The sequence below is a fragment of the Mauremys reevesii genome, linkage group 16 (genome assembly GCF_016161935.1).
Source record: "Mauremys reevesii isolate NIE-2019 linkage group 16, ASM1616193v1, whole genome shotgun sequence".
In the NCBI taxonomy this organism is placed as follows: Eukaryota; Metazoa; Chordata; order Testudines; family Geoemydidae; genus Mauremys; species Mauremys reevesii.
The window spans coordinates 13973890-14045978 of NC_052638.1; the positions used below are offsets into that span (position 1 = coordinate 13973890).

At 40.1% G+C, this 72089-nt stretch overlaps 1 long non-coding RNA gene across 1 annotated transcript; it reads right to left on the minus strand.

The window, feature by feature from the left end:
• Window positions 1-27917: 27917 nt before the first annotated feature.
• Window positions 27918-49306, minus strand: LOC120384791. The gene is made up of 7 exons (XR_005589110.1): window positions 49226-49306; window positions 43751-43797; window positions 42779-42839; window positions 41909-41972; window positions 31393-31415; window positions 30831-31043; window positions 27918-28416 (listed from the first exon to the last, which is right to left on the minus strand). It is a non-coding gene; the product is annotated as an uncharacterized LOC120384791 (long non-coding RNA).
• Window positions 49307-72089: the final 22783 nt, after the last annotated feature.

A 72089-nucleotide genomic window follows, 5' to 3' on the forward strand; every position in this document is an offset into this window, starting at 1 on the left:
GTGAGTGTCGTGCTTATTTAAGTCCATATAATATGATCTTTATTCAGTAAAGGTAAAATTCATTGACTCTGAATAATGTTTTGAGGGTGAGAACCTTACCTCCACTCTGGCTCCTTTATGCTGGGGAAAAAAAGGGCCAGAATAACATAAATAGGTCCTAAAAGTCCTATATAGGGCCAGAGGAAGGTTCCCTCTGTGCAGGCACTGTGAAAGTTAACTATGAGATTGCCCTCTGAGGACGTCCGAGGAAGCTGGGTTGCAGGGCATGTGCTGGGGTGGGATGGGCATGCCAGGGGCAGGGCCAAGTACGCATTATTGTGACCCTAGGGCAGCCCGGAGAGGCTGCTGTAATTTAGACAGATCCCCAGAGGGCCATTCCCAAGCCTCTTAGCCTAGGATCAGAATGTCTCCAGCGTGGCTTCAAGCCACCTAAGCTCCCTGGGTAAATTCTCAGAATCTGCACAGAATCTGATTCCAGATATTCCAGGCTGTGTTTGAGCCAACATCCACTGAAGTCAATAGAAGGAATTCAATGGAGTAGCGGTCACTGTGCCTTCATATTATTTGGGAGGGTGAGGATATCCTCACCTTTATCCCTGCACATGCAGGGGCCCCTCCCTTGTCCACGCCACCGCCTCTGTAGCCTTCTGCACAATCCTAAATGATGCTGGCAAAAGGGGGGTTCCTCAGGGAGCTGCCTATGGCTGTTGTGCCTGCAACCTTCACCTTATAATAGTTACAATACATGTTTTCTTTATGTGACAAACTGTGGTTTCTTTGTTCCATTATACAGCCCAATTGTATTAATGTACTGGGGTCTATTTATTTTTAGGGCCATATTCTGATGCTGGTTACTCACACTGAATAGCCCCAAGTGGTCTCACTGTGTACTATTTAAGATAAAGATCAGATTCTGCTACCCTTATTTACTTTGATTTACAATACACAGAAAAGGCTATACACCTACCACAGGCTTCTGATGCCTTTGCCATAATGTTTACAAATATAGGCGCTACCCCTTACCGCCAAACCAGGAAATAATTAACCAAAGTGAGAATCATAGCCCAGCCAATGCCCCTTCACCACAAACACCAGACCTTCCTAAGCCCCCCCATCACCAGAAGCCTGAGTAAAAAGATATTGAACTTGATTCTCCTTCCATTCACTCCAATCTGATTCTCCTTCAATTCACAGTGTAATCGGACTGGCTTCGGTTCTCAATCTGCACCCTTGTAAATGAGTGCAGAACTGGACCCATTATGTAGTTTTCTGAGACTGCAACTGCTGGATGTTTATAATGTAAATCAGTTCAACAAATGACCTATTATATGCATGGTTTTCTTCCTGTTGTAACTGATATTTTCTCTGGTCTTTCCATCCAGTGTTATTTCATATAATACTTAATTCTGTGTGATACATCAGAGGCAGAACCTTCTCTGGTGTATCCCATCTGCAACACACTACTCTTGGGAAACTGGGACCTCTTGTGATTTCACACACAAGCACCACTAATCTACAATAAATCTTATAAAATCAATAAAAATATGGGAAGTATATCATTTTTAAAGAAAAAAAAACACATGAGACATGGCCATTAAGGGCATAGCCATTCTAATACCTGTGTCTGGTTGAAACTGCAATTAAAAACATGCCAATAATAAATCTACCTTCAGTCTCCTTTAATGCTTTTAACTTTCTTGAAAGTTCAAACTGGTATCCCAAAAATGTGCCAGGACTTTCACAATGTATTTTATAGACTCATAAATAAATACGGCAATTAATCTAAGCTATATTTCTATCATATTTGATGACAATTTATTATGACATTCACTCATTCAGTGCACAAAAACTCTAATGCACTTAAAATAGGATTTCAAACCAAACGTTTTATGGGAAAATATAGTATTGATCATCCATTTAAAGATATCATGGTGATGATTCATAACCTGCTGTAAAAAGGATCTTAGGAAGACATTCAGAATGAATTTTGTCGAACAGTCCCTTCACAAAAATCAGAGCTACCACATCTATAGATCTAACTGTTCTATATTTATTATTCACCTTTTAGTATGTGTGTGTGTGTGTATATATAAATATATATATATATATATATATAGTTTTTGTTGCCCATCACAATTATGTGTTTCAGAAATAAAAGGTTTAAAACTGAATATACAGAGATCTGATTTTCTGCTTATTTAAACTGGTATAAATCAATTGAAATCAATGATAAATGAATCTCATTCACTTCCCCTCCCCACCCACAAAAATGATAGAGGAACATATTAAATCCTATATTCCACTTTGGGATGAGTACTACTGTTTGGGACATGCAAACTGGACTGCCCAATGATTTGTTACCATGCCCTGTAAGTAGGAAAAACTGGGCCTAATAGTGATATGATTTCTAAATGGTATCCTTTGCTATTTGCACCCTACTGTACTCACAATCATTGTGGGGGCCAGAATGTTTCATTCTGCGTTCTCCCAAGATTTTCCAAAGCAGAGAAATATTACAAAATGGATCAAAGCTATGTAAGTCTGTGGCTTGTGGTAATTCAGCTATACACTATAACATGAGCTTGGGTGCCAGAGGAAAGAAAAGAGGGTTGCAGAATATTGCTTATGTTGTACAGTGCTATGGCTAGGTTGGTATGCAGCCGAGGTTTTTCCAACCTTCATCATAATCCTTTAAGTGGAATGCCACATCACAGTCAGTTTTGGGTGTGGATCAACTGTGCAAGTCCCGTCTTACACTGGTGCTCAGATACCATGGTGATGAACATGGTATAAAATGTGAGACAGAAGGAGAGGAGGGCAGTAACACTAGGCTAAAAGACATTTTAGTTATCCCTTCCAAATGGGGATACAGCAGCAGTTGTGGAGTATTTCTGCTTCTTTCTATAATGAATTCCTCGGCATCCTACCTCACTGAATTCCCATTTGGTTTTGTAAAACCACTAACTCACACCTTCCTTGATTCAAGCTGGGTAGTCTGTGGCCGTTCTCAATCTGTTGACACATTCACAATCCCACAGTGCAGATTTCACAGGAGCACTTGCTTTGCTTAATGGCAATTGACTTTATACTGTATATACTTGTTCATTAGCCCATTCGTTTATAAGCCAACCAAAATGGATAGGTAAAAATACCAAAAACTGTATGACCCTTTCATAAGCCGACCCTATATTTCAGGGGTTGGAAAACTTTGGCTCCCGGCCCACCAGGGTTAGCCGCTGGCGCCACTTCCTGCAGCTCCCATTGGCTGGGAATGGTGAACTGCGGCCACAGGGAGCTGAAGAGCTCCATGCCTGCAGATGCTCCAGGTAAACAAAACGACAATGTATTAGATATTCAATTCAATTATTCCATAGTTTAAAATCATCAAATTTTGGTGTAGACCCATTTATAAGCCGACCCCCGCTCTTTGATGCATCACTTTTTTACCAAAAATATTCGGCTTGTGAACGAGTATATACGGCAGGGGTAGGCAACCTATGGCATGCGTGCCGAAGGCGGCACGCGAGCTGAATTTCAGTGGCACTCACACTGCCCAGGTCCTGGCCAATGCTCTGCATTTTAATTTAATTTTAAATGAAGCTTCTTAAACATTTTAAAAACCTTATTTACTTCACATACAACAATATTTTAGTTATATATTATAGACGTATAGAAAGAGACCTTCTAAAAACGTTAAAATGTATTACCAGCACGCAAAACCTTAAATTAGAGTGAATAAATGAAGATTTGGCACACCACTTCTGAAAGGTTGCCGACCCCTGATATACGGTATATCTTTCATGTTACTCCTAATTTTAAAATACCTTCATGTTAACCCTTCCATGTGTATGATAATGTTGTCATAATTATCTTCCAAATCTCCCATTTTAATGTCAAAAACCCTGGATCATGATACAAATACATGGAGGGAGAGAAGAAGAAAACAGTTAGTGAAGGATAAAGCATTTGTTTTAAAAATGATCTCATTTATAAATCAACATTAATAACATATTTAAAAGGTCTCACATTTGCCTTTAATGAGTTTCCATTTTCCCCCTTGATCATTAATTTTTTAAATATTTTTCTTTACTGATTTTTTCCTATTTGTGTCCTTCCAGATTTCCTTTCCAGCTCATAAGCTTTTATCTGCAATACTACAGCGTGTTTCCATAGGATATATGCATAGTTTACCATGACAAAAACAGCTGTCCCATCAAACAGATTTCAAAGGAGCTTAAATAATTGTTTTAAAAGCATTGAAAATGCTGTATAATTCAGAAAAGGATATTAATTTTAATTAATGAATTTAGTTAAGTTAATTTACAGAATTGGTAGAATGCATTTTACTTTAAAAAAGAAAAGCAATGGTAAAATTTTCAGATGTGCTTAAGTGACGTAGGAGCATAGTCTCATTTTCATAAGTGACTTAGGTACATAGGACCCTAAGGTGTGGATTTACTACAGCAGTGGAAAAAACCCTTCTGTGGCTGTAGTTTACCCTACAGTGGCATAGTTGCAGCTGTGCTGCTGTAGTGCTTGTAGTGTGGACATATCCTGAGACTCACTGAAATTCAATGGGACTTAGACTCCTAAGTCATGAAGGGTGCGTCTGAAAATTTAGCCTAGGAGGTTTATTCCAGCTCTTCAAATGTGAATGATAAAGAGACCAAGATGAAGATGAGAAGTAGGGTATAAATAGTTCACATGTATGCTTTGCAGGATTAAAAACATATTGCAGCCCATATCCTGTACTGTAATAGAGAAGATGAGATAGCGCAGGCCTGACATGTCAGTCCTTGCATTCCTCAGATTCCATTTGCCGTCAGTGGGAGCTTTGGGTATCAAGGATTGGGATCTATAGATAAAGACAGAACGGCGACTCCATTGGCCTGATGCTAGGCAGGCACATACAATATCTATTACTAAAACTGAGCAAACAGGGGCATATCCTGCCTCTGTGGCTGTGGAGGCATCTCCGGCAGTGTTGCTGGTCTGGTTTCCCTGCACAAGGGAAGACAAAATTCCAGGGGTCTGTACAGCTGTTGTGTGGCCCCCTACAGGCCAGAACTCATCTCTAGAGCATTCTCCCTCAACCAATGTGTTTTAGAGGAGGGCAGAGGGTGGAGGATCTGTAGGTAGGTGGGTCTTCTCTCCTATGTAAAGAGCTGCACAGAAGAAATCATCTGCAGTGCACAGCAAGTTTTACTGGCCTTAAAACACCCAGAATCTTATTCTACATATTCTTGAGCATCATCTACTGGCTTCTTATCTATTAACTATTTACATTTACACAGCACTTCTGTAACATCCTCCTTTCATTCTGCTACCTATGGCCTCTGTGGATTGAATACAAACATTTAGAATTCAAGCAGTGTTACTTATTTGAGATGGGTCTCGTTAGTCAAATGATACTGTTTTCTGTTCCCTTATTGAATGAACCATGCAAGCACTTCTGACACAAGTACAGGTACCCGCCCCCAGTGATTTAAAATTTGGTTTCCACATGTACCTACAACTTCTGAAATTCAATTTCATGAACATTTATGCCAAAGACAGTGGCTCAAATGTTCCTTTAAAGTGAATGCATAAGTGGCAGTAGTATGACTGATGCAAATCTGTTAAAAAAATTGAACAAATATTTATGGAAAGTAACTCCTAATTCCCTGAGGTGCTTTCAAAAAATGTAAAAGTCCCACTGAAAGTCTCTGGAACTGGTACTTCTAACTCCTTCAGTTGTTTTGAACGTCTCCGCCAAAAATTTCTTATTGCATTATTTGCTTGGTTGTGTATGTTACTCAGAATAACACTGACCACTAGGACTGTCAAATATGTTCATGATGTTTATTAATTCATTTCAAACAAGGATGTATTTGCTAGTTATAGACAATATAGATCTGATAACACACATTTATATTTACCTAAAGAAGTGGTGTTTTAACTTCAAAAAAATTATCGTCAAACAGAGAAAGGCGAATACAATGTATGTTTCTGCCAATGATTTTACATATAATTTAAAAGAAATATTATTTGCTTTGTAAGAATCTAGCCTTAGCTACACTTAGGATCCAATTTTATTCTCCTTGAATTCAATTGGAAACTTAAATTGACTTTGATCTAAATAGTTTTGGGCCCTTAGAGAGTCTGGTTCATATCCTGCCCATTTTACAAGCAAGAGCTGGCCATTTAAAACAATCAGTTCTGTTGTTTTCAGAACGCATTGAGTGTCAGGATCTTGTAGCTACCTCACCAAATGAAACTCCTAAGGAAATCAAACGGAACCTGTTGCAGCTGCAGTATCAAGTTTCTCCGGTAAAACAGAGAGATTAATGGGAAATATTATTTGTATTGCAGTAATAACTAGAAAACCCAACCAAACTTGTGCTAGGAGCTGTACATACACCAGAAGAGACGGTCTCTGCCTGAAGAATGTACATTCTCTATGGACAAGACAAAGAAAAGGAAAGAATGAAACACTAGAGTTTCTTAGGGAACCAGATAATGGCTCCTCATTAGTAACAAATCAGAGCTGATAGGAAGAACTTTAGACATTCAGTAACATCAATATACTTTTTATTAGAGTTTTATTACATTGTTGTCATTAATTTACTATGTCTGGCAAGAGTTTATCCTCTTCTTAATTCACGCTAGCTAATTTTTTTACCCTCAGTCCATTATTCATCTATGAATTCTTCATGATTTGTAAATGGGAGACAAAGCAAAATATGAAAAAAAGAGTAAAAATGAAAGTAGAACTCAACCACATTTTGAATTTTTTTATTTTCACAGGAAAGAGGAATATTTGTTTTCTCCTATTGCTACTATGTCCCTTTTGGCCACTGTATATCTTCCTTGTCCTCTCGTGTGTGCAGAATAGATACTGTCCTTTGAACAGAGTTAAGTCTAACAACCATTCCAATGGTAACAGAACATATATATTTAATAAGAAATATTTGGGAGCAAAAGGATAACTAATTCAGCTACCAATGAAGTCAATGACAAAGCCAAATCTGACTCCCATTGGCGTAAGTGGACTAAATTTCACTTTCTTCATGTAAATAACCCCTGAATATTTGTCTGAGTAAGGGTTTTGTCATTACATTCAGCCAGATGAGAATTGGGCTAAAGGTCCTGATTCTGACCACATCTGGGTCCAAATTTTCTATAATGGCTGACCTGCGCTCAACTCAGGAATGTCAATGGGAAGGTACAAAAATGGCTTTACACTTCCCAAACTCAGGGGACTTGATTAGAATAGTTCTAGGGACTGTTCTAATCTGCACAATGATGCCATATCCGTCTTCATGCCATTGCTGAAGCTCAGAATAGCCAGAGTAAAGTGCCACATTTCTCTCCCTAGCTCTGTTCCTAGGGCTTCTGGTGGCTTGATGTAGTATCATTCTGATAGCTCTCTACCATCGGGGAACTTCCCTTATACTTGGGGTGTTTGCCACAGAGAGAGATTCAGTTTTGTGTCCTTGGTACACTGGTGGAGTTGGCATAGCACATTTCAGGTTAGGTGGTGGCTTGTTCCTCTAAGACAGTGGTTCTCAACCAGAGGTCTGGGCCTCCCGGGGGACTGTGAGCAGGTTTCAGAGGGTCCTCCAAGCATGGTCAGCATTAGACTCCGTGGGGCCCAGGACAGAAAGTCGAAGTATCACTGCATGGGGCTGAATCCCAGGGCCCTGAGCCCTGTCACCTGGGGCTGAATCCAAAGCCTGAGCAACGTAGCTTCACAGGGGGGCCCTGTTGAATGGGGCCCCAGGCAATTGCCCTGCTTGCTATCCCCTAATGCCGGCCCTGGCTTTTATATGCAGAAAACCAGTTATTGTGACATAGGTGGGCCGTGGAGTTTTTATAGCATGTTGGGGGGGCCTCAGAAAGAAAAAGGCTGAGAACCCCTGCACTAAGATAAATGTGGACGAGACACCTTGCAAATGTGGATCCCCTCCATCTTCACAATGGGGCAGGTTTGCTGTGTCTCTAACATTGTCACCCCCCACCCAGGGCTGATGAGTCAGGGAAAGGGGGACAAGCTCAGGGAGGCCCCCAAAACATCTGTAACTGTGGTAAAATTGGGGTGAAATGGAAGTGGGTGTGGCCACAGCGAACATGTTGTCCCGGGGCCCGTGATGGGGGTTTCCAGACCCCCCCCAATAAGGTAAAAAAAGTGGTGGAACAACATTGGGCTGAGAAGACCCTGTGCCTCAGGAGCTGCAGGGCATGCTTCCTATGGTGGACCTGCTTAAAAAAGTTCTGGTAGTCTGGCACAGGGGAGCATGGAGGAGAGACTGGCTGCAAGGGAAAATAGAGAAGATGGGAATGGCAGCCAGAAGAGATTGATTCACTCCTTGCCTCTCTCCCCTTGGGCCCTGATCTGGGAACTGGTGGAGAGGGAGGACCTAGGTCCTCCTATATTTCCCTTTCCTTGGCCTCTGGAGAGGTCCCAGAGGACTGGTCGGGGAGAGAGAGGGGCGATGAACTGCAGCTTGGCTGCTGGGCCCCTGGACTGCTCGGAAAAGCAACTGCAAGGCTTGGAGAGATTGTTTGGCTGTGGCCTGACCATTAGGCCTGCCGAGTAAAGCTCACTACCAGGCCCCAAATTTCTCGTGATGGGCCTACCGTTTCTTCCCCACCTTTGGCCCCATAGAAAACTCTGAGGGTCCTGTGATGTGTGAGTGTCAAAGAAGGTGATGGAAGGAGGAGGGCAGAAGGATGTGCATTGTCAACTCTGCCAAATTTCCAAAACAGCAACTGGATATATGGCAATTTTTGTTCGAAGCCCCCGCTGCACTCTGGAAGCCTCCTCTACATCTTAAATGAGGCTCTAGACAGGTGGTTGAATCCCTAAAATGACCATACCAGGGGAGCTGCCCTGCCAGCGAGCTCACAGGGAGGGTAGGGTGCCTCAGAGCTGGTGCAGAGGCCCAGGCTCTCCATGTGCATAGCCCTGCACCTCCAATGAATCCCTCATGATCTGTGAACAGAACTCTTGCTGATTCTGTGGAGAAATTTGGAGGAATCTCCAGGAAGGGAACGTCAGAATTTTCTTTTCCCTTCACCGCCTCACCTGTCCAGCAGTTAATGAACCTCCGTTAATTGCCCTGCACCTATTTGGAGAGGGTGAGCACTGTTCTTCCTTTTAGACCCTTCCTCACTTCACTATAGGCCTGTTTCTCGAGGAAGGAAGTGATCTGGCCCAACGTTTAAGTTAAAAGGATTTTCAGTGTTTTCCTCCTTCCCTCCGACCAACACATTCATAGATTGTCTGGGGGTGACTGGAGATTTATTGCATAGATTGATGAGCTGAAGTTCCTCTTGCACACCATTGCAATCACTGACTTATGTTTCTCTAATGTCACTCTCTGAATGGCTTCCTTTGTCAGCTCAGTCAAAAAGCAGCTCTTCGTATGCATGTGAATAAGTTAGTGTACACAATCTGTGCATAAATAAAACAGAATGTAATGTACTATCCCACTGATAATATGAGCTGACAACAGCACTGGAAGTGCCTTTCCTATTTGAGTGCGTGTCTTAAAAGGACTGTTGTAGGAAAGTTACATTCTGAAGTTTCTGTGTTAGAATACAGTGGAAATAATTATGCCACAAACATACCTCAGCTAGTATTATGGGTTTAAATCCAGATTAGGTCAATGGTGAGTGGATGTTACCATCTTGTGGTTGGTTGATGGCTATGTGATAGGAGTTTGATTGCCTTAGTCCAGTTCCAAGTAGACAGTTGTAATACCAAGCACTATCAGAACTGACTTTCCACTTGGCAATGAAGCCAAAGATCAAGTGGGTCATTGGGAGTAAACTGTCCTCTCACATCCAGGCCTAGTGTACACTTGGAAACTACATCATGCTAGGGCACATGTTAACTAACATGATGTTGAACACTCAGGATGAAATCCTGACCCCATTGAAATCAACAGGAGTTTTGCCTTTGAGTCCAATGGGACCAGGATTTCACCCTCGAGGTAGATAGGAACTGTTGTGTTTAATGCTATGTTAGCTCGTCCGTAGTTAGTCCTAGGGGCCTCCACAACCAGCTCATGTGATGTTAAATCTGACATAACTTGCTTATGCTGAGTGCTAAGTCATATTGAACACTGTACTAGTTAACACACGTTCTAACATGATGTAACCTTCATTGCAGACAGGCCCAGTGGAGAAGCTTACACTCCCACTGTCTATTCTAAAGAGGCTTCAGAGCCCAGGGCTTAGAATCTGGTGCCTGTCACAAACACTGAAATTCACACAGAGGAAAATATGGTATTTGTAAATTGGTGGAATTTGTCTATCAACATACTCATTCAACAGGACCCTAATGAGCAGGCAGGGTTCCCAGGATCCTGTAGCATGTACAGCTATGCATCTGGCCAAGCTGTTTGGATAATTAGTGGAACAGTTTCTTTTTTATTTATTTTTTTATTCTCTAAGGCTGAGGGCCACATGGAAGTGGAGAGCACAAGCTTATCCTGACTGAACAAGGGGTGGTATTGGCTCTAAGGACTATAGTTTGCATTTTTGAGACAGACTTTTAGACGTTTTAATGAAAAATGTGTGAGTGACATATTAATGGTCCTGAAAGTGAGGGACTAATAAGCACAGTTCAAGCAGACTTCATTCACAGCCTTAGCGAGGCACCCCGCCTGTAACCTAGCATCCTAGCTATTCAGAGCCTCCCTTGAGACAAGATTGTGAATTATATCAAATCATGTGGTGGATATGTGGTGTTCACCAATGGAGATTAGGATGCAGCCTAATTGGATCGTTATCACTCACAACCTAAATTGGCAGGACTTTTAAAATTAAGGTAGTCTCATTTTGGGGCCTGTACATTTTTCAAGCATCACCATATCATACACAGACTATATAATCACACAGATTTTCCCTTGCAATACTGCAGAAGAGGAAACATTTAGCACCAACAATGCATTTAACAGAATTATAGTTAGGAATGGGATTTTTATTTTATTGGTTAATTAGGTTAAAAAAACCTGGGCAAAATAATGCAGAAGCAATTTCCTTGGTGTGGTTAGATGGGGAGAAAGGGGCGTAGTGAAGAGTTAAACCACTGCTTTTAAAACAAATGGGCCAGATTCTGAACTTCTCACTCCATTTTTAGTCTGTCCTTACTCAGGAATAAATTGAATTGAATTGCCAGTTGTGGCTTTGTTGTGTAAGGAAAGCAGGATCCAAGGAAAATGTTTGGGATTTAATCCATAAAAAAGACTAGAAATGGCTTTTGCGGCAACCAGAATGATCTGACATGGGCTAGCAGGTGCAGCTTGGATGTCCATTTCCTTATACTCACTTGTATGAGAATCTGGTGTTCTAGAGATGATGGAGACAGAGAAAAGAGCATTGTACAATGATGGTATATATCATACTAGATGTTAGAGTGGTAAGAGCTGCAACGGCTGATTTTTGGGACAGCTGATGGAGAAAGAATTCTGATGGAAATCGGATTTAACCTGAGAGATTTACACGCAAGACGTTAAATGAGTTTTTGGGTTTAGTCCTAGGAATAATATTCCTAATCATTATAGTAAATAGTGCTGTCAAGACACACAAAAGGCTCTGATGTAGCCAAGTTCATTTTTATATGAACTAAGGATGCCTCATTTTGGTATTTAAAAATCCTACTTTACAATGCGGGCCAATACCTAGTTAGTGTATCACAATTGGGATGGATCTTGTGAGGGGCAGCGTGCTCTTAGATCCCACTGCAGCTAATGGCCATTGAGAACATTCAGCATGTCACAGACCAAGCCCTAAGTGAAGAAGGAAGATTCATTCTTCACATGACTGTGGACAGCCAATGTGGCTTCGAGAATGCAAAGCCATTCATGAAACTGTATAAATCAGTATACACAAGACATTCAGCAACACTGGTATAACCTCTGTCCAAATTCCTTGCACTATTTTTGTGCTGCTCATCCCTTTTCATTTAGTTTGTTACAATGCTTTTCAATAAAAATGTTTCCCCACACACCTCTGCACCCACATGCATCTTCTTGGTCCTTCATACATATGCAATTTTGTCCATGTTGCTCCTGTTCTAACCCTTTTGGCCTGTGCTGAAAGAATAGCTGACAGCAATGCTATTGTGGAAATTAGTCTCTAGTGAGTGATGCAACTAATAACCTCCACAGAAGACGGGATAACCTCCCAGATGGACTCAGCTACTGTTGTGTGAGGTGTGGATAGGAAATATTCTTACTAAATTCTTCAGTGAATTCGTACATTTAGAGTACAATGATACTTACAAACAAAACAAAACCAAAAAAAACCCTCTGGGACAATATTGTCTTTCAATGTATAACTGTAAGGGGCACATTTTCCTTTCTTCCACACACAGCGTACCCATCAGCAGCAGTAGAGTAGAATGTGCTTTTTAATATATCCCAAATGACCACATAAAAATAGGTGAAATGGTTCAGTGCTGTAGTGGAAACTATTGCCTCTTTTTGTCACCCTGATCCCTTCAGCTCCCAAAAAAACCCACCTAAATAAATAAGTAAACATTTGAAAGTCAGTATTGAGCTGATTTTGAAGTGAACATGTTTTATTGAATAAAAATACTGCATCCCAAAGGCCCAAACACTACACCAAGCCTAGGCACAATCAACTCCATCTAAAATGAATGGATGTTGTCACGTGCAAACGTCAAGGTCCAAAGCTTGTAAATATCACCATCTCTAAATATGATGTCAGTAAATCCTAGAATGATGGTCCAAGCAAGTTGTCCTAAGAATGCCCCTGTAGCGTAAAAGAGGAGACCTTCCTTTGGTAGAAGTTCCAATGCAATTTGTCACTCATCCTTCTCATGGCATCACCATTGCCCTCTTTTCCTGTCTGTTCCCAGCATCTTTGATGCAGGGTACCTATTAATCTTTCTGGGCCTTCATAAAAGTCTTTGAGAGCAAGAGGGAAATAAGGAGGAAATTGGGGTTACTTGGAGAGTGTGAGAAAAAAATAGCTATGGAAAATATATGATTGAATTTATACCATATACCATATTATTCCCTCTCTCCCCGCAATGTCCAGTATCACAAATCCATGATATGTCTCAGTCCAAGAAAGTTGAATTTGGGTTTCTGAATCAGCATGACTGTTAACTGCGGCTCAGGTCAGCACATCACATTGTCATAACAGCATGGCCAATTGTGACTTACATCAATGAGAGTCATTGTAAGGTCAATTGTGAACGACATCCTTAAAGTCAATGCAATTATGCAAATATTGACCTTTCTATTAACACTTTTGCCCTAATAGCTTTATTGTATATTTTACAAATGAAGTTACTGTCACATTTCATTATGCTGTTTACTGACCCATTGCTTAAGAGGCACTATTATAGCTATGCGATTTGGGTCTTTCCATCCTGATGCTGCAGTATGCATTCCCACAGTTAAACCAACATAATTCTAGAGTAAATGCAACTGCCTAACAAAATCCTTTTCACTAATCTGTATAGCTGTTTGATATGTTTCATTGTAGGGAGTTATATTTATGTTGGCAAAAAAAAGTATTTTTCCCTAAACATTTAATGGTGAAACATCACCAACTTTCAGCAACTCTTCAAACCCTTCATGTTTTCTTTCCTCTCAATGTTTTCTTTTTGATGCTATTACAAATTAAGGAGAAAAGAAAGGAATGATTTGGGGACTCCAGTGGGAAAGCAGGTGAATGAGAGTAGTGGGCTTAATCCTAGATGGAACTTGTATACAAGGGAAAAACATATATCAAATTTATTTAATGAAATTTGCAGCTGTACATTCACTGAGTTAATCAGTGAATAGTATTGAACTAGCTATAGAGATGGTCGAATATTGCATATAGGTGCTGGGTTAATGCAAATAATGCAAAGATCACTGCATAATATATGTCGGCTAGTAGGGGCTAATTACTGAAGCAGGATGGAAGGGTAAGGCAAACATCAGAACAAAAGCAATGTTAAGGCAATCAGTGGCAGAGGGACAAGAAAATGTGTAGAAGTTGGGTCTGGATAAATACCTAAAGCCTTGATCTTGCAATGAGCTCCACCCAGGAAGACCCCCTATGCCTGGCAGAGATCATTGCAGCTTGGGACTGTAAAATAGCCTGAAAATATCACAGAAACAAATGGTTTCATGATCTTTCTATTTCTGGTCAGACAAAATGTTTGGTCCTGCAGCAATAGCTGCTTTCCATTTAATTCAGCATTGCTGCTTTCTATTTGAACCAGACCTGGACAGTGCAGTGGAACACAAAAAGTGGGAGAAGAGGGTGGATCCACCCTTCGCTACAAGTAATAGCACTCAATATGAAGTGATCTGGTATCCACAAATGTATCTGATGCATTACTCAGAGGAAAATGATCAAACACTGATGGAATGGAAGAACATCATCTATCTGACAGCTGGCATGGGGCCTCCACATAATATCATTTTTAATAGTGTATTAGTACAAGTATTTAATGTAACCACTGAACATGTCATATATTTTTAGGAGATGACTATCGTGGTAGTTCTTCCTTTCTTGATAAACACTTGCTTCTGAGAGTCTTTCTGACTTGGAATCTTTCAGCATAGTTTTAGTATAATATCCAGTTTTCTTACCAGATCCATCAATAGTCAAGCAAGCCTCAGGTTATTTATACAATCCTTCCATTGACTTCAGTGAGAGATTCCCATGCATAGACGGCAGGAAGTTGCCCATGTCACAGGGGTCAGCAGTAAGTGTAAGGAAACTTCTGGATAAGATTTTTCCAAAGTGCTCAGCATTGGCCTAATGCTGCTTCCATTTAAGCCAATGAGAATTTTACTACATACGAATGGCCATACTGGGTCAGACCAATGGTCCATCTTGCCCACTGTCTTCCGAAAGTGGCCAAAGCCAGATGCTTCAAAAGGAATGAACAGAACAGGGCAATCATGAAAAGATTCATTCCCTGTTATCCCAGCATCTGGCAGTCAGAGGCCTAGGGATTTCCAGTGCATGGGGGTTGCATTACTGACCTTATCTAATAGCCATTGATGGACCTATCTAATTCTTTTTTTATTTCCAGTTATACTTTTGACCTTCACAACATCCCCTTGCAACTAGTTCCACAGGTAGACTGTGTGTTGTGTGAAGAAGTACTTCCTTTTGTTTGTTTTAAACCTGCTGCCTATTCATTTCATTGGGTAACCCTTGCTTCTTGTGTCATGTGAAGGGGTAAATAGCACTTCCTTATCTGCTTTCCCCACACTATTCATGATTTTATAGATCTCTATCCTATCTCCCCTAGTCACCTCTTTCAAGCTGGATAGTCTGTCTTTTTAATCTCTCCTTCTATGGAAACTGTTCCATATCCTTAATCCTTATGTTGCCCTTCACTGTACCTTTTTCAGTTGTAATATAACTTTTTGGAGATGAGGTGACCAGAACTGCACACAACATACAAGGTGTGAGTGTACCATGGATTTATATAATGGCATTTTGATATTTTCTGTTTTTATTATCTAGTCCTTTCCTAATGGTTCCTAATATTTTGTTTGCCTTTTTGGCCGATGCTGCAGATTGAGCGGATGTTTTCAGAGAACAATCCACAATACCAATTACATTAACGGTCAGGTAGGTGATACTTGGCAGTAGAATGACTGTACTGAATTGGGTGAGGAATCTGGGAGAAGCCAATCAGAAACAACTAAGGTGTCTGTTCACAAATGCAAGGAGCCTGGGTAACAAAATCGAGGAACTAGAACTATTGGTGCAGAAGTGAAACCAGATATTACAGAGATAACAGAAACATGGTGGAATAGTTGTCATGACTGCAGAACAGGTTTTGAAGGGTATGACATTGGGAAAGAGAGAAATAAAGGTAAAGGTGGTAAAGTAGAATGGTATATTCATGATGAGGTAAACTATAAAGAAATTAGAAGTGATGAAATGGATAAAAGAGAGTTTATTTGAGGCAAAATCACTTGGGGGAAGAAAGGTGCTGGAAGCTGCCCTGGGATAGTGCTACAGACCCCGAGGATCCAATCTGGATATGGATTGAGACTTCTTTAATATTTTAATGAAATAAATACTTCTGGGTATTGTGTGATTACGAGAGACTTTAATTTCCAAGATATAGATTGGAGGACAAGTGCTACTAATAATGGTAGGGCCCAGCTTTTACTGGATGAGATAACTGACAGATTTCTTCACCAAATAGCCATCAAACCAACAAGAGATGATGGCATTTTAGATTTAGTGTTGGTGAGCACTGAGGGCCTTATAGAAGAACTAGTTGTAAGGGAAAACCTTGATTTGAGTGATCATGAACTAATTTAGTTTAAACTAAATGGAAGGATAAACAAAAATAGGTCTGCAACTAAGGTCCTTAATTTCAAAAGGGCAATTTTTAAAAAAAAATTAGGGAATTAGTTAGGGAAGTGGACTGGGCTGAAGAACTCAAGGATCTGAACGTGGAGGAGGCTTGGAATTAGTTTCTGCAACTTTGACTTGAAGTATTTGAAGCTTGAATCCCAAGCAAGGGGAAAAATTGTATGGAAGGGTTGCATACCAAACTGGATCAGCAAACATCTCAAACAGGTTATTAAGAGAAAGCAGAAAGCCTACAAGGAATTGAATATGAGAGAGATCAGCAAGGAAAGCTAGTGTAAATGGTGGTTTCTCGGTAACTTGAAGTCTTTAAATCGTGATTTGAGGACTTCAGTAACTGAGCCAGAGGTTAGGGGTCTATTACAGGAGTGGGTAGGTGAAGTTCTTTGGCCTTCAGATGATCACAATGGTCCCTATGAAAGAGATATTGGAATCATTCTTGAGCGTAACAACTAATTTAGACCCAATCATTTTGTATGCGTAGTTGGGATTATGTTTTCCAATGTGCATTACTTTGCATTTATCAACATTGAATGTCATTTACCATTTTGTTGCCCAGTAACCCAGTTTTGTGAGATCGCTCTGTAACTTGGCAGTCTGTTTTGGACTTCATTATCTTGAGTAATTTTGTATCACCTGTAAACTTTATCACCTCACCGTTTACTCGTTTTTTCCAGATCATGTATGAATAAGTTGAATAGGACTGGTCCCAGTACAGATCTCTATCATCACTATTTACCGCTCTCCATTCTGAAAACTGAACATATATTCCTACCCTTTGTTTCCTATCTTTTAACCAGTTATTGATCCATGAGAGGATCTTCTCTCTTATCCTAAGCTCTTCTCCTTTCAGTATCCTTATTCTACCCTTTGCTCTTGCAAGTCTCCCCCTGACCCTTTTGATAGTTCCAGCCATTGGGGAGGAGGGGGGTCTTGGCCTTCCTATAGGCGAAACCATTCTTCCAGCCCCTAATATAAGAGAGACCCCACCCTTAGGGAAATCCTAGCCCCAACTGTGCTGCAACAGCAATGGGGCTTTTCTCCAGAGAAATCCCTTCTACAGATAAGTAAAGGTCAATTATACCAAATGTTTGGTAGTTCTCTTTACCAGCAAATATTAAAAATACAGAACTTTAAATCACTACAAGCAGAATTGTCTCTACACTAATATTTAACCACCTTGGAGTTTTAATAGCACTAATCTCTGCTGATAGAAATATTCCCATCAAAACACAACAAACATTGTTTTAAGGCTAAAAAACCCTGGAGCAAACCTAAGCAGAACCTCAGTATTCATTCATGTGTTCCCACAGATGCATGTAATCCAAGTAGTACCCCACAGAGACACTAAGTCACACACGGAAATCATTTGGTCCTGATTCCCATGCAGTCCAACCTCCCATCCAGTGCTGTAAGAGGCTGGCCTATAAGCAAACAGCCTAATTGACTTCCAACTATTCGCCAACAGAAGTCCACTTGCCCTGACAGGATTTTTTTTTCACCTCGCATTTCACCACTTAAATAATATTTGGCTGTATCTTTAGGATGATAAAACAATAAGTTAAAATGCGATCATTTTAAAGTAAAAACAAGCTTGCTAGGTTGAACTAAGCCCCACAGAGACTTCTTGTGCAGGTCAATGTAAGGAAAAAACTGTGTCAAACTTCAGGCCTCAGTCCTGCAATGAGCTTTATGTGGGAGGACCCTTTTACTTGCTCACAGTTTCATTAACTTCAGTGGGGCTATATGCTACACAGGATTTTGTCTGCATTGTTGCAGGACTGGGGGCTGTCTAGTTTCAAATGAGGAGCGAGATAGGTGTTTTTCTTTAGGCAAGTGTGGATGAACACTGCCCGCAAGGCCTTGTCTATAAGACAAGAGTGACATTAGTTTAAATCGATTTAGGCCAATGAAAAACCCTTATGTAGATGTACTTAAACTGGTTTAACTTTGTTTAAATCAGTTTGATTTATGTTGGTAACTTATTAAAGCAGGAGTTAAACCAGTTTAAGTGCATCTACAAGAAGGATTTGCATCAGTTTAACTAAGTCAATTTAAAATTGATTCAGTTAAATTAAGTCAATTTAAAATTGATTTAGTTAAACTAGTGTAACATTCTCCTATAGATGTGGCCCAAGAACTACTGAACACTCATTTAGTAGTGATGCTATTTGTATCATCATAAGCTCATCATCACGATACATTTATTACTAGGCCCTGAGCACTTTATGAAACACCATTTGAATTCATAAATCAGGAGAAAAAAATAAAAGCGAGATTCATGTAAATAGCAACTCCCTTTCATGAATCCAGCCCATTGTTGAAAAGCACATCAAACTGCTGGTAGATAAATATTTTTCTGGAGTCAAGAACAGAGAAGCATGTGACATTTCAATTACCAGTGTACGTATTTAAATATAAATAAGTGGCTTCTTTCTTTACTCTATAATTCAACAAACCTTATAATTATGATCTTCTTATGATATTTTCATAGCACTTGCAACAACATATGGCACATCAATGAGCACACAAGGCAAGAAATGAAATTGAAGAATTTCTGTGATGTTGTTTGTGTGTTTGTGGCTACATTATAACCTGTTTGTACTTTAAATAACTCATTTCTTAATTTACCCATTTATATAATTGGAATTAATTTACTTTATACCCAATAGTTAGATCATCATGTATGTCCTAAATCTGATATAATTTTTTTCTGCTATTAGAATGGCACGCAAAGAAAAGTATGGCATGGCCAGAGCTAAAATACCACTAAGAACTGCATTGATCATATTCCAATATTATTCCATAATATTCCATATTATTCCATAATATTCCATATTATGGAGGGAGGGATAGCTCAGTGGTTTGAGCATTGGCCTGCTAAACCCAGGGTTGTGTGTTCAATCCTTGAGGGGGCCACATAGGGATCTGGGGCAAAAATCAGTACTTGGGCCTGCTAGTGAAGGCAGGGGGCTGAACTCAATGACCTTTCAAGTTCTAGAACATAGGTATAGCTCCAATTATTTAGGGGGGGGAGGGATAGCTCAGTGGTTTCAGCATTGACCTGCTAAACCCACAGTTGTGAGCTCGATCCTTGAGGGGGCCATTTAGGGAACTGGGGTAAAAATGTGTCTGGGGATTGGTCCTGCTTTGAGCAGGGGGTTGGACTAGATGACCTCCTGAGGTCCCTTCTAACCCTGGTATTCTATGATTCTCAGTAGTGGAAAATTAGTTTAGTTGCCCATTGCTATTGGTATATGGAACAAAGTGGTAATGAGGTCTCAGAACTTGCTGATCTGTGATGAGGCTATGAAATTTGATCTGACTAGTGATTTTTAAAATTATTTCTCAAAGTCTATGAATCAATTCACTAGACCAATGCAATAATAAGGGCTGAAATGGAAGATGTGTACCAGAACATACAGGCCCCGATTCAGCAAAGTGCTTAAGTATCTGTCTAATTGGCGGCATGTGAGTAATCGCATTGGAGGAACTACTCACATGTGTAATGTTAGACATGTACTTAAGCACCACTCGGAATTGGGGCTGCAGACATTAAATGGGCGAACTGAACACAATAACCTAACATGAATATATTAATAAAGCATTTACAAGCATCAGAGTCCACCTACCTCAAATGATGTGAAATATAACCAATTTGCTCTTGTTTCACCCCAAAGCAGCTCATTTTAGAACATGTTTTTCTCTAGTGACTATATAAATAGCAATGATCGCTTTCAGTGAAGTAAAAGACAAAGGATATGATATAACCCGGAATGGGAACTCCTAAGGGTGGTGATGGTCTTTATACTGCGTGACTGTACAGTGCTGAGCCCAAAGGGACCCTGATAGTTGATTGGTGTCACTAGACACTTCCATAATACAAGTCATATATAATGATAACTTTGAATAAGGTTAAAAGAATGTGCAAACATCTGTGTTTGTGATTATTGTGGCAATACTGTTAATACACTTGGAGCTGTAATCTTGTCAGAGATTGTCTGATCTGTGATGCCGGTAGATGAGGTACCAGGTCATGCCCAGGCCTCACTGAACACTGACATATGCATAGCCGGAAACCAGTCTAGCTCACCTCTGTGTTAGCACTGTTAAAACAGATGTTAAATTGATAAGAATGTGCTCAGTGTTTAGACTTTATGAAAGACTTGTAGGATGCTGCATGTATTGATCTCAGTTATAACAGCTGTATCCCATGGTAAAAAGTGATATTGAGTCTTTGCATGGTAACTGTAACTGTGTAACTCACCCAAGAAGCGTTAATTCATGTAAAGTGCTAGTCCGACACACTAGAAGGCCCATTGAAACCAAATGAACCATCGTGAAATATCACAGGAGAAAGACTTTGTGGCTTGCCTCCCACACCTCCATCCCCATCCGTGAAGCAGAGACAGGCACTGAGACTTATTCCACCAGTTTGAATGCTGGGGGAAGGGAATTAAAAATGCCTGACCAGAAGGAACTGTATCACGAGATTGTCTGTCTGAAATTTGGAGAGGGCAAGCTTAAGCAAGGAATCTCCAGGCTGCTTAGCTTAGGTTAGTCTTAAAGCAGTGCTTCTCAAAGTCAGGCCACTGCTTGTACAGGGAAAGCCCCTGGCGGCCCGGGCCAGTTTGTTTACCTGCCGCATCCACAGGTTCAGCCGATCATGGCTCCCACTGGCTGCAGTTTGCTGCTCCGGGCCAATGGGAGCTGCTGGAAGCGGTGCGGGCCCGAGGGACCTACTGGCCGCCGCTTCCAGCAGCTCCCGCTGGCCTGGGCTTTCCCTGAACAAGCAGCGGCCGACTTCGAGAAGCACTCCCTAAAGGACATAGAGAGCTTGCATGTTACAACAGCTCCTCTTATCTTTTGAAACCTAAGACTGTAACTCATTTGCGTATGTACGTTTACCAGCTATAATTTCATAACTCTCATGTCTTTTTTCTCAGCTAATCTTTAGTTAGTTTATTGTAGGATTGGTTACAAGCATTGTCTTTGGTGAGAGGCCTGAGGTTAAATTGACCTGGGGTAAATGATTGGTCCTTTGGGACTGGGATTAACCATCTGTTACAAAGGCAGGCTTGCCTAGATGGCGAGATAGACTGGAGTACCCACGGGGACTGTCTGTGACTCCATGTTAAGGCTGTTGTAATGTTTGAGGATTCACACTTGATACTTGGTTGCTGAAAGTTAATTACCAAACACACAACTAGTTTGGGTTTTTGCCCTGTGTCTTAACAGCTTTCCCTGAGGTTGGCAGTCATGGTCATGAGCCACTCCAGACAACCTGACATGGTCAACACTTTAGTGGCACACTTTCAAGAAAAACCAATATACACCAAGAAATGGTAGTATTGATATGTAGGTGGCACTCTTCTTTCTAAATCAGTACTGAAAACATGTCCTGGCACTACACTAGAGTGCCCTGTACTGCTGATGGTCCCATGTTTGCAATGAGAAGTGAAGGTAAGGACTTGCTCACTACTGAAACATCCCACGGTACTTTTCACAAGACAGCAGCATTAGTCTAGGTGTATTAGCCGTATTTTAAATCAGATAATTGTCCAGCTAATCACCCACCTTGCAGTTTCAGTTGGATGACTTTTCAAATGACTTTTCTATTTTTTACAGTGTTGCTGTACAGTATTAAATAGCTGTGAAATTGGAGATAGATTATTTCAGTAGTGAGTGAAGGGGTTCTTATATGTACAGTGTGTAAATCAGTTTGTAAAGCACTTTGGAATTTAGGTGAAAGATGTTGTACGATATAAAGTTATCATAATACTGCAGAAAAACATCAAACAGTGATCCCTGTTGCTAAGTAGGAATAAATTATATGCTTCCAAACCTGAGGTCTGAGTCATGGTTTAGGAGAAAAGACCTTTATTCTGTTAAACAATCCTGAACTTTTAACAATAAAGATACATTTCTTGAAACTGCAAAATGGAGAAAGAGTAAATGTGCAGATTAGATGGTTTAATGGATAGTCAATAGGATACAAAGTCTTTAATCTCCAGGCTACTCTTTCAAATCCTGGACCAGTTATTATTGACCAAAAGTCGTCATTACCTGAAAGATGTTCAGTAGCTTGTGTGAAATTACTTGGTAACCTCAATCACATACCTTGTGGACAGGTGTGAAAACTTCTCGTACTGTCCATACCACCATCACTGTTACTAATTGGTGGTTTCACAAGACAGGCCTATGAGCATAGAAAGTGAGCTGCTTTCTGCACGTGAAAAAGAGGCTTCTGCAGAACAGTGTTATGGCACAATGTGGGGAAGCCAATGGTCTAATACCATCCCTACCTTGTGGCTATATTTAGAAGACTTTAGTTTCCAGTCCTTTCCTAATTGCTAAATTAACGTTAAAATTAAGATTAAAAAAGTGTGTGTGTTTCTCAAATGAACTGGTGATTTTGTTTCATACAAGAGCTTATTTCATGCAGTGCTTGTTTCATGAAAGTGATCATTTAAGGGGTCCTGTTTTCAGGCTTTTTGTGTGTCTGTGGTGGGGTCATCCCTCTGAGACACACAATTACCACTCAATTTTTCAGCACCGCTTCTTGGTTAATCCCTTCTTTTCGGTAGCTATTGAACATAGAAGCTGTGATTCAGTTGAGTTCCCGATTAATATGACATGGAGGAAATCAACTTGTGAATAAAAGTGAGTGTTACTATGATGAAACACACATTGCACAATGTAAATTAGTGGAATAGGATAGTAAAATTGTTACAAAGCTTCCAGGAGGATCATATTCTGTAATACAGGCTTTAGCTTATGATACAGTGTTATAGTCTTACAGACGCTTACAACTTGCAGTGCATTTGTAGTAGAAACTTGCTCACTGTATTGCATTGTGATACTCAGGGCATTAAACTATTCTATAACTAATGAGTAATGTTCCAAAGACTTATACGTGCACTGAGGCTCAGAAGTTCAGACCCAGAACTCAATTCAAATCCAAGTTTTCCCACTTTCCTGGGGACTTCGATCTGAAGTTTCGAGCTATTCTTTGCAAAGAATGGCATTAAATATTATTATTCTGAAGGGGACTGACTTCATAGTTGCTGTTGTTCTTCTTGTCAAGGCAAGTGTTGTACATGATATATGAAGTATAGTGTAAATAATTTAACTAGCCTTTGAACATGAAAATTGCACATGATATAGTAGCAAAAGATAACAAGTTTCTAGCCCAATGTAACACTGACTAGATGCTCTAGCTAAACCAAACTAATTTTCTTCACAAGTGAAATTTATTTAAATAGAAGCATATCTATTAGTCTATAACATAGCAGAAGAATGCATAAAACTACATTTACAAATACTAAAGAGAACCAATTTTTTGCAGCTGCAATCGATTCTACACTGATGGGAGATCTGATAAGGACCAGGTACAAAAGAAAAAAACAGGATGATGCAGTTATATGCATTAATGAAGAAAATACATATGTTTAATTATAATATGATATTCACATTGAGATTATTGGATGCAGCTTTTAATGATTCTAGGTCAGGTCCACAGCTGGTATACATTCGTGTAATTCCATTCACTTCAACCCACTGATTTTTTACTATGCAGTGTGCTCGATTCATTTACCCTGGCATAGTACTTGACAGTAATCCTTCTTTTTACAAAAATAACTTCTGTGACTCTTTCCTATAAATATCATTTAAAATGAGTGGTGCAGTATGAACTATTTTTTTGGCTGCAAACTCTCAATATTAGAGCTGGTCAGGAATTTTCTGACTAAAATTTTTTTTGGTCAAAAAATGGTAATTCATCAAAACCAAAAAGTTTGTTTTCAATGAATTTCCCATTTTGAACAATTTTTGGATAACATACAGCATACAGAGCATTCCTGTCTTACTAGAATGTCTGAGATTTCAAACAATGTGTTCATCCTGAATTGAGATGAAGTGTCAGAATATCAACTATTTTCACAGCCAGAAACAAAAAGTTGGATTGAGTCAATCAAAATGTTTCATTTTGATCATTTCAAACTGTTATTACTGTTATGCCGTAACCCCTCATTTTGACATTTTTGAAATGAAATCCCATTTTTTCAGCTTGAAATGACTTTTTGTTTAGAAATTTAAGTTAATTTATAGTTAAAAAAAAAGTTGACATCGAAATAACAGTTGAAATGATCAAAATGAAACATTTTGATGGACTCAATCCAACTTTTTGTTTCTGGCTGTGAAAATAGTTGATATTCTGACACTTCATCCCAATTCAGGATGAACACATTGTTTGAAATCTCAGACATTCTTGCGAGACAGGAATGCTCTGTATGCTGCATGTTATCCTCCAATTCCAGGCAGAAAGTAAAGTTGAAAAATCCATTGTTCTTATATTGGAGGATTTTTTTTAATGATAACTTAATTTGTGAACAAATCAGAAAAAATGAAAACGGCTGCAAGTTTCTGACTGCTTGAATGGTGAAGCTGATAGCAATGCACAAGCAAAAAAAAAGACTCCTCTTTAGAGCAAAATCTCAAGGAGTTGCCTTTGTGGAGCAGCTCTCCATTAAATACATCTTGGTTGAATTGTCACAAGGATTCTTTGTGTATTATCCTGAAAAGCCTTAGGCACAAGATTATGTGTTCTCGCACATCTTATTTTAGGCATCGGCAGCCGTGTGTACGGAAGGCAAATTTACGATTAGAACTATCAATAAAACATGTTGAATTTCTGTCTGTTAAATTAGTAATCATGAAAAAAGCTCCCAAGGATTTTTTTTTTAAATTATCACAACGCTACTTTTTAAATCTTGCCTTGGGTGAAAAGGTAGTCTCTGAAGACCGTCTATACTTAAGTATCTCTGAGGTACCTTACGGCCTTATCGTTGGCCCACAGTATCAAGGGAGACCTAAACTAAAATCTAATAATGGTTAAGTTAAATGCCTTCAAGTACTGTTTTGGGCTTGTTCAATCAAAGACGTCCTTCATGGGAAGCATATTTTATCAGCAAGCTGGGAGGGAGGGAAATAAACAAAAAACTTTTTTCATCTATTCATTCACTCTTGTAATTTCCCTGCCTCCAGCTTGCTGATAAAATATGCCCCCCCCCATGAAGAAAGTCATTTATAAAACCAATTTTCAATGCTCCCTTTATCTACCTCTGAAATAATCTCATCTTCCTGAAATTTTGCCTGCTACCTCTCTTCCCAGGTATTTTTTCTGTGACATTTGGTAAAAATCAGACAAGAGTGTTTTAAAATGATGATATTTTGAAAAATGTTGCCGTCTCTTTTCTAAAATCTACTTGAATGTTTTTTTGAACTCCTTGCTTGTCCTAGAAACTCCAGATTTGTTTTGGTTGGCTGGCCTTGCTGACAAGAAGGGTGTTTTGCATATTCTGGGGATGGAATATGAGTGTTAGAGTTTTTTTTAATGTGTAAAGATTATCATTTTATAGTTTAAATGGTTAGAAATATAAACTGAGCTCCTTCTGACTCCAGCTGATGAGTCAGGGTAGGTGGAGAGACAGAGAAATATGGTGAGACAGGAGTCTGGGAAGGAGGTACCTGAGGAGGAGGTGAAGGTCCAAGAAGGACACAGACTGGGAGGCACATGGAAGGCTAGCAGGTATTGATGCATGTTTCCTGGTCTTGGGAGTGGGTGGCACAGGCAGGAAACTGGTATTGCATGAAGTGGTGGTGACCCAGTGGTGCAAGGGACCCCAGATCATAGAAGGAGGAACAAATCGATGGCATGGGACTGACAATTGACTTTCTGCTTCTGCAGTGTATATACAATTTTATCGCTAGACTACGCTTTCTCGGATACAGCCACCAGATGGAAAATACAATAATAACAAACCACTGATCATATTAAAAAAAATGAATTCCACTACACTGCAGCACGTTGATGCAAATAGTGAACCACCCCAAAATTAGTTTTTTTTTTAAAGGGGTCTATGTGAGGGCAATGTTAATCTCTCACATCTTCCTGACTTAGGCCCCAGTTCAGCAAGGTACCTAACTTTGCACCATGCTCACAGTCCCATTGGTGTCATGCCACTTTGCTGGGACTACTCTCAAGCTTAGATTAAAACTGTGCTTTGGCAGCTGGCTAGTTGGCATCTATGTGAATGGCACCCGTGGAGTTATGGGTCATCAGAGACTTGGTCTCTCATGGCATGAGGCTTAAAATGAACCTCATGATCATGGTGCAACTCATGTCCAATGTGAGCCCTCTCACCTTTACTTGCAGTCTGCTCCATTCAAACAAGAAGAATGTTAGGAAAATCTTGATGTATAAGTTGTTCTCTTACATAAGAGTGCCGGGAACATCAGTGTTAGCCAGTGAGAATCCCAGTCTTGAATCGGATACAAATCTCAGGTGCGAGGCACATTTATTTGTTGTAGGTAATTTTCTTTTTCATGTTTACTCTCTTTCTGGGTAAGGTATTTGAAGTGCATGTAGAATGTGACTTCTCATGCCTAATTGCTATAGTTACTGATCTCATCATATTCTGGTTAAGTAGTAGGTATGGAGGATGATAGTGGTTGCAATGGAGTTTTAAATGCAGAAGGCTAGATAGCAGCGGCAAAGCCGCAGGCTCATGGCAGCGGAAGTGCAGATGTGCTTAATTCCAGCAGAGGCTCCTGCAATGCCAGAGTGGGTCAGGTCGGTCAGCTCTGCTGGCTGGTGCAGAAAGGAATATGGGTAAGACTTTGCCTTCGCTCCCGTCCTGCTTTCTGAGTAGGCTAACTCCACTGTCAGCACTCGCCAGGAGCAGTGCATGGGAATTCAGGAAATGCAAGATCACTAAACCCTACTGGGGCACCTAGATGGGAAGGTTTCTTTGCTCCCTTGTACTTCGGCCCCTGAGCATGGCCTCGCTATAATTTAGCTCAGTTGAAATGAACCATGTATGGTTGACCACAGAATAGATTTCAGGGATCATATTGATTGGCCGGGGATAATATATTTTTTTAAGTTGTCAGCAATGCTACATAAAACTTATTGCTGCTCTGCTTTAATACAAACTCAGCTGTTTGCTGATCAGCAGTGACTATTTAAATTGACCAATCTACCTCACACTGGCTCGAGATCAAGGGATTGGCACTTAATTTCATTCCTTGAATAAAGATTTTTTATATATATATCCGCATGGAAATATCAGAACATGAAAGGTTAAATCAATATGGAGTTTTACATTGCTTAAAGGGCATTTGCATCAAAGCAGCCATGAATGCAATTCACTTGTTTAATGAATTTTTTATGCTTATTTAATGAATTTCACAAAGGTTTGGTGTTTTTCATAAAATGGATAAGGACTTCCAGTTTTATGAAATAATAAAAATGGAACTGAAGTTATGAAATGAGCAATCTCATTAGTTAGGCATGATATATTCATATGAAAGTGTACATGTTTCTGAATTATTGCAGTGTGGTTCCCTTGCTATAACTGTAACTTGTTATAATAGTATTGCAAATATGCCTTTAGTTAAGATATCAAGAAGTGACAGAAGAAAATTAAATTTTGATTGCTAATAATGATATAATTAATACTTACTGTATTTAACATAATTATAGGTGCATTGTTTCTTTAGAGGATGTGTGCTGGTACACTTTAACAGTAGTTGTTTAGTGAAGTAAAATGCTACTCCCCTTCACCACCTTTTTCTTACAATTCTAGCTTAATTTTGTGCCTGGTGGCCTTTGTACCCTTCCAGTTTTATTATCTTGGTGAACAGAGGAAAATATTACATTCATCTGTCAATGCTAAGGATATGGCTTCTGTTATAACTTCCTTTGGTGCTTCTATAATTTAATTTACTCTTTCAGAATAGTCTTCTCACTGTTAAAAAATCTCCAAATTTCAGGAATGAAAAGAAGTTGTGTGAGCATCTCTTAAATTTAAGTAACTTTTCTGGGTCACTAGTTACATTGTTGCAATGTCACTTGCTTGTGGGAAGTTCCGATTGGTTTCCTTGTTCTTTGACTTCTTGAGTCCATGTGCTGGCTCAGAGTTTGGGAACGTGTCTTTCTGCTCCTACACTGCTGTTTGCTCTTCCAGGAACAGCAGGAAGAAGGTATTTTCTTTCCTGTTTAAAGGAAGGACATATGGATTCATTCACATAAACATACGTTTCTCTTTCTGAAGCCTCCATCCTGACCTCGCACGTGGGAATAGTCCCATTGAGTGCAGTGGCACTACTCTGCTTAAAGTTATTCATGTGTACGTGTGTGCAGGTGGCTCTGGCTTGACTGCCCTTGACTTCAGTGAGGTTCTGCATGTTCATGAGGGACCATTATTGGCTGAATCTTAAATTGACTGGTTTGAAAATGTACTCGTTATACTAATCAGCCAGATCTTGGGGAACTTAGTGGGAATTTTGACTGAGTAAAGACTGTAGACCACACCTCCCACCCCCTGCAATGTATTACAAACAAATCCACTTCTTTCCATTTCCTCTTAGATATTTTGGGCTGTTATGTGACCACTGTATACAAAATACAAAATAGCTTTTAACACATGTCATATCAATAATGTTATAAATACTCTAAAATCAATAAAGCACCTCACAAATGACCAAATTCGTCTCATCTTCCCAACCCTGTTAGTTTACATTCTGCATGCTCTGCCAAGGCAGCATGTGATGATATTGCAGTAATAAAAGATAAAGTGGGACTTTCAAAATTAATGATCTCGCCTCATTAGGGAGCTACTGTGCTGTGCTTTTATAACTAATCTTGTTAAGTATACGCATTAAGACACAACAAGGCATGCAACATGGTGGGATAATGGTCCATCATCAATGGTTATTAGAGGAAAAGAACATACTAAGACCTTTTCACCTATGAAGTGTCACCGTCCCACTGTTAAATGTGCTCTGAAGTGTCCACTGTGATCATGAAATTACCCAAATATGATACATTATTTAAAAAACCAAACAGGATTTGCAAAGACTGCTGACATATAACCTCAGGGTGGATTCTAAAAACAGACACAAAAAGTGCATTGGGGTCATAATTATTAATTTATTTATCAATATATATATTGACCGGGGATGAAATTGAGTCCAATGCAGAGGGCCCTTTGCACCAATGCAACCCTAAAGGGTGCTTAGGGCTTTATATAGTTTCTTTGCAATGGGAACAATTTTATTCTGGGTGAGCAGCAACCACAATAATGGGGTCTCAAGAAGTCTGAGTGTGTGGCAATGGGGTTGCAGGGGTGGGTGGGGTGGATGAGAAATGTGGCAGGTACATGACTATCTTTGACTATGGGGATCATGGGGTAAGCTTGCTGTGCTTGGAGACTAGAATGAATGTCATTGGCACTGAAGGATGACACCATGGTTGGCCATGCAATTCCAGAGCTTACAGAGAATGGGCAATCTATTTTTTAGTGAGATTCGCTCATGTGAACCAATGCTGTTCCCAGGCAGGATTACTTATTTATTGGCTTTCCCAGGGTGCTCTTTACCATGGTATCTGACCACCTCACATAGACCAATCAACACCCTTGTGAGGTCAGGTAGTATTGTTGTTTCTATTTTACAGATAGAAAATTGAGGCATAGAGAGATTGATTGACCCAGTGTCACATACAGAATCTGTGGAAAAGATGGGAAGAGAGCTCAGGTTTTCCAAGTCCCAGTCTTTTGAGACCCATGATTGCATGCATGATTATTTGTGATTATGTGTGTAAATTGGGTAAGGGGACTACATACATGCACACAGATTGTGAGGTGCTTAGCATAAGCATTGTGCTAATTGAACCCACAATTGTCATACACATTTTTTGCCTGGAGACATCTGACTTCAAGTTTTGTAAATTTGATCCTGATTACGTAAATCCCTTGTGCGCTAGAGAAGAATTTTGCAGAATAGGCAACTGAGGCATGGAAAAATGAAGTGATGTGCCTCCACTCACACAGCAATTTGTGAGCCAGATAAAGTACCAAGGACTCCTAAAGCTATAACAAATGACTGATGGAGCTCACCAATTTGGGGTGTTAGGTTCAGATAAACATTCCAAAGTTTAGATGCTTATCCAGGCTTGAACCTCTGAACCCATGAGATAATCAGCATTTATTGTAGGTACTATGACTATCTGAGACAGCTACTAACTCTCAGAGTAGGTTTAATAACCAGCTGGTATTTAATTTGAAGTATAGAGTAACTGCCTTATTATATCTAACATAAATATTTATTTGAGAGGTTCAAATGAAAATATTTGCCAGCCTTCAAAGCCTATCAATTCCTGATCCAGGTCTGACAAAGGAAGCTTTAAGTGATTAAATTCATTTCTAGAAATAAAATTGCAATTTTCAACACTAAGGGTACTGTGATTCCAAACACTTTTCCTTTTCCTTTTATTGTGTTTGACAGCAACTAGCCTCTCAAGGTAAGTGGTGGAATATACTCTTATGTAAAGGTAAGGCATAAAATGAAAAGTGGAGGAAAGAAAAACATTTAAAGTAGGAAATTAGAACAGTTATTGAGTTCCTCACCATGGTTAATGAGTGTGCAGAAAGAAAACACCTCCTTGGCCCAGTGAGCTGGAGCATTACAACTGTTGCAACACTTCTTCTGTTTTTGGAAGGAAATAAGTAATAACCTCAACACAGGGGAAGTCTTCAGTTTGCATTTTTTAATGCCTCAGGGGAGTGCAGGATTTCTGGTTTGAAATCTGTTAAAATTTTCTTTAAAAGGCTGGTTTTGTTCTGAAATAAAAACAAAAATTAACATATTAAGAATATAAGTAGGTCGGGAGTGTACTGGAGAATATTCAAATGCTTTACTGGGACATTTTTGAAGAGTTAGAGAGAAGGTGAAAATTACTGTCATCTACTGAACTAGGTTCATGTCAATCAGGATTTATGTTTTGTTGTCCTGGACATAATTAGAGCCAGGTTGTAGGTGCACAAGTGGGAAAGGATTACCCATAAGGAACTCTCCCCTGCCATTGAGCACCTACAATGGTGCTGGGCATGGTTATCCACCTTGTACTCTTGATCTAAGGATTTAAGAGGGGCTAACACCGCTAAGACTCTCCAGACGGCCATCACTCACCCCTTTTGTCCTGGACAGCAGATCTGGTTTTGCTTGGTAAGGGAAGTATACACTCTTCAATGTGCACCTGAGGGTTTTCTGGAAGGCCTATGCCTGTTTTCAGATACCCGGGCCTGATTCATCACTGCATTCTCTAGTCTTAGCTGATGACTGCAGTGAAGTTGCGCCAGTGTAAGACTGGAGTAAAGAGAGAGAATAACCTCCGCCTATGTTTATGGCCTGTAGAAATCATCCCATTTTAAAAATCAAATAGTTTCTTGGAGTTTATTGAATTTATTTATATAATGACTTTTAACACTAGGTTACAGTTTCCTTATGAATGAATACAAATAGTCATCAAGAGAACAGTAGTAGTTACTTAGAGCTGAAAACCTGGCCCTGTATCCTGTGGTTCCCAACAGTAGACCAGCCAGCTGGCTGAGATGGACTTGGGCCTGCAGTCCTTCTGCACTTTGATGTGCATGGGGTTTGTGCATGGAATTACTGAAGGACAGGGCTGATCTACACTTCACTAAAGAGACCATCTTCCACTGATTTCAGTCTATGGCCAGCAAAGACCATGGATATTGATCTTGCTTCTGAAAATAGAAGGGGAAGGGGGCATGTCTTGAACTCATTTGATGTGAGTTCTGGAATCCAGTTCAAGTTCCTTTTCTGAGTTACTGATGGGCATATTCTATCACTAGGGCATACTGTATTAACCAGTACATTTCACCTGGAATCGTAAGTAGAGAATGGGTTGGTCTAGGAAGAGCACTGAGACAAGGAGAGGAAAAGTATAATCAGGAGTCACCTCTCTATCATTTAGATGCTTCAGTAGTACTTTAGATCCCTTGTCATGGGAAGATATAAATATTTTCCTTTGAAATCAACCCCAGATGCATTTGGTAAGCAAGCTGACAAAGGGCACCTTTGAGTGGGTAGTTCAGGTTTTACTTTTGCTTGGATAATAAGCTCCATAGCACACTGTGGATCCTCCACCACTCTGAAAAGTGTAAGTTCCAAATCCCTTTACAACTCAGTCTCCCCTATTAACTATATTCTGTTTTCCTGCTGTGTAGGCTAGTCCAGACTAGGGTGATGAGACAGCAAATGTGAAAAATCGGGACGGGGTGGAGGGTAATAGGAGCCTATATAAGAAAAAGAACCAAAAATCGAGACTGTCCCTATAAAATCGGGACATCTGGTCACCCTATTCCAGACAGTTCAAAAATATTGAAATAATTGTGCATATGTACAACCCTTGACAGTTCACAAACACCAAGGCTATTTTAAAGTTTGTATCATTCTTGTTTCCAGGTTCAGCTTAAAGTTGAACAATTCAAATCTGGATAGCGTTTAAGTAACGTGGGTTTGGATGATAGCCCCTGCGATCTCCGTAGGAAACGCATCCTTGTGGTTAACCTAATCAGCAGTTGCGTGCTACTGCTGTTCCACACAATTCAGCTGAAACAGCATTTTTTCAACAGTAGGAAATCTGAGTCCTAATAAGAGGTAGGCTGCATTTGAACTGCTCTTGAGAATGGTTTTAGCTCTCTGGTGTTTAGACAGATTTAAAACCAGAAGCCAGGTTTACTTTCATTCAACACTGAAAGAGAGCAGTAAAGTTGGTTACTATCCTGTACCATAATTTGTCAGTTTTTAAGTATTGTGAAGTTCCTTGATGCAGGTCATATATAAGAGCGGCAATAAATGAAATAGCACAGAAATAGCAAACCCACAAACGTTAGTCAAAAACTGAAATTAAACCCATATGAAAGCGTTACCTCTTTTCAGGAAAGTTTGGTTCATTTTCTCTTTGTGTATCTCTGCACTTCCAGATTTCCAAACCACAGAGATCTGAGCATTTTCTCTATGATTTAGATAAGCCCATCTTTTTTGTTGTTTGTACAATGCCAAGAACAGTGAGGTCCCGATCCAGGACTAGGGCTCCTACTTGCTTTGGTAATACAAATAAATAAATATTCATCATCATCGTCATCATAATTAATCAGCTGCCAAACTTCTGGATGTTTATTAAAAAATGAACGTCTGGAGGTTAACCCACAGGGAGCAAATTAAAAACATGAAAAGTCAACACTCTGCCAAATGCTGCCCACAAACAAAACCTTGCCAACTCGAGACACAAAAACAATACACACCATTCCCAGTAAATTGTGCAGATTTGCATGTTGGGTCATACTCTCCACTACTTCGCATCATTTTAACAGGAGTGTAATACCACTAACTGAAATAATGCAGTGGAGAATCAGGCCCATTGCAACGCCCTTCTTCTTTCTTGTGTGCTTTGAGCAGCAGTGACAGGATTAATAATATTGATAAATAAACTGTATGAGCATTAGGCTCCCAAAGTTACCCACCACGTTCACATGGACAAGGAAAGCTCAAACCTTTCAGAACTGTTGTTTCAGGCTGCCTGCAGACTCAGGCAGATGTCACTGCCCTGGTTTACACTTAGTTCACATTTGTAAGATTATTTCTGTAACCACAAGGACTGGAAATGTTTTTGAGAGAACCTAAAATGTTAGATTCTTCTGTACAAGACAGCAGCACCCCACTGTTTGCCAAACTGTCACAGGCTGACCCAGTTAGATTCTTGTACACTCATCATTCCTAAATCATAATTAGCTATTGAAATTAGAAAAGGGCCTGTTCACCAAACTTAGCATCTGGATGTATCAATAATTCTACATAGTGCCCACAAATATCAGAGCCCCGAACGATAAAGAACCAACAAAAGCAGCAGCTGCAAATATCAGACAAATGACACAAATTAACAGCAAATGAAGTGAGAAATTACCGTCTTGTTGGTTTAAATGCAAACAATACGAAGGAGTCAATTGCACAGATATTTGCAGGGAATGAGTTCAACTAATCTGGGGCAACATGAACAAGAAATCAATATTCAGAATTAGTGGGTGGCAAAATATGGCATGTTAACAAAGGGGCAAAAAGAGAAGAGAAAACGGACAGGGACCCAAACCATATCCTGCTTGTGTGATAGTCTAGTACAAACTCTTAGTCAGGGACCATCTTTTTGTGCTGTGTTTGTACAGGACCTAGTACAATGACATCTTTTCACATATAACCCTAAAGACTACAGTGTCCTGCAGTAATGTGGTATGTTGCACTATATTTTGGTATAATGAGATTCTATCTACTCCCCCTCCCCTCATTTTGATGGACCCAAATGGAATTGGGTGGGGAGTGGGGGAGGGGCAGAGTGGATTTTTAGTCCATGAAAATTTTTGATATTTTTACATTTTGTCCCAAAATTATTTCAAAATCTGGAAAATTATCTCAGGATGGGAAAACTGTTACTTGCCGAGCTCTAATTTTCTCTTTCACTGTTCAGCATATGCAGAATAAGGCTCTGACTCCACCCCCACTGAAGTCAATAAGAATCTTTCCATTGATTTCCGTCGGCATTAGATCAGGCTCTGACTGTCGAGCTCTGAGGGCTGGTATGTGTTTGCTTGATGGTGGGGCCAATAGTTTGCAACGTTAGAATGTAAAATATAAAGGCATTTGGATGTCACATAACATTAGCTGTTTAAAGCATGAAATCTCAGGAAAGGCTTCATCTTAATCCCCAATATGAAGAAATCTGAAGTGAACTTGAAACTGGCTGTTCAGTTTGGATATTACATTACAGGGGTCAGATCATGAACTCGAAGGGAATTGTACCTACCTTCTAATTAGTTTAAACTACACTGTGATGGTACAGATTTTGAAAAATCAACTTTTGAGTTTTTGGTGTTTTTGGTGTTTTTTCTAAACAAACCTCTTAAACCTAGAAAAAAAATGAAAGAAGAGAGAACATAACATAAGAACATAATTGGACAAAGCTTATTCACATTTCTGTGCTCCTGCTGCTTTCCCTGAGACATCTTCTGCTCTGCAGCCACACTGTTAGTTTAGCTTTATCAATCTGCTTGAATTTGCCTTTCCTCTTCCTGTAGACAGATGAGTAATGGGTAAAGCTAAGTTTAAAAGATGGTGTAGTTAAACCCATGGGCCTTTGCCACTGCATCTTGTCATATTTCACTCTGGGCAAAATAAAAGTTTAAAACATATTATTTTATGGATGGGGGAAATGTTGTTTTAATATGTGTGTTGTTTTTTTTCTGGGTGGTATTTTAGACTTTCTGCAATACTAAGTTATACAACTTAGTATTCGAAGAAATGTACAGTAGATGAGGGTTAGCAGGCATGGCTCATTTGATCCAGCCAAAGAAAACAGCTTTGTTGGCTGTTATCCCCAGTACAGATCTGTTTTCACATTCTCATTAGCTGATCCATAGAGAGACAGGAATTACATAGCGCTGTATGGAATAGAGTTTATTCAATTGAGACGTTAAAAGGTGCTTTTAAACTGTCAGCTTTGCCTGCTTTATCCTTGAATTTGGTCTGTCAAAACTAAAGATGGTTTTAGTTCTTGTAATGCCAAACCCTTCCATACTGGTCTCTTCCTCTAGCTAGGCTAATGCCTTCTGATAGGACCTATTATTTCAAGATGTCATGCTCGTGGCTGGACTCTTGTCAAAAGTTCCAAATTCACTGATTTTCATGTTTGTTGGGTTTTAAACATCATAGTCCGTATTCATCCCCAGTGTAACTCCAGAGGTGTCAAAACCAGGGACTGATTTGCCTATGACTTCTGACAGTGGGGGGTTGTGGATGGATGGTTGGCTTGATGGATAGAGAGAGTTGCATAAACGTCATCGACAGCTGCAAGTTAGCTCCTGGATGGCAGTCTCTGAGAATAAGAATTTTGTGACAATACTGGTGGTGAAAGCATACCCAATAGTGGATTCCTCATGAGTGTTTAATTTAAATTAAAGAAGGTGTTAGTAAAAAGGCATGTCTAAACACTGGAGGTCTGGGATGGGTTTTAAGAAGATCAGTTCAGGTGAGAACTGTTCCCCGGTGTCACAGCACATGCACCCATCTTTTTTATTTGGTAGCAAAATGGAAAAATCCTGGTTATTTAATTTACCAAAAAATTCCGCTGATTTCTGTCTCATTTCCATGACATTTCTATGATTCTTTTCCTCTCCGTTTTCAACATAATCACCTCATGATGTTTTTCTAAAATTTGTTATGCGGGCAGTATATTCCTCCTCATGATGCATCAACTATGGGTACGTCTACACTATGGGATTATTCCGATTTTACATAAACTGGTTTAGTAAAACAGATTGTATAAAATTGAGTGCACGCGGCCACACTAAGCACATTAAATCGGTGATGTGCGTCCACGGTCCGAGGCTAGCATCGATTTCTGGAGCGTTGCACTGTGGGTAGCTATTCCGTAGCTATCCTATAGTTCCCGCAGTCTCCCCCGCCCCTTGGAATTCTGGGTTGAGATCCCAGTGCCTGATGGGGCAAAAATCATTGTCATGGGTGGTTCTGGGTAAATGTCGTCAGTCATTCCTTCCTCCGGGGAAGCAACGGCAGACAATCATTTCACGCCCTTTTTCCCTGGATTGCCCTGGCAGACGCCATATCATGGCAACCATGGAGCCTGTTTTGCCTCTTGTCACTGTTACCGTATGTGTACTAGATGCCGCTGACAGAGGCGATTCAGCGGCGCTACACAGCAGCATTCATTTGCTTTTGCATGATAGCAGAGATGGTTATCAGCCGTTCTGTACCATCTACCATGCCATTGTAAATTGGCAATGAGATGACGGTTACCAGTCCTTGTGTGCTGCACCATCTGCTGCTGTCATAGGTGCCCCTGGCTGAGATCGGCCAGGGGCGCAAAAGACAAAAATGGGAATGACACCCCAAGTCAATCCCTCCTTTATGGTATCTAAAAATAGAATCAGTCCTGCCTAGAATATGGGGCAAGTGTACTAGAGAACCAGTGTATCAGAGAACCAGAGAGCACAGCCGCTCTGTGTCAGATCCCGCAGAAATGATGAGCTGTATGCCATTCACAGGGGGTGCCCCTGCAACAACCCCACCTGTTGATTCCCTCCTCCCCCAGCCTTCCTGGGCTACCGTTGCAGTGTCCCCCATTTGTGTGATGAAGTAATAAAGAATGCAGGAATAAGAAACAGTGACTTGTTAGTGAGATATGAGGGGAAGGCAGCCTCCAGCTGCTATGATAGTCCAGGCAGAACAGAATCTTTTCTTTACACATGAAGGGCGGGGGCTGATGGACCTCAGCCCCCTGTTGCTATGATGAAGATGGTTACCAGCCGTACTGTACCATCTACTGGGAATGATCAGGAGTTTTTTACCCAGGCGCCCCCAGCCGACCTCACCGGAGGCCAGCCAGGAGCACTCACGGGCTGATGATGAGGATGGATTCCAGTCCTTCTGCACTGCACCATCTGCCACAAAGCTGATGATGATGATGGATATCAGCCATATTGTACCATCAGCCACCGAGGAGGGGGGGCGAGGATGCTGCCGTTGACTGCTGCAGCATCGCGTCTATCAGCAGCATTCAGTACATAGGGTGACATTAAAAAGAGTCAAGAGAGGATTTTTTCCCCTTTTACTTCTGGGGGTAGGTGAGGGGGGTAAATTGACGAGCTATGCCCTGAACCACCGCGGACAATGTGTTTGACACTACAGCCATTTGGAGCTCAGCCAAGAATGCAAATGCTTTTCGGAGACTGCAGGAACTGTGGGATAGCTTGAGTCCTCAGTCCCCCCTCCCTCCCTCCATGAGCGTCCATTTGATTCTTTGGCTTTCTTTGGCTCCGCAGCAGCGTGCTGAGTCCCTGCCGTGGCCTCTGTCTGGAGCTTTTTTAAAAATGCTTTGGCATTTCATCTTCTGTATCGGAGCTCTGATAGAACAGATTTGCCTGCCCATACAGCGATCACATCCGTACGGTCCATGCTGGAGCTCTTTTTGGATTTGGATTTCGGACTGCATCGCCACCTGTGCTGATCGGAGCTCCACGCTGGGCAAACAGGAAATGATATTCAAAAGTTCGCGGGGCTTTTCCTGTCTACCTGGCCACTGCATCTGAGTTCTGATTGCTGTCCAGAGCGGTCAGTGGTGCACTGTGGGATACCGCCCGGAAGCCAATACCATCGATTTGCGGCCACACTAACCCTAATCCGATATGGTAATACCTATATTAGCACTACTCCTCTCGTTGGGGAGGAGTACAGAAACCGGTTTAAAGAGCCCTTTATATCGATATAAAGGGCCTCTTAGTGTGGACGGGTGTGGCGTTAAATCGGTTTAACGCTCCTAAAACCGGTTTAAACGCGTAGTGTAGACCAGGCCTATATTTGAGGCAGATAATAGCACTTTTGAGGGAAGATGATCCCGCTGTAAGGTTTTTCAGGGGGTTGACATGGGCTAAGGGGTTTAACAGATGGTAAATCTGTCTTAGTAAAAGGAATTGGGACAAAACTCAGAGTTCTGATTCTGCCACACTTACTCAGGTTTGCTAGTACTTCACTCCTTGAGTTATCCCAGTGAAATCAGTGGAGCTACCTACAGATTAAGGTACTACTAATTGTGAAGAAGGGAGATGGAATATTGCCCTTGAGTTATACACTGTTCCTCCTTTACTCATGCTGAGTAAATCCTTAGTACAGAATAAAGTCCTATTCTGTGGAAGGGTGTCAAAATCTGTCCCATAATTAGTTAAATCTGTAAAAAGGCAACTCTATATCCTGTGATACCATTAATTGCTCTAAGTGATGCATAATGGTGGCAACTGTATGAATATTTAAACATGCAAAACCAAGGGACGGGCATGGGGATAAAGGCAACTATGGATTGTTAAGTGTGTGCCTCCAAAAAAATGTGTCAATCCCTTGTACAACATCTGCATGTTGTTTTGCTTCCTTCCCTGCCACTTTACTGAATGCCGGATCAGTAAAGGACAGATAGCTCAGTTCATAAAGCAGCGCTTCTGTAAACTGTACACAGTTGGGGAATGTGCTTCTGGTGGAATTGTTCCATGATATGCAAGGGAAGGATTCATGAGTACATAAAATAACAGCCTAATCAAAGAAATAAACAAGAACAAGTCTGTAATCTTCACAAAATTGGGGGAAAAAAGTGCTTCTGATGGACTTGCTCCTACTGTTTTCTTTGTAGCTGATTCCAGAGCTCAGACCATCTGTTCCTTGTTGTAGGTTGTTAAGTGAAATGTGCTGCCAATACAAATAGCTTCGCTTGATGTTTGTTTGCATAAATTGTTTTGAAAGCTTCATGACGAATTTTAAGTATTACTTGCAGGGGTAGGACTCTGTGGAGGAGGAAATATAAATTTGATGATGCATGTTGGAATCCATTAATTTGTTTGGAATTTATTATAAAAGAGAACACCCTATGCAATTGTTGAGGAAAAACAATTTCATCTTGAGCCCAGAAGGTCTTTAGGTTTTGGTGTTGATATGCTAACTTGGCCACGTCAGAGGAAAAAAGATAGCACTTCTAACTGTGATCAGTCTGCTTTTGCATCTTCCTGAAGTTTAAATACCTTTACTTATTAACCAAACTAGGTTTAGTTACTTCAAAACCCATACATTTTCAGAGCAGTAATAGCCATTTGTTTTCTGTCTGCATTAGGAATACTAGAATCAGTTTCTTCCAGTCTGTAGGAAATGTAAGCATAGGTGCTGGAACTAGGGGTGCTGAGGGTGCTGCCGCACCCCTTGGCTTGAAGTGATTTCCATCATATCCAGGGTTTACAGTTTGGTTCAATGACTCTCAGCACCCCCACTATACAAATTGTTCCAACACTCCTGAATGTAAGATTATTGTCTGCAAATATTGACCTTAACATTAATGACAAAGATAAGAAACAGGTGACTGGACTATGATTAATACATGTAATAAATAAAAATGTTTCCAGTGATTTGTAGAAGCCCCAACTGAGATCAGGGCCCCACTGTGCTTGGCACTGTATAAATACACAGGTAGAAATAGTCCCTACCCCAAATAACATACAATCTCAATGGACAAGACAGACAAGAGGTGGGAGGAAAAAACGGAAGTACAGAGAGGTGAAGTGATTTGCCCAAGGTCATACAGCAGGTCAGTGGCAGAGGCCAACCAAGTGCCCTATCTAGATCATGCTGCCTCAAAGGTAAACTATTTGCAAATAGTGGATTTAATACAGCTTACACAGTGCCCTTGCTTCCCACTCCATTTTATGGAGAATGATATCTCTGCTTTGGGCACCATCCCCTGCCATTTTTTTTTTGAGTGTGCATAGTCATCTAGCCAAGCAATGGCAACTTCAGTGCAGATGCAGTTCTTCTAGGCCTCCGCTGAACCTAGTCAGCAGGCATTCCTCGACAATGTGCCTCATCATCTGTGTCACGCCGCAGCTGCACAAAGGGCTGCCACTAAGGCCCCAGCAATACTGGTTGGCTGCACAGAGACCTTGCCCAGTCCAGAACCTGTTCAACAGGGACCACTGACAACGGACCTGGTCAAAACCAGGCAAATTGTGGGGCTGGTGACCAGGGACTGGTTGGGGATAATAACAGATCCATTCCTCTCGCCAGAGTGTTTCCACCCTAACATCCTGGCATGGCAGATGAGACCATAATGTGACCTGCCATTGATCTAGTTCCGAAGGATAAATGTGAAACCATCTTGTCTGAAAGGGACAAAGAACGTTTGACTAAACTAACCAAAGATGGTGAAATGCCTTGCACATTTCCCTTTGTATAAACACTCTATTTCAAGTGACCAACCATTCAGATGTTGGTCTCTTCTTGTCTTCTAGAATATGGATCTGTCTGTTTAATAGATTTATAAAAAAGCCCCAACACAATTGCTGATCATCATTGCTTAGCAGTGGTAATTCTTTGGTTTTAAGTGAATTGACCTGGCTGCTTTCATCTTCAGGTAATACAGCCCCTGTTTATAATTCAGACCAGGAGCTTATGGAGATTTAGAAAGAGGCCCAGAACTTTGCTTTACTGTGCCAGTTAAAGCATTTATACTGATGACAGTTAAATTGTTGAGGGCTCTGTTATTCATTTACATCACAGACACTAAGGTCCTCTGACGACCTAGTGCAAATGTAAGCCAGATGTACCTAAACATATCTATTGTACATTTTACTTCATTTCAAACACTTCTCCTGACTTTCAACTCAAACCTTCTGTCTGTCTTGTCATGCTACAGTGTTTAATGATATTTTATTGCATTAGTTCACAAAACCCTTGAGTTTTTCAGTTGTCCTAAGCTAATGGACTGGGTCTGTACCCATTTGCTAATACAAGATCTTTTTTAGTAGGTAGCAGAGCTATTAAACATAAATCAAGGTTTCCGATAAAATATTAGGTTTCACTGCATCTTATAAAAGGAGAGTCTGCAGTTTTACCTGATTATTATGTCTTACAAGCTATAGTTAAAGCTTGTTTGGGGATTTACTGCATTCCATACCTAGTCATTTCATACAAACCCGTAATGATCATTTTGTAGGTTCCTTTCATTTAGCTCATAAAAGAAACCACAGAGTTTGCTAGCAGTAGGAACTGCAGCCCCCTCCTCCTATTCACTTTGGAAGGATACACCAGGGATGGTGGTTGTTTGGGGGTGGAGGGGAGGATATCACAGTGATTCTTCATCATCTGACCTGTGAAACAAGAGTTGGATAAACTGTAGTAGGATATTATGGTGTAAAGGGACAACACACTACTGATTGGCTACAAACTTGCAAACAACATTCTGCAACCTACATTCAAACATCCCTATCCTTTTGTGTGTGGGGAGGAGGAAAAGCCAAAAATAATACTAAAAAATCAGATAGCATTAGGGACCAATCCCGCATCAATAAAGTAGATAATTTTCTGTTGACTTCAATGCAACTAGAATAGAGGCCTCTCAGAACTAAAAATGGATAGTTTGTGTTTTGCTACACTATAGTCCTAAGTCAGGAAAACATCTCTATTTGGGGCAGAATTTAAGCACATACTTAAGTCCCGTTGCAGTCAATATGACATCAGTCAGACATGCTTAAGGGCTGTCCTGAATCGGGATGGATTTAAGCATGTGCCTGAATAAGGGCCTAAACTGCCAGCCATGCCTAACCATCAATTGGATAATTCAGTATAATAATAGCATAAGAAATGATGAACAAGAATCCAATCTCAGGTACATGAATGTAAATCTGGTGAAACCCTATTAAAATCAAATGGAAACTAAAATCAGAATTTGGCCCATGCTTTCCAAGACTGAATGTAAATATAACGGACTAGAAGCAGTTGGGAATTTTTTGACTAATTTTTTTTTCATTGGAAAATGCAGATTTGTTGAAAGCAGATGTGTCTGTTTCACAGGAAGATGTGCCAGGTCCAGGATGGAATTTCTGGAGAAAGGGAAGGAGAGAGAGAGGCCCACCCACTCTGTAGTAACCAAGAGCCTGGTGGGCAGGGCACTTACCTGGGATATGGGAAAGCCACTTTCAAGTCCATGATCTGAATCATGACTTGGTTTTGTTCCACTGTGGAATGAAAGCAAACTTTGAAACCTTGAAGTATTTTGTGAAACAGAATTCTTGTTTTCTGGCCAGCCTTACAACTGACTCTGTGTTTTGAAGTAATCCTATCATCCTTGTAATTCTATTGCAGTATTTAGTGTACTCATAAACAATGTGGTGTAGCTAAAATTAAAGCAATTATTAACCCCCCCACACTATTTTATTAAACATGAGCAAGAATCTGTGTGTGAAAGTCAAGTACATTTTCAAGCAAGTTACATGAACATTTTCTTGAAAATAGGCTCTGTGTTCTGTTGTGTAGATTAATGGAGATATCATTAAGGAAATTCATATGTATGTCTACAGAGTGCATGGAGACATAATATGGTGATATCAGTTTCCTTTATGGTTGGTGATGACACAATACGACCTTAGAAAGAGCCTTATTTTCCAATGAAAACAAAGTTAATTGTTAACTGTTGTGGTTTACTGTAGATGATCAGTTGAAATACTATACTATCCAAACACATGGGATGTATCATCTTGTATCACTGAAGAAAGAGAAGCCAAGTATGGTATATTTGCTAATCAGTGGATACAAGTGGGTTATGTTTCAGCATGTCCTGAACTAAAAAACACATCTAGGCTTCACTAGTAAACCACCAGAAATAACAAGTGATCACTGTAATAAGAATTTAACAGGCAAAATAACTATGCTATAACCCAGGTCATATGGTAACAACTTCATGGGCTCCTTTTTTTGAAGTTTGCTATTCTCTGAATGATAAAAAATAATAGTGTGTATTTATGATTCAAGGTACGTTCATGTCATTATCTGACTACTGGAGCTCTTCTTTTTCAGTAGAAAAGCTTATATGGGATCAATTTCCTTGACTCTGTAAGGGGAATTCGCCCCATTATTGACCCCAACTCACCACTGGATGGCAATGTTCCACAGGAATGCAGCTGACAGAACATTTATCTGGCAGTAAGAAAAAAAGAAAAAGAAAAAGCCTTGACTCTTAAAGAAAGCAGTTTAGAAATGACAGTTTTGTAATTGTTTAAATCAGCCTTAATTATAACGCGAACCTCGGCAGAAAGATTGTTTACAATGAAAGACATCGTACATGACTTCCAGTCTCACATGCCAAAAGGAGTTGGATTTAGTTTCAGAAAAAACAAATGAACATTCTTCACTCATCTCCCCATAGTCTAGGAAAGTGACTCAGTTTTTGTTTCTGACAGTTTTTCTTTTTCTAGTGGCCACAAAAAAATATTTTTTCAAATCAGCGAAAACATGAACATGTCACTAAATGATTGATTGCTTGCTGGGTTTCAGCCTTTGATAATTAAGCTTAACACAATGTCTCTTCTGCACTGGAGAATGATATTGTGCCAGATCCAAACGACACATGAAAAACTGAAATCAGAAAATAAAATCCTTTTTTAAAAACCAAATGCTTCCCTCTGCTGCTCAGTGAAGAGAAGAATGTAACGGTACTAAAAAACACAAACAAAAAAAAGTGCAGAGGGCCTGAAAACAAAGGGGGTTCCACAGCAAGCTACTCCTCCTCCTAAAGTCATGGAAAAGCCTTCGTGTAAACAGTGCATCAAATCTTTTGAATGAATGGGGACCCCAGCACACGCACAGGTTTATTAGGTTCTAGCTGAGGACATGTTGGGCATGGGGACAGGGAAGCTCTGGATTCACTTTTGGATGTGTGGTGCTTCTCTTGCAAAGAGGCAGATTTCCAAGTGGAAATCCACAAAGAGGTTTTTGCTGCTCTTTCGTCCCCTCCCTTGGGGACAGTGATTTACTATGAAGGAAGAACCAGTGAGAACAGGGTCTTGAAATGGGTCTGTCTGACCCGTACACTAATTAGATACCTTCCAGGATGGAGATGAGGGAGGGGGTCAGGGAGCAATACCGAGGAAGCAAGAACACCGCATGGATACTACAGGATAGAGTTGGGAACTGATTTCCCCACAGATTTCTAGAATTCCAAGCACGTACCTCTGCACACAGTGGGCTAGATTCACCATTGTGCTACTACAGCTCTATACTGGTGTAACTTCTATTGATCTCAATGAAGTTAATCACTCCGGAGAAACACAGTGGTGAATTGTGACTACAAACCCTCCCTTTGGGAGCTGCGTGTGTTCGGTTCTCAAACCAGTCGCTGAGTGAGGAGCTCTGTTTCCTCTCCCACTAGTTTCTTCTGCAGGACAGCAGAGCTTTTGGGCCCTAACTAACTGCATTTGGATTGTATAGGATCATGTCACGAGAAAAAACCATCAGTATCTGAAATAGCCACAGAATTTTTAAATGTTTGTTTTTAAAAAGCCCTACAACAGACAGATTTCAGGGGTTGTTAACCCCAAATAACTGAAATATCCTTTCTAGCCTATATTGTCTCTTCTCCCCATGAATGTGGGTTTAGGGTGTGATTTGAAGAGGTGCTGAGTGCTCTAAGCTCCCATGGATTTGGGCTGGAGTGCTGGGTGATCCACACCTCTGAAAATCAAACAGTTAATCTTTGGGCTTCTGTAGCAGTTTGATTACAAAAGGCCTCAACGTTGTCCAGTGTTATTGTTTTAAAATCTCTTATCTTAAGACTCCTGAAGGACTGAAACCGTGTCAGTTCTGTGTTTTCCTGCTATTCTATACTCTGCTGCTTGCAATACTGCTCTAACACAGCTGTGTGACTGCTGGCCCGCTGGAATCTGTCTCTCAAGCGTCTGTACTCGCAAGCAAAACTTGGAATAATTAAGGAAGTATTTCAGGCTGGTTTTGATCAAATAGATTAAAACAAGTTGCGCAAACGTGACCTATGAAGAATTTGACCAGAGCTCAAGGTGCTAGAACTAAGATCATAGCATACAAAATGGAGTTGCAGTCGGAGCAGGCAGACGATGCAGTTTGAACTGTATTAAGGAATGGGGAGCCCTAATAGTCTCAGATAAGATGTGAAGTTGCTGGACTTTGTTCTTCTTAGGCTTCTGGGTAAATTTTCACCTGGAAGGAAAATAAAGCAACGAGCAAACAGCGTAAAATACAAGAAGTCAACACAAAGCCAGGGCTTGTCAAACTGACATCTAGGCAAATTATTCACATTGTTAAAATATTTTCGGAGTTGGCTACAACTGGGGAAACTGTCTGAAATGAGGCTTCGGACTGAGCTATCCACATGTCTGTAGTCTAATGCGCGGAGAAAAACAAACGAACAAAGACAACACAACAACATTTTGGAGGTGTGAAATACCTGCACAGCTATGAACATGACAGATTCTGATCCCACTTAAATCAATGTAAACCAATGCATTTTAGTCACTGATGTCTAACAAAAATTGCAGGGTCAGATCCTCCCTTGGTGTAGATTGCCATGGCTCCATTGTCTTCAACAGATCTATGCCAATTTCCACTAGCTGAGGATCTGGCCCAAAGTGAATAGTCACTTCAGATTTACACCAGGGTAAGCGAGATCAGCATGAGCCCATGTACAATGCAATCCTTACCATTTACTCTTTCTAATTATATTTCCATTGTGACTACCACATGGTCATATACTTGATCGTATTGAGAATTCAAGTCTTTTGAAAGAGATACTGATAGGAGATAGAGATACAATTGATAAACATTTCCCTGTGCACAGTTAGTCATAGCTGAATATAAAAGTCCCACTTACTGCAGCAACCTTTACACTGTGAAATTGAGATTTTGTATAATCTTTACGGGAGCTGCCTTTTTTCCCTCCCCCCCCCCCCCCCAAGAAAGATATTCAAGTTCCCCCACTGGGAAATTGATTGTTTGTACAGTGCATACATGAATTAGAAACAAATAGGCTTCATTTCCTAAGGTCTTAAAGGATTGTTAATGGTTAAGCCTTCCTGAGGGATTGTGCTTTCTTCCCTTTGTCTAGAAGAACAACATTTTGCTTCATACAGTCTTGGGGGTGGGGTGGGGGAGGGGAAGAAATAAATAAATAATGTTACTTTGTGAATGACCCTTGACTGTATTGGCTCTCTCTGTTGACCCTGGGTTAAAGGATAGCAAGATAGCTCAAGCCTGCTTTCTGTCAGCGTTTCCTTTCTACAGGAACTCCTGTAGATGGCTTGGTGGGAATCCAGTGATAAAAACTGGAACTCATTTCTCACTTACAGAAAGGAAAACAAAACCGAGGAAAGAATGTTTCCTGCTACTCTTCGGTCAGTCGATAAGCTTAATTGGCTAGGTCTGTCTGCTGTACATTGATTGTACCTACTAATAAAAGAGCTATTGATTGGCACTTTATTTAACAGTGGCTTGCATGGACTATAGTTCCTGCTAATGTTATTACTACATCAACCTTTTCCTGTTCCCTAGCTCTTTAGTGGTATAAATTATGTCAAATGCCAACAACATTTTCACTATTCTCGGACTTTTGGACACTTTCCTTTATAAGTTTTTGACCTCCTTAGTGCACACTGTGTCATCTTAATAGGTGTAAAAGATGCTTAATAGGATGCAGGAAGAGTGTAGCTGCTAAGTTCTTATTAAAAAGTACTATAATTGTTATGGCTACATTTTATGTTTTAATTGGACCTCAGAAATCAAATAAATTGATATTACTTGACATCTATTTAATGTGACTGTGATTAGTGGGCAGTGGTGGCAGATTAATGAAGATGGATACCTATATCTGGAAACTTGCAACATCTTTGTAACCTTGCTAATGCCAGTAGAGGTCACTGTACAGAAATCCCGGTGGATGTAGGCGTCCAACGTGGTGTAAAGAAGTGGTTGGCTAGGGAATGGAGATAAACTTGAGAAAAGAACACGACAACCGAAGAGGTGGTCACCTCCGGATTCTGTGATTGTAGGGTGTTCAGCGTAGTAGTAGTAGTAAGCTGCTTTGTAACCAGTCCGACAGCCTGAGGTGCTGGAACAATTTTTATAGTGGGGGTGCTGATGATGGAAGCCATATATTTGCTGGTTTTTATCATTACTTCAAGATGGGAAGTGGCAGCAGCGCTGCCTACGGCTGTCCAGACAGGTTTAACTTTAATTTGTATGGTACCAATCTTGCTTCTCTTGAAGTCAGTAGCAAAAGTCCAATGGACTTTACTGGGGGTAGAAGCAGGCCCTATTAGAAGCTCTGTTGTTAATACCAGAAGGGTCAGTCTTGTGGTTTAGGCACTGGACTGTCACTCAGAAACTGGTTTCAGTTCCCAGCTCTACTACAGTGTTCCTATGTCGTCTCAGATAAGTCACTGGACTTTTTTATACCTCAGTTCTTGATCTGTAAAATGGGGATAATATTCTTTCCTTTCCCTTTTCTTTGGCTTTTTATTAGTTTATTAATTATTTAGTGTACACATTGACTCATACTATCTGTGTGCACAGTGCCTAGCACAATAGGGCCAATCTCCATTGAATCCTATAGGTGCTACTGTAATACAAATAATAAACAACATAATAATATGTTGGTAAACTTTATAAAGCAAATGTGTCAGAAATATATGTAGAAATTTACTGGAAACAGATAAGAACAACGGGTGCACATTAGCACATTTCAATGGGCAGTAGCAAACGAATTATAAAACAAAACCGCCAAATGCCTATTGCTGTTGCAAAATATGTCAGTACTTGAATTTAGAGGGAGTTGGCCATTGAAATGGATTTATCAGTCATGTTTCACCTTTCATTGGGGATTTATCTGTTTATAGATTGTGGGGCCAGAAGGGACCATCATGATCATCTAGTCTGACCTCCTACGTAACACAAGCCATAGAACTTCCCCAAAATAATTCCTAGAGCAGATCTTTTAGGGAAAAAAAATCCCATCTTGATTTTAAAATTGTCAGTGATGGATAATCCATCAGTAAATTGTGCCAATAATTATTTTCTCTCACTGTTAAAAATGTGTCTAGCTTTAACTCCCAGCCATTGCATCATGTTATACCTTTCTTTTCTAGATTGAAGAGGTCATTATTGAATATTTGTTCCCCAAGTAGTATTTATACACTGTAATTAAGTCATCCCAAATTGAGGTCCTTGAGTCTATCGCTATAAGGCATGTTTTCTAATCCTTTAAACATTCTCTTAGTTCTTCTCTGAACCTTCTCCAATTTATCAGCATCCTTGAATTGTGAGTACCAGAACTGGACACAGGATGCCAGCAGCAGTTGCCTCAGTGTCAAATACAGAGGTAAAATAACCTCTCTGCTCCTGCTCAAGATTCCCCTGTTCATACAGCCAGGATGGCATTAGTCGCACTAGGAGCTGATATTCAACTGATTATTCACCACGATCCCCAAATCTTTTTCAGAGTCACTGCTTCCTGGGATAGAGAGGTTTCTATTTGTTTAGACCTTCCATGTAATTTCAACTAAGGGCCTAATTCTACAGCTCTCACTCACGCAAAACTTACATTAAATCCTGTGATCACATGATGGGACCCTAAGTGGTTGAATGGAGGTAGCTATAAGGAACATTACTGAATTACGCATCTGTAGTGCATGGAATACACCTGGCAGTGTCGTTGACTAGCAATTGTGATGTTATTTCTCAGAGCTGGATTCTACAGTCCATAGCCAGTCACACACTCCCCTGAGCCCCATAGAGTATTGTGACTGTGGGAGGACTGTACAATTGGGCTGGTAGGTGAGATGTTCAAACTGCTCAGCTGCTGTTTAGGCATTGAAATAAGTGACCAGACTGGGATTGCGCTCGCTTTAAAATCTGGCCATAAGTGTCACAGTGGGAGCTGCAACATACTGAGCTCTTGGAAAACTGGTCCCGTGCCCTATTGGGAATAAATAAATAAAAGCATCCCCTAAATCTTACTGGACCAGGACAACAATGCAGGAATCGTGTGCTTCATTTATTTTGTTGTACTCCTACCCTCTCACAAACTCACTTTGTAGTAGCACTTGCAGGACTCTTACCTGTGGCAAATTAATCTAGTAAGTGTCTCACTCTGGAACTACCCTTGAAGCATGTGTGCTAGTAAGGAGTTTGCAACTGCATTCACTTTTCAGTTTGAAAAGTATCAGAAGTGTATATATTGGCAACACTTTGCTAAGAAGCTCACCAATCTCCATTTAAAAAACCCATAAGCTCCTTTCACCAGCAATTTCAGCAGGAAATTTCAATAATTTTTCTTTAAAGCCACATTTTAGAAGGGCAGGAATGGAGTCTTCTAATTCCCATACTAGTAGAATACACGGTAAGAAAACAATTTTACAGTTTAAAACAAATGACTAAAACAAACTACTTAATGACTAAAAAACAATCCCAACAAATTATTTTGCATCTCTCTGTTGTTTCAGATTGTAAACCTGTTGGATCCTAAATGTTGCTTAAAGGGGAGAAATGTTGAAATCTAAATATAAATATACAGAGAGGTCCACAGTATGTCAAGGTGAGTAATGAACAGGCAAAGAGAGAGAAACAAAACAATGCTTTTTTTGCATTCAGATCCTTTATCTCCGCACCCTTGTTTATGTTCTCTTGCTCCTGACATAAGGGCATTCACATTCATGCACACTGTAAGAGAGTCTCATGGCTAGCCAAGAAATTGCACTCACCAAAGGGAACAAGATGTTACCATGCTGGTTACCCTAAACAGTTTCCATTCAAACACCAACTCCCTTTGAAAACTGTTGATTAGTGGGGATTCCATATATTTAACATCAGTGAGATACAGGGTATGGTTGGTACTTAAAGATGCTCAACATTTTCCCATCAAAACAGTTTTTAGATGGAAAATGAATTTGCAGTCAAAACATTTCTGGGGTTTTTTTTCATTTAAAAATAAGAAACCAAACAAAACTGTTTTTGTTATTTTTTCTTTTTAAAAAAAGAACAAAGAAAAAGCAATTCACTTTTCAGTTAAAAAAAATTTTGGTTTTTGAAAACTGAAAATTTTTTGTTTGGTTTTTTTGGTCAAAAACCCCAAAATTTTTGCAGGAAATTGAAAAAAAATAATAATTAGATTTCCCCACAGAAAACAACTGGCATTTTTTGACTGGCTGTACTGACATTATCCTGTTAAAGTTAGCACATGAGGAGTACAACTGTAGCCATAAAGGACCAGATCATCAGTTGGTGTAAATTGGTGTAGTTCCATTGAAGTCAATGTAAATAATGTGCTCAATAGACCTGTGCTGATTTATACCAGCTGAGGCTCTGGCTCAAAGTGTCTTATGCAAAGAGAACATCCATTATAGCTCTTTTATAATGCAGGGTTTTTAAGTTAGATTTTTATTAGAGTTACCAGGAATAATATAATTTATTTTTAGTTTACTTCCTTGTATTCCTCTCTTCTACTCATTTCAATTTGCTCATTGTAATGCATTACCAAAACAATTTGGAAGTATCTTTCTGCTTCACTGCGTCTGAGATCTCTGAGGGTGGATTGCACAGTACTGAAGTTATTGTGCTTTTCGGAAGCTTTAAGAATAGGAAATGAACGTTTCATAAGGCCTTTTATTGTGTGGAGTCCATCTATTATTAGAACATCTTCAATATAAAACTGCTACACTTTGTTTTACAACAACTGTACATTAAATCACAATATAATTACCTTCCTAACAACATTTGTCTATAAATCTTTAAATACTTGCCATCTGATGATAATGTAATAAAAAGACTGTGATGTAAATTGATGTACTTTATTACATTTATTGTTGTTTAAATGACAGTGGGTGGGAGGGGGAATTCATAAAAGATTTAAATATTCTTTCCACCCCTGGGGTTTGAATATAGCTGCTAGGAATTCGAAGGATTTTCCAAGGTGTTTGCTAATGTCAGACAATCTAGGATGCACCCAAAATGCAAATACACATTCTTTATGGAAAATGATGAATGTTTTTCTGGCTCAGTATGTCATATACACAAAACTTCTCATGTTGGCAGTATGGTTTTCAGAGTCTAAGGGTCCAAATCTGACCTCTGGTTACATGGGAGTAAGGATTTCTGCATTAAGACACAATGACTGATCTTTGACAGCATCTGTGCAGTCACTCTGTTGGTTAGTGGCAGAGAGCTACGTGGTAGGGAGAATATTTGGGGGTTTATTCCAGTGGGTTCCTTGTCAGTAATGTATGGAACTGTTTAGCAGGAGAAGTAGCCTCCACTTTAAAGAAAAAAAGAAAACAAGAAATTTAATCTTACTGCATCTGTTTGCTAGACAGCAGTAGAAAGCTGCGAATTAGGATTCTTGGCTAGGGGAGAAGATAATGTTATCTGTATAATGTTAGAGAGGGGACAGAGAGCTGGGACCCCTAGATGTTTTTTGTTTTGTAATGGAGTTTCCCTGCTGCCTCCTTCTCCCCCGCCAAAGCTTTTCCCTGTTGCCAGAGTCTTTCACTGCCGTGGGGAAAGGTTCTGGCAGTGGGAGGCAGCAGGACACTACCCTGCCAAAAATAGCAATATAGACATGGTAGGCACTGCTTGGGCACAAAGGGAACCAGGTAGGGTATATAGCCTAGGGTTCTGGCATGTCTATACTCTACTAGCCTTGCCGCCTATGCTGCTGTTTATAGCTGGGCGTGCAGTGTCTGCACTCTGCATGCTGCTGTTCATGTAGACCTGCCCTAAGTGGTGTGATTTGGTTTTACTGTATTAGAGACGTGAGTTCTAGTTACGGCTCTGTCAGAAGTGACCTTGTCCAATCTCTGTGGTTATCAGCCTGTAAAATGGAGGGAATGATTTTTGCTTTCCTTCTAGAGTTTGGCAATTTGCTCAGCAGTAAGGGCTGGGAACGGCTGAGAATTATTAAGGACATTTAGTGGGAATCTAACTTGTGCTTTCTTGGCTTCCAGGCCAGTGCTCTTTCCCCTACTATTATGATTTGTATTTCGGTAGAGCCACGAAGCAAGTCAGCATCCCATTATATTAGTCCTTGCTCAAATATATAGGGAAACATGGTTCATGTCCTACAGAGCTTACATTGTAAATACAAAACTGGGTAAGGAAATACAGGATGATAGTGATATGAACATGTCTTGCATATGCTAGCTGTGTGCACAAATCATAGGTATAATAAGCAGACCAGTAGTGGCAATTTCAGCTTGCCGCCAGCTTAGCTGTTAGTTAGGTCAAACGATACAGTGGTGAGAGTGGTGTCAGCAACAGCCATTTTGTTCATGGCCAGAAACTCAAATAGTTGTAAAAGTTCTATGCACAAGCACAGTGTGATTTTCAGTGGCTTATACGTCAGTGAAATCTTGGCAGGTTTTCACGGGACCAGTGAAAGGTCCCTCTCTGACCTTAGGACCACCCCACTCCGAATTGCAGCTGCCTCTCAGCGTAGAGCTGGGCAAAATTTTTCAGCCAACACTTTTTTTGATGACTAATGCAGATGCTGGGTGACTGAAACATTTTTCAAATTCGTGTTGATTCTGGGGAATAATTTTCATTAATTTTTTTTTAAAATGTTCAGAAAAAATCAAAAGGTTTCTACATCTAAATAAAATGTTTTGATTTTTTTTTTAAATTTGAAACACCTTTTTTGTTCTCCATGAAACAGTTGTGGGTTTGGGTTTTTTTCCCCCCAACGTTTTGGTTTGCTGAACATGTTGATCACATTTCGTTTCAGGTTGACCTGAAATGAAACATGTTTTCAATTTTTCAGACGTGCCAGAAAACCAAAATTCAATTATTTGTACAGCTCAGCCTCTAAGCACAAGCCCACCAGTATGTACAGCAACCTTAACAGAACTGTCACATCTAATAAACCAGGGGTTACCATCGTCAACCTCATCCTCAGCACCTCATTTACATAGATGACGAAGCGCATACCCTTGGGAAATGTTCCCACTAGGAGAGAAGTACTGTTGACAATGGTAGTTGAGTGAGCAGACTATTGAATAAGATTCAAAACAGAAAGGCTGGAGACCAGTGGGGCATATCCAACAAGCGGAACACTTGAAAATAACATTAATGACCACAAAATGCTAAAATAAATACGTAGTTAAAAGAGTGGTGCCAGTCTCCTCTCTAACATACTTTTTTTCCCCTCCTGTCCTTTCATTCTGACCTAGCCTCTCCAGTGAAAATGCAGTTACATAGTCAGTGACAATGAAAAACAGAATCAACTAATTCCCAAATTACTTTTAAGAACCCAAATTGTTCTTCAACAGCACTGGGACACACCAGGGTGTGTTTCATAGGGCTTCCTTCCTCACAGCACCTAAGACAAGTATTAATTGCCCCATAAAACATGCCCTGTCATGTCTTGCAGTTCAACACGTTACCTGTCTGTGCAAACTTGATTTATCTCCTTAACAGCCCTGTACTACTTCTGATAAATGTTTTTAGAAAAAACAGTAAGAGATATTAAAATGGTGACATGGAAGAAAGATAACACTATAGAATTTCCATTAGCCAAGAAAACCTATTTCCAGATTAAGCACCTGTTATAAATGTGTATTATTATTTTTTTTTACTTCCAAGTAGTTTTATTTGTAAAGAATTTTCCTATTTTCTCTAATTTCAGGTATTAATAGTGTATATATGCTCACATTATATTCTCTATAAACATTGCACATATTTCTTTCCAAGCCTGCTCATCGCTGTGATATGATTGTTATGCATCTTTGATGTTTCCACAGTAATTCCTGCTATTGAAAACAACACAGCACACCCTTTGACTATTAAGAATCTTAATTATACTTCCAAAACCTCTCAGGTCCCAACCCCACCATTGCTGGAGTGTAAACAAATGACTGACCGAGCAAGCAAGCAAATCAAGGCCCCAGTCTCGGAAACATTTGCTCATGAAAGTAACCCCATTGAAGTCAATAGGATTTCCCATAGAGTGCATACAGATAAGCACGTGCCTGGGTCTGCGCGGGATTAGGGCCCAAATAAAGAAAGAGTTCCCACCACATAGTAATGTGCATTGTCACTAGGTGCAACTGAAGTAGTTCTGTAGTTTGGTTCAGCTAAGATTACCCTTTGGCCCCAAATGATCTATGCACACTTTATCTGTTTTCTGAGTTCTTCTCCTTCCTTCAAATCCTAACCTTCTCCCTTCCAGCTTCAGACCTAACCAGATCTTGTCTCCCTTTTCTTACTCTAGCTTTCCATTCCTTTCACCAATGAGTAAAACTGGTTCTCTGGCTGATCCCTATGACTGAGACTAGGTAAGTGCTACTCTCCGTTCCCATCCTTCCCTCCTCTGAACTTCCACTCAGGGGGAGTTCTCAGTCACTGGCTCTAGGAAGCATAAGGTTATCCTTTTCCCTGTTGTGTTTTGAACTATCTATGCAGAGAGGAGTTAATTCAACCCTTTGTCCCCTTTTAGTTAACATATCAGAAGCCTGATTCTCAACCTCTAGGCATTTACACCTGTACAAAATACTCTCTTGACGATATTACAGCATTTTATACCCTGTTTTCACTCCTGTCCATGGCAATCAATTCCCTAGGAGTTTGGCAGTGGACAATTAGGACCCATAAATTATGTAGTATAACCATGCAGGTAAGCTGTTTTTTTCAGCCATTTTCAGTCATTGCTAAATCTGGCAGATTTGTTATGCTTTTACCAAAAGAATGAGGAAAAATCCACAAACCTACAAGTGACAAAACCATGACAGGGAGATCTAGGAGAGTTTTGTTGTTTAAAAAGCACCAAACATAACTTTCAGTAAACTGTTACAGAGACTTCACTTCTGCATTTGAATTTTGGGCAAGAATATTCCAATTGCCATAGTTAGCTATATACTTGCAGGCTCTTTAGAGGATATTTTTGATTCCATCACAAACTTGATTCCTGGTTGGTTCCTGCATAGCACTTGAGCAGGAAATTTGTTTTGATTCACAAGTAATGGGATGCTAAGTTAAGGTATACTTTGAATTTATGAATAAGTTAGTCTGTTTCTTTCAGTTACAAGAGTTAATTCCCATTATGTAAAAATGGTATTCATTTTACAGCTGTAAAATCAGGTGGAACTTAAGAGTTTAATTCATAAACAAATGTATGAAAGATTTATGAAGTGCTCATTTTGTGTTTTCCTCAGCACAAACAAGGAACTCACTTTTTTTCCTATGTAAATTATCCATAGTGAAATCCATTTTTGTGATTTATCAATCCTTTCCACCCTTGCTTTCAGGCTAATGTATCTGAGAGCTACAGTGCATGACCCAGAGTCAACTAAATCAAGGGAAAATAAGGATGTTTGCCAAAGTAGATTAAAAAATTAGTTTAAAGTGGCAATTCTACAAACCACTACTCATGGCAGATGAAAATCAGTGTTGATAAATGCATAGTCATGCACACTGGAAAAATAATCCCAACTATATATACAAATGATGGGGTCTAAATTAGCTGCTACCACTCAAGAAAGAGGTCTTGGAGTTATTGTGGATAGTTCTCTGCAAACATCCCTTCACTGTGTTGTGGCACTCAAAAAGCTAATAGTGCTAGGAATAATTAGGAAAGGGATAGATAATAAAACAGAAAATATCATAATGTCAAGATATAAATCCATGGAAAACCCACATGTTGAATACTGTGTGTGGTTCTGGTTACCCATCTCAAAGCAGATATAGAAGAATTGAAAAAAGGTACAGAGAAAGGCAACAAAAATGATAGAGTGTGAAACAGCCATGGGCAGCATGACTAGTCCACCACTCCACCCCTTGCACCTGAGACCCCACCCCCACTCTGCCCATCCATCTCCCCCTCTCCCCCCCACTCCGCTCTCGCCTGCCAGTGCAGCCATGAACCTCGGCCGGCACCCGGTGGAGCCCCGAGCCTGGGCCATCCTGCCGGTGCCCGGAACAGTCCAGAGGAGTCCCTAGCCCAGACCATCCAGAAGACCTCTGAGCCCCATCATGGTCCATGACCCTGTGGGCTGTGGCAGGGACCATGGCCCATGACCCTGTGGGCTGTGGCAGGGAGCATTAGTTGGGGGCTTAGTCTCCCTCAGCCTCCATTACCTGCTGCCCATGGGAACAGCTTCCATACAAGGAGAGATTAAAAAGACTGTGACTATTCAGTTGAAAAAAGAAACAACTACGGGGGATATGATAGAGGTCTATAAAATCATGAATGGTATGGAGAAAGTGAACATGGAAATGTTATTTACCCCTTTACATAACAAAAGAACTATGGGGTCACATGATAAAGTGAATAGGCAGCAGGTTTAAAACAAACAATAGGAAGTAATTCAGTCAACCTGTGGAACTTATTGCCGGGGGATGTTGTGAAGGCCAAAACCATAACCGTATTGAAAAAAGAATTAGATATGTTCCTGGAATATAGGTCCATCAATAGCTATAAGCCAAGATGGTTCTGGGTGTCCACAAACCTCCAACTGCCGGAAGCTGGGACTGGATGACAGGGGACGGATCACTCGAAATTGCCTTGTTCTGTTCATTCCCTGTGAAGCATCTGGCACTGGTGGCCACTGTCAGAAAACAGGATATTGGGCTAGATGGACAATTGGTCTGATCCATTCTTAAATCAGCAGCTGCCCTGTGCTTCACAGTCCCACTATCAGCTGTAGCTTCATAGAGGTCTGAGTTGGGGTTTTGAATTCAGTCTATTGCTACTCAGGCTAGTAAGATTCAATGCAGAGGAAAAGGGGAAGAAAATGAACTTGTTTGGCCAGTCCTAGAGGGTTATAGACCGAAATGGTTGGAACAAAAAGTTGGACCAGCACAGGATCTTTGGGGATGAAAGAAGGGGAAAGTGGGGAATATTAAAAGGCACTGTCTTTTCCAAAAATAAATTAAAAGACACTATTCATTTCAAAGAATGAATGAATTAATTAATAAAAATACTAGGTCCTAGATGTGCAATCTGATCTACAAATCCTCAGTGATTTCACTCTGATTCCATGCAGGCAGAAGGCTGGGACAGACTGTATAGGAGAAACATGATGTATAATGCAATCTACCACACAATAATTTCTAACGTTAAGTAACAGCTAATTACTTGATTCTAGATCATTTTGCTTAAGCTTCAGCTTCGTTGCTGGATCTCCTGAGAACTTTCACCAGTTTTACTCATATATTCTAACCACTGTGGCTGCCTTTCTGTGTCAGAACTGTGCAAGGGACAACAGCTCCAAGACAACACTGTGGACACATCTTTGAGATCTGTGTTCAATGTTCTTCATTTTTAATAAAGTATCTAAAAGTAAAGGCTTGTCTCCACTTACCGTGGATTGACGCTGTGGCTATCAATCCACCGGAGGTCGATTTAGCGAGTCTAGTGAAGACCCACTGAATCGACCGCTGATCACTCACCCGTTGACTCTGGTACTCCACCGGAATGAGAAGCATAAGGTAAGTTGACGGGAGAGTGTCTCCCGTTGACCCAGCATGGTATAGATACTGCAATAAGTTGACCTAAGGTACATCGACTCCAGCTACGTTATTCATGTAGCTGGAGTTGCATAACTTAGGTCGACTTAGCCCCATAGTGTAGTCCTGCCCTAACATTCCCAAGAGTAATTAGTTTGGTTTTGCCAGTCCCTATGATTCAGCCGATCACTATAGACTGTAAAAAGACACAACGTCCTAGTTTGCAGGCATATATTGTGGCACCACATTTTCCTTGGCATTGGAGTTTTGGCACATCTTGCAGGTACAAATTTGGTGCCATGATGCACAATAACTGACTTGTGACCACTGCTTTCACAGCTGCAGTTCATATATAGGTATAGAATTTACAGGCACAAACTGAACCTGCAAGCAGGAAGGCAGGGCCTGGTGAACATCTGGCTGGTATTGTAATACAAAAGTTGCATTATGAGGATAGACAAGAAATGAATTCCTCCTGTGAATGTCAATGGGAATAGCAGGTGCTGATCACTTCTCAAGATTCAGGTGTAAAGTGGGGATATATATTTTTATCTCCTTGAATGCTCAGATCACTCATTAGCAATGACAGGAGCTATGTAGGTGTGGCAACAGGAAAGTAGCCTGCTCAACTTATATGTTTCCTGTCTAACTCTGTACAGAAGCAAATACAGGTGGAGCAAATGTAGGTGATTTAATATAGATTTCCAAGCAAAGGAGATGAATTCTTACATTGGGGAGTTAGTTAGCATTTAAAATTCATATCGGTATGGATTTTGTGACTATTGTAAATGCATATGCTAATTAGGCATGCAAATGCATATGCATTTATGTGGGAACAAATGAATGTGAAAAAGATGTAAAAATATGTTCCAATACTTCTGAAAATTATTCTCACTCCTGAGTGACATAAATTTTGCCGACATAGGCTGTAGTGTAGACATAGCCTTACTCTTTGTTAATAAAAATGTACATTTGAATGTAATTAGGGATAAGACTAGGCAAGAAGGCAACATTTTGCTGCAGTAATTCATTTGTTGGGGGAGAATGGGAAATGAGGGGCTCACAGATATTCATATGTTTATGAATAGGCTTGGAAGGACTAGATTTTTATCAGTAAATGTTGATTTCATCATACGCACACAAACCAACAGGAAAACATTTCCATAGATGATAACCAAAATTTACAGAGAGGTAAAGGAGGTAAAATGCCATTTGAGAATTTATCAGTTTGATTTAAGGATATTTACTTTGTATATTTTGACATGGGTTGACTATTTGTGTTTTAATGGTTATAAAAATTAAGCTTTTTGAATCTCGGTGTCTACTGTCATTGAATAATTATCTTCTGACACGCTGCTCCCCTCCCCATAATTCCTGCAACTGTGAAAATTTAAATCAATAAAAATTGGGGGAAAAAGTGCTTAACCATCATCATCATCAGCATCATCTGTTGAAATTATATATTAAAAAAACCCAACCCCAAAATCCGGTTCTGCCAAGCCTACTTATGAATGAAAGCAATCAGTGACTGGGATGTTTAAGACACGTACAGATTTAAATCACTGTGGTGGTCTTTTAATATTGATTAGGGGAAATACTTCACTGATCGTATTGGTCAATATAAATGTATAAATCATGAACGTGTGATGTTTTTACTATATGCTTAATGTTTCGGTCTTTAATTGAGTTATGCTGCCCCCATTTCTAAAACTGGAAGCTGGAAATCATTTTGGTCCTGACAAAAGTGGTGCCTTTCTTAAAACATTTACATTTAAGGTAATTGGTAGCATCACCTGACAGCACCACCATAGTCTAATTGAAGCTGCGTCTCAGCAATTCCACCATAAACCACATTTTTCAGGAGTTCATAACTGGGGCAAATAAAAAAAAAGTTTAAAGCTGTAATTTGATATATAAGGGCTCAGTAACTGGATCATTTTAAAGACATCTATTTAAATAAATCAGGTCACATGCAGGGCTGTAGGAGATGTTTGGCTAGAACCCTAAACCCAGCCAAACACAGGGTGGCTTGGGGGCTGAGTCAAATTCATGAACCTCAGCTGAGGTTCATGAATATTCAGTGGTCTTGTGCTAATAGAATTCACATGGATCCCTCCTGCCAACCATGATAGCTGTTCCTAAAGTCTGGGCCAAAACATAGGCACTTCCAAAATGGATATTTATCATAAAGACTTCTGCTCTGTATTACACAAACATGTCACCAGGTGGTGGGGCAGTTTTAGCTGATGGTTCATGCTAAGGGAAAAGTTCACCGTTGCAGAGAGTGGGTTAGATTAAGTTCACACCTCAGTTTTGCCCATGCCTACTCATGTCCCTAGATCTTTGAATCTTGTGACTTTGAAGGAAAGAGGGATTTGCCTCAGAGCTGTATCACTTTTCTGCTATTGATTCCTTTAAGGCGAGTCTCTGATTATACATGCCCAACAATGCGAGTTGTCGTTTTCTTGGAAATCACCAGAAACGCTCCTTTTTCATTTTGCAATGTTCGTTTGATGTAATATCACTTTGGAATAAAAAATAAAGATTTTTTTTAAACCCTTGCCAATCCAGAGTCTCTTGCTAGTCATCATTTTTATGATAAAATCTTTGCGTTCAGTGGCATATTCATCTGTTGATCTATATCTCCATGAAATTTTACTTTGAATGAATTAATAAAGACAGAGGAATACTTTTTGAGTGGAAAAAGTAATGCAGCCAATTTTGCCAGTAGCACAAGTGGAACTGTGCTTTAAAAAGTAACAATGGTTTAAGTGTCTTAGGAAGATTTAAGCAGCAGATTTTTTCTGAGCTTCATGTGGTTAAAAACAAACAAATAAATAAATATGGAAGAAAACACAAAAATGGAGGCTATCACTGCTGGTGAGGGTTAAAATTAGGGCTGTCAAGAGATTACAAAATTAATAGCGTTGTTAAACAATAATGGAATGCCATTTATGTTTGGCCATTTTCTACATTTTCAAATATATTGATTTCAATTACAACAAAGAATACAAAGTGTATAGTGCTCACTTCATATTTTTATTACAAATATTTGCACTGTAAAAAACCAAAAGAAATAGTATTTTTCAATTCACCTCATACAAGTACTGTAGTGCTTTATCATGAAAGTTGAACTTACAAATGTACAATTATTTACAAAAAAAAACCCTGCATTGTTTTATTTTTCAATGTAAAACTTTAGAGCCTACAAATCCACTCAGTCCCACTTCAGCCAATCACTCAGACAAACAAATGTGGTTACAATTTGCAGGAGATAATGCTTCCCACTTCTTGTTTACGTCACCTGAAAGCGAAAACAGGCATTTGCATGGCACTGTTGTAGCCAGCGTCACAAGATATTTACGTGCCAGATTCATATGTCTCTTCATCTTCAACCACCATTCCATAGGACATGCGTCCATGCTGCTGATGGATTCTGCCTGATAACGATCCAAAGCAGAGCGGACTGATGCATGTTTATTTTCATCATCTGAGTCAGATGTCCCCAGCAGAAGGTTGATTTTCTTTTTGGTGGTTTTGGTTCTGTAGTTTCCATATCGGAGCATTGTTCTTTTAAGACTTCTGAAAGCATGCTCCACACCTTGTTGCTCTCAGATTTTGGAAGGCACTTTAGATTCTTAAACCTTGGGTTGAGTGCTGTAGCTATTTTTAGAAATCTCACGTTGGTATCTTCTTTGCGTTTTGTCAAATCTGCTGTGAAAGTGTTCTTAAAACGAACATGTGCTGGGTCAACATCTGAGACTGCTATAACATGAACTATATGGCAGAATGCAGGTAAAACAGAGCTGAAGACATACAGTTCTTCCCCAAGGAGTTCAGTCACCAATTGAATTAACGCATTATTTTTTAATGAGCATCATCAGCATGGAAGCATAGCCTCTGGAATGGTGGCTGAAGCATGAAGGGGCATACAAATGTTTAGCATATCTGGCACGTAAATACCTGCAATGCCGGCTACAAAAGTGACATGCGAAAGCCTGTTCTCACTTTTAGGTGACATTGTAAATAAGAAGCAGGCAGCAGTATCTTCTGTAAATGTAAACAAACTTGTTTGTCTTAGTGATTGGCTGAACAAGAAGTAGGACTGAGTGGACTTGTAGGCTCTAAAGTTTTACAATGTTTTGTTTTTGAGTGCAGTTATGTACTAACAACAAAAAACATTTGTACGTTGCACTTTCATGATGAAGTGATTTCACTGCATGTGACAGGGTCAGGCCAGACGAATACAGGAGCGTGTTAGAAGGCAGATATATTAGTTCCAGATTAAGTAGATCTCTTTTCCCTGTTTAAAGTAACAGGAGCAGTTCCAGAACAAGCAGGAACTTGCTGGAACCAATTAAGGCAGACAGGCTAATTAGGACACTTGGAGCCAATTAAGAAGAAACTGCTCGACCCAATTAGGACAGGCTGGCTAATCAGGGCACCTGAGTTTAAAAAGGACCTCACTTCAGTTTGTAGTGTGCATGTGAGGAGCTGGGAGCAAGAGACACTAGGAGCTGAGAGTAGGAAGGCATATTGCTGGAGGATTGAAGAGTACAAGCATTATCAGACACAAGGAGAAAAGGTCCTGTGGTGAGGATAAAGAAGGTGTTGGGAGGAGGTCATGGGGAAGTAGCCCAGGGAGTTGTAGCTGTTGCACAGCTGTACCAGGAGGCACTATAGACAGCTGCAATCCACAGGGCCCTGGGCTGGAACCCGGAGTAGAGGGCGGGCCCGGGTTCCCCCCAAACCTCCCAACTCCTGATCAGACACAGGAGGAGTTGACCTGGACTGTGGCTTCTACTGTGGGGAAGGTCTCTGAGCTGTTTCCTGACCCACATGGTGAATCTCTGAGGCGAACAAATCCGCCAATAAGCGCAGGACCCACCAAGATAGAGGAGGAACTTTGTCACATATAGTACTTGTATGAGGAGAATTGAAAAATACTATTTCTTTTGTTTGCTATTTGTACAGTGCAATTATTTGTAATCAAAATAATAAAAAGTGAGCAGTGTACACTTCATTGTGTTGTAATTGAAATTGATATATTTGAAAATGTAGAAAAACATCCAAAATATTTTATAAGTTTCAGTTGGTATTCTATTGTTTAACAATGCGATTAATCATGATTAATTTTTTTAATCTTGATTATTTTTTTGAGTTAACTGCGATTAATTGACAGCCCTAGTTGAAATATAAAAACGCTGCATCAGTTGCAGTCCTTGGAAAGCCTGTGGAAACCTCAGGCACCATATCACAAACATTTCAGACAAAAAGCAAAAAATATCTTAGGCCATCACCTGGAGAGAAGCTTAAGAATATTAAGCTGGATGACAAGAGCAATAGCACAGTCCTCCCCGGAGCAGGAGCAGGAGCAGGAAGAATGTCATGAATGGTGTTTTAAATCCAGGAACTTCTAGGCATGAATTGGCTTCGTCAGGTGATGTTTCTGTGACACCCATCAGAGCATAACTTCTATGTGTTAATTTGCCTGACACATTTTTAAAGTCGCCATAGGATAGTTCCTGTTGTTATCAGTTAAACTCGAGAACCCTAATTATATTACGTATGAAATTTGATGGCCTGTGTTATGCAGGAGGTTGGATTAGATCATAATGGTCCCTTCTGGCCTCAGTATCTATGAATTTAAGAAGTGAAAGGCCTGATCCTGCAAACAATTATGTATCTGAGCATACTCATCTACAGTAAGCCGTTTCATTTACTTTAATGGAAGGTTGTATGTGTAAGTATATATAAGACTGGGCTCTAAATGTCTGTCACCAGATTTTTTTTTATCTGCTGAATGAAATCTTTTGATGATTTTTTTTTTCAGGCTTCTTGTAAGAGATAGATTTAAGTTACTGTTTTGATTTTTCTGATTATATCAGTTATTTTCGCACAGATCAGGGGTATGAAAATTTCCTTTGTTTTAGAAAACATTCATTTTCTTATAAGTAGGTGTGATCAGCTGTGTTCCTTATGTTTCATAGTATCTCACCATATGTGGCTGCTCTGTGAGTCATCTCACGATGCTGTAAATTCAACTTATTTATAACTTTTATGAAAGGGAAAAGTGGTTTTGTCATATTTTCAGCACAAAAAATATGTAACAAACTGGCATTTCACTTCTAAAACCCCCTGCAAAATCCATAAAACTTCAAGACTTGGTCTAACATGGACATCACAGTAAACTCACATATTTTGATTCTGCTCTGTTTAAGATTGTGAAATAACGTTAGCTTTCTCCATCCTCTTAAGTTGTTGCCAAAGACTGGGAGAACTTAAAATATATCTTCTCTTTGGTGCCTGTTCTAAATTATTAACTTCTTTGATGCATCAATGTCAGGAAATAATGGCATAAAAATCTTCTTCAAGATGTGGATATTTTAGTTTAGAAACCAATTTTAAAGATTGGACAGGAAATTGAGAACCAGGGCAATGTGGAAACCTTGAAAGTGAAAATCCGACATCTTCTAATTTAGTATTCATCTGCCACTAATCTGATGTCTTCTGTGCTCATACACACATGAGTTATCAGTTTTCACTCATGAAGATGAATTTCATACTAGAGAAAAACCATATGACATTCTCTGCTTAGAAATCCTTGATAGCGAAGTATGTTTCAACCTTTCCTATTTGCGCAGTTGGTCAGGGTTGGTAATTCCTAGTGTAGTAGACTTGTGTGGTAATTCCCATCAGACCTCACACGTTATCAGAGTATTAGACCTGCAAGGAAACTCTGCATGGTTCAGGAAATGGTACTGATAGTTTAGCAGGTGCCATGCTTCCTCTGACTGGGCACTTGTAGCCATTAAAAGTTCATTGGCACTGTTTGTAATATAGATGTGTAAATCTGGTTGTCTTTGGCAAATTCTGAGGCAATCACTTCCTGTCTACCTATATCCAACTTCATTTTTAATGTGGTATAGGATTTTTCTTCACTGCCTTTCTCCAAACTATCAAATATTTTCCTTTGTATTGTCATATAGCTGATATACTTTATCCATCAGGCAGCTATGTTTAACTGGTGCATTGGCATAGATTTTCAGATGTGACTAGTAATTCTGGATGCTTCCATGTTAGATGCCCAACCTGAGACACTTATAAGGATCCTGATGCTTCAGAGGGTGGTTGTCCACAAATGGCACCTGCTGAAAATCTTGGCCCAAGACCTAAAATAGATTAATAAATAGAACTAGTAAAAATTCCTAAATTAATATTTAGTTATAAATAAACAGAACTAGTTTTAGACCAACCACTCTTCATGTGGGCTGGACAGTTTTCAACTTTTGAGATTTGTGTCATGGAAATGCAGATTAATTTTGAAAAATTACTTTACAGTTGCTGAGTGCTCTCTTAAAGTTCTTCCAAGCAGAGAGACTCTTTCTAAGGACATGAGAATATATTGTATTTTATACATTTTATAATGTGTGTCTATTGTATTTTATGTGCAGTAGTGTCAAATTTCATATATAATTTTAGGCCGAACTAGTAGATTTTCTGATTTTTTTTAATGGTTTCAAAATGTATTTATTATCCTTCAGATTGTTACACTTGAATCACAGTGTCAAAAATCAAACACATCCCCTTAAGGTCAATAATAAAGTCAATAGAATAATCACTAATACTAACAATGTAACTAAAACATGAAACTTAATGTTAATTAAGGATACATGGTCAAGATGTTCAGCATGCTTAAAAGGGTGTACAAGTGACCCTGTCCAACAATCCTTGAAGCCTGACTCAAATGCAGTGTGTGTTTCATACATGGAGAGAGAAATGTACTAAATGTATAAGACCATATTCCACTCTCAGTTATGCTCAAGGGACATCGAAAGAATATCAATTTATTTAAATTGGGAAGTCTGGATTTTCCCCATTTAGAATCTGTTTAAACAGGAGTAAATTGTAGCATCACAGGATCTTAACTCAAACGCCTCCTATCTCATCCGTTTCTAAATAGTTATAAGCGTAAGCTGTCCTGATGGGAACCTGAAAGAATCCACATAATTTACAGATAATGCTGACCGCAGCCAAAATGGAGGGAAGAGAAAAGAAAAGAGGGTGGAGAGTCAGTTGAAGGGACTGTGTGTCTGAGTGCCACAGTTGTAAGACTAAGCTCAAAGGCGTTGCAAGGTCCTATGTATATAATAGGAGTGCTGGTTCTTTCTTGGTGATGGCTCAGGGTGTAAGAAGTTTTCTCTTTCCCTCTTTTCACTCTTCAAGCAGGAACTGGACACAGTAGAAGTCCTTGTGCTCAGGGAATGCGAGGGCTCCATGGGACCAAACCCAGTTGGGGCCTTAACTTGCACTAACAGGAAGGAGGCAGAGGTTTGGTCTGGTGGGGAATGGATACCGCCATCTCTTTTAAGGGTGGCTAAGCAGGTACATTCTGAAGGAGCTCCCACTGGAATGGGTGTCTCAGAACTGCCTCCATCTCAGAGCTTTGGCTGGGAGCCACAATCCAGGCCTAAGTAATTTGTGACTGGATGACAAAAGCTCCTTTTGCTTTCATGCTACAATGTAACTTCTGAATACAGGGTCCTGGCTGTATTATATGTAGATGGTTTTACATTTAATGAGAGGGTGATAATTTTCAGTTTAGTCTATTTCTTCTTTACTGTAAAGTGCAGAAGCAGCCATTAATTCCCCAGGAGACTCTCCATGTATGATACCTGCACCCACCCTTATGAATGGTTCCCTGAACTAAAAGGAACTCTCAGTGTTCACTTATTTGCTTTGGGCAGATTTAAGTGGGAATATAAATCTGCATCTGCTTTTTGATTTACAAATGCATTTTATTCCATAAAGAATTCATGTGGCCACACATGAAAACTACACCTCTATTTCTGCTAAGCTATATTCTCTCCCCTCTGTCAGATTGTTTCTTTCCACCACTCCTTTCACTTGCTCCAAGATTGCCAAATAAAGGTAGTTTTAGTGCTGCCAGAAAAGAATATTCACTAGCAATTCTGACATCCCAAAGCCCTAGAGTCATATTTCAGGCCTGGATGGCACTTAAAGGCCCATAATCTTTTGCTGAATGGGTTTTGCAATATGCAAGCTGAGGCAAATTATTCAGTTTAAGGACCTGAGCTTCTCCGGGAATTCAGGTCTGGAACATGGTGCACACCATTGTTTTTAATTATTTATTTATTTATAAAATGTTTGAGCAGAAAAACCTACAGGGATGAAACATTTCACATATCATTAGTTCCTGGCAACTGTGGCATAATGCATTTGCACAAGAAAAAGCAACCAGTGCTCCAATGTGGCTTTCAAGTCCAAATGTGGTGAGCAGAACTTACAAAAACATATAAACAAACAAACATTTTCCCCCGCTCCCCCCACCCCATCCGAAAACCATGAGGCTAAGTCTCTCTAAAGAGGTGGGAAAGGGGGCAGAAGCTGACAAAAGATGATTCATTTAAAAAAATTTCCAGAGTTTTCTGCTCAATACACATTGATTGGCTTGACATCTAAAACATTTTTTGAGGTAGATGAATATTAGAAACTTTGGACTTACTCAAACAGATGGAGGTTAGCAAGGAAAATGTTTAAATTGTCTATGAGAGGAAAATTGTGTTATCATATCTGCCACCATGCTACCAATCTTGTCAGACCACCCAGGCTTAGCAGGGTCAGGCTAACAATTTATATTATTATTAACGGAAGAGCCCCAAAGATGCTTCAATAAGTAGTTGTGGTGATTTACTTTAGTAGCGCTTTGCTCTCAGTATTGAACCAGTAACACTGCATAGTATTTGAATATCATATTGATGGAAGTTTGTCCTTCCCAATGAGACACAAAACTGAAGTCCTGACTAGGGCTAGCTGGAACACAAGAATTTTATTTTGTGAAAAATTTGAGGTTTCAAAATTTGTTTTCATTCTTTATCAGAACAAAACTGAAACCTTTCCATTTTTTTCCATGTAAAAACACAAGAGAGAAAAAGAGAACCACCCCAGAATAGTCAGTAGTCTAGTGGTTCGGACAATCCTGTTGAATGTGGGAGACCATTTTTCAAATCCCTGCTCTGCCTGATTAGAATAGGGAATTGAACCTGGGTCTGCCCCCATCCCAGGTGAGTGGGCTAAACATTGGGGTGTCGCTTTACTGGGGTGCCTCTCTTTTTCACTCTTTATTTGCTGAGAAAGTTTTCTGCCAAATTTCCATTTTTTGTTGAAACCTTAAAAACAATCTGACATTCTTAATAATTTCGCTACCCATTTTTGTTTGTTTTAGTCCTAACCATATTTATATAATGTATGTGATCATTAGATGTCCTGTAGTTTGCACATGTAGGTGTGTGTGTCTGTACACCAGTGGTGAAGCCTTAGTCCCAGTATCCTGTCCTGTCCAAAATCTAATATGGGTAGTGGGAACACAGTCTCAACTGGTGTAAATTAGTACAGGTCTCTTGACCTCAGTGGAATTCTACCAGGAATCTAGCCCTACATTTCCCATGTAGCTTCAACTGGATATAATATTCTCCTCTACTGAAGATGCTGTGCAATGGTAAAGAGCGACTGCATTCCACACAAAAGGTGAGGGATGTGAGGTGGATGAGTAAGACACTTTTGTGCATTTCATTTTGAAAGGTCCCAGTGAAATTAGATAACCTTACATATACTTTTCAATGTAATCATATACTGGCTTAAATTGGAAGTAAAATTACAAACCAAGTACTGTAAGGCTACCAGATCTATGATACAAATCCTTCCCTTGCTCAGCTTCCATTGACTTTAACTGGAGATTAATGAGCCATGAACCAGAAGAGATTCTTTAGTGTTTTCAACAGAGTCTTTGGAGAAAAGATCGACACCTAAAATCAACATGAACAGAAGAGGATGGATGAAAATGTGTATTCAAATGACAACACACACTGAGAGCCTCAGCTGCTGTAAATATATATAGCTCCATTGAAGTTGATGAAGTGAAGCTGATTTACACCAGGTCAGGGTCTGGCTCAGAATTTACACCCATTTAACATGCATTTACCGTGGCCTAGCAGTTCTGTTGCTGTTCAGTCACATTGTGTACATCCATTTCCTACATTAAATTGTTTCCTGGTTTTCAGGAATTACCCAAAACTGAAAAAAAGGAGCATTCTTTCTGGCTTATTACTTTTATTCCCATTGCCACATCTGCTCAACCGTGTGTGTGTGTCTCTCTCTCTCTCACTCTCTCTCTCTCTCTCTCTCTCATATTGCTGACTATGTGCACAATATTCCACCAGCCTACCCAGGGACAGACTTCTTGGAACACTCTACTGCTATTTTTTTGGCAATGCCAATGTAGTTTAACTTCAACAACCTGGAGGGCCATTTCTGCCAGCAGTTTAAAGGCACCACTCTCATTGAACATGAAATGTTGAAATTAGTATGGCTTTCTACCCCCTGGTAAGAAAGGGTTGGCAGCATCCTCCACCTTGGAGCCCTGATGATCTACTCATTTCCCCTAACTTCGCAGATTCTAGGCCATGGCAGACATGAGGCAGGGGGCTCCCTTTGGAGCTTGTCAGAGTCACTTCTTAATGGGCCCGCTGTTGTGAAACAAGAGGCGCGTCACTCCCTAATTGCCATGCAACCTGTCTCGGCAGAAGTTCTCCCAACCTCTGGCAGACTGAGGAATGAGAGTCAAGGACCACCAGAGTTCAAACACTGCCCTCTTCAGTCTGTCCCCCTTTAAAAAAAAACAAGAGGGGAGTATTTATTTATTTAAAGAGTTCCATTTCTTTTGCTATTTTGTTATCACTTTGGCTGAATTTAATACTTCATTAAGATGCGGGCTAGCAGCACTGCTGAGAGCCAGCCAGGATTTAAGCTAGTGCATGCAGGTAACATATGTGTTTGCCGTCACAGCTCAGCAAAGGCCTCAGTTGTGGTCCACCATACCACTTTAGCATAGCTTGGCTTCTTTTGAACTGACTCTGTCAGTCATGCTGAATTGTGTGGTAGTTTGCAGATAGGGTCAAACATCCAGGAAGCACCAAGTCAATGGAAAATAACATTGCGACCCTCCGAGCTCCTTGCTCGGCTCCTACAGAGCGCTAAGCATGTTAGATAACATACAGACAAATACAATGGACACACGTCGTGCCCTAGATCTTATACTCTGAGGGGCACTGCTAATCAGTAACAGTCACTGGCTTGTACTGGGAGTGGAGTTTCCAACACCAGCAGAGCGGCGTTCAGGCAGTGCACATGCAAATGCAAGCTTGCTCCCCTCAGGGCCAGTCCCATTTTGTGTGCTGGTGTGGAGGAGGAGGCTTCCTGTTTTTAGTGTGCCTCTAGCAGTGTGAGAAGGAAGCAATCCCTGTCTTTCCCTGAGCCCAGGAACCGTGGTTGTGACTGTTTCTTTCATGGGGCGTGCAAGGGAAGGGGAGGGGGAAACCCAGCCCTGACAGTAGACATAAAACAACAAGTGGTACCAACAAACACGCAAGAGAGCAATAGGGTGAGTGGGAGCCAAGAGTTACAATAATTAGGTCACCTGCTTACTTAGGTCACGCTAGTTTTTAAGCGGGAGACTGATTGACCAGTTCAGCCAATCCAGATGTCACCAACGTAAGGAGATATGTAGTTGTAGGCCCTGATCCTGCAATTAATTCAGGCTTTGTGCACAGGGGACCGTCAATCCCCATGCAATGAATTGCAGGATTGTGTAAGTTAGCCAGGGCTCACGCTAGTTTGGGCCCATGAGTTCATGTTGACCCGTCATGTATTGCTCACCTCAGAGCTTGTCTTTCCTTCCTGCCACACATTCCACTCAGATGAACTGAACTATCGAAGTACAAACATCAAGGCCTCTGACTAGTCTCCTTATGCTTTAGAATAGCTAGTGTTGGTGGCACTGGCTTAGAAATACAAATGTGTCATTCAGGGGCTTGCTGTCTTCATAAAAATTCAATATGTGTATTATTCTTGGCATTTTGGAATAGGCCTCCAGGAATACTTGGTACATTTAATATGCTTTTATATTGCTGAGCAAAATTATTTTTCCTGTATTTGTTTTGGCCTAAATTGATTGAATATAGCTAAAAGCTTGGATTTTGTTCACATTTCTGGTAGAATTTTATTTTTATTGTATTGTCAGTTGTGCACAAAGCTTTGGAAAATAGAGATTTTGGTGAGAGAAATCAATGGTTTGTTTGCTTTTGACGTCCCAGAAGGAACACAATGTTATGGGGCTTTTAAAATGGCTTAGCCCTAAAGCCATAACATTTCTGCGACACAGTGTGGCAAGTCCTGTAAATCAGAAATGAATTCAACCCCAATCCTATAATGAGCACCACGTGTGCACCCCCTGCACCCATCAGAGTCAATGGGACAGGGCTTATTGCAGGATCGGGGCCTCCTGGGCAGTAGCAAGTGCTTGCTGCTACCCTCTTTTTTCAGACTGCCCATCAAGTGTATTGATTAAACTGTATCACAATTCATCCCTTGACACTGTCATAGAATCATAGGGTTAGAAGGGACTGCAAGGGTCATCTTAATCTAACCCCCTCACCCCCGCCAAGATGCACAGATGGCTCCAGCTTCCTTCTGAAAACCTCCAGCAAAGGAGCTTCCACAACCTCCCTAGGCAATCTTTTCCATTGTCAGGCTGTTCATACAGTGAGGATATTTTCCCTGAGATTTAATCTCACTCTGCCATGCTGTAGTTGGAACCCATTGCCTCTTGTCCTGCTCTCTGTGGCAAGAGAGAACAACTTTTCTCTATTTTTTTATGTCAGCCTTCCAAGCCTATCATGCTCCCAGTGAATCTCTTTTCCAAACTAAACAAACCCAGTTCCTTCAGCCTTTGTTCATATGACTGCATTTCATCCCTTTGATCATCTTTGTCACTTGCCTCTGGATCCTTTCTAGTTTCTCCACATTCTTTCTATACATTGGTGACCAAAATTGGACACAGTTCTCTGGATGAGGCCTAACCAGTGTCGAATAGAGTGCTCCTGTCATTTGTATGC